General features: G+C 49.0%; 1 protein-coding gene across 1 annotated transcript; it reads right to left on the reverse strand.

The window, feature by feature from the left end:
* Positions 1-24,761: 24,761 nt before the first annotated feature.
* Positions 24,762-33,625, reverse strand: LOC140410579 (splicing factor 3B subunit 6). The gene is made up of 4 exons (XM_072498853.1): positions 33,500-33,625; positions 32,219-32,337; positions 27,781-27,919; positions 24,762-25,852 (listed from the first exon to the last, which is right to left on the reverse strand). The coding sequence occupies exons 1-4, from the start codon at positions 33,527-33,529 to the stop codon at positions 25,766-25,768; spliced, it is 375 nt and encodes a 124-aa protein (XP_072354954.1). The 5' UTR covers positions 33,530-33,625; the 3' UTR covers positions 24,762-25,765.
* Positions 33,626-72,089: the final 38,464 nt, after the last annotated feature.

The following is a 72,089-nucleotide window of genomic DNA, read 5'->3' on the forward strand; positions in this document are numbered from 1 at the left end:
GAGGCCAAGGAGCAAGGAGTATTCATTTTACTCCCATGTGCACAAGGTGTATTCCAGGATAGACTTTTTTGTACTGGAGAAAATGCTGTTAGGTGGGGTGGCAGGCACTGAATGTTCAGCAATTGTGATGTCGGATCACGCCCCACACTGGATAGATCTACGGGTAAGCACAGAAAAGACCCGACATCCGCAATGGAGGTTAGATGTAAGACTGCTAGCGGAGGATGAGGTCGTGAGCGGGTGAGGGAGGCCATCCGAGGGTACAGAAAGAGCAATGACATGGGTGAGACCGTAGCAGGGGTGGTTTGGGCAGCACTGAAGGCGATTATCAGAGGGGAATTCATCTTGATTTGGGCCCACAGGGTGGAGGTGGACAGGCTGGTAGGGGAAATGTTACAGGTGGACAGGCGATATGCAAAGCCTCCAGATGAGGGGCTCCTGAAGGAGCGTCAAAGACATCAAATGGAATTTGGGCTCCTGTCCACAGGTAAGGCAGAGGGGCAGCTGAGGAGGGTAAAAGGGCCGGTCTACGAATATGGGAAGAAAGATAGTAGGATGTTAGCACATCAGCTGAGGAAACAGGAGGCGGCGAGGGAAATTGGGAAGGTAAAGGATATGAGGGGGAAGGTGGTGATGGACCTGGGGTGGTAAATGATGTGTTTCGTGAATTCTATAGTCAACTTTATAAATCGGAACCCCAGCCGGGGAGGAGGGTATGATGCGATTTCTGGGGTAGCTAAAGTTCCCAAAGGTAGATGAGGAGCTGGTGGAAGGCCTGGGGGACCCAATTGGGCTCGGGGAGGTGATAGACGAATTGGGGGCGATGCAATTGGGTAAGGCCCCAGGACCAGATGGCTACCCGGTGGAGTACTACAAAAAGTTTTCTGGGTTACTGGGGCCACTCCTGGTTAAGGCTTTCAATGAGTCAAAGGAGTTGAAAGTGCTCCCCCCACGTTATCACAAGCATCGATCTCTCTCATTTTGAAGTGGGATAAGGATCCAGAGAGCTGTGGATCATACAGGCCTTTTGAACGTAGACGCTAAATTGCTGGCAAAGATCTTGGCCACACGTGTAGAGGACTGTGTCCTGGAGGTAATCGGGGAGGTTCAGACCGGATTTGTGAAGGGTAGGCACCTGATGTCCAATGTTAGACTGATAAGCCCATTTTCTTCCAAATGGGAATAGATCCTATCCCTCAGTATCTTCTCCAGCAGCCTCCCTACCACTGACGTCAGGCTCACCGGTCTATAATTACCTGGATTATCCCTACTACCCTTCTTAAACAAGGGGACAACATTAGCAATTCTCCACTCCTCCGGTACCTCACCCATGTTCAAGGATGCTGCAAAGATATCTGTTAAGGCCCCAGCTATTTCCTCTCTCACTTCCCTCAGTAACCTGGGATAGATCCCATCCGGACCTGGGGACTTGTCCATCCTAATGCCTTTTAGAATACCCAACACATCGTCCCTACTTATGCCGACTTGACCTAGAGTAATCAAACATCTATCCCTAACCTCAACATTCGTCATGTCCCTCTCCTCAGTGAATACCGATGCAAAGTACTTGTTAAGAATCTCACCCATTTTCTCTGATTCCACGCATAACTTTCTTCCTTTGTCCTTGAGTGGGCCAACCCTTTCTCTAGTTACCCTCTTGCTCCTTATAAATGAATTCAAGGCTTTGGAATTTTCCTTAACCCTGTTTGCTAAAGATATTTCATGACCCCTTTTAGCCCTCTTGATTCTTCGTTTCAGATTGGTCCTACATTCCCGATATTCTTCCAAAGCTTTGTCTGTCTTCAGTCGCCTAGACGTTATGTATGCTTCCTTTTTCCTCTTAGCTAGTTTCACAATTTCTCCTGTCATCCATGGTTCCCTAATCTTGCCATTTCTATCCCTCATTTTCACAGGGACATGTCAGTCCTGCACTCTCATCAACCTGTCAATAAAAGCCTCCCACATATCAAATGTGGATTTACCTTCAAACAGCTGCTCCCAATCCACATTCTCCAGCTCCTGCCGAATATTGGTATAGTTGGCCTTCCCCCAATTTAGCACTCTTCCTTTAGGACCACTCTCGTCTTTGTCCATGAGTATTCTAAAACTTACGGAATTGTGATCACTATTCCCAAAGTAATCCCCGACTGAAACTTCAGCCACCTGGCCAGGCTCATTCCCCGACACCAGGTCCAGTATGGCCCCTTCCCGAGTTGGACTATTTACATACTGCTCTAGAAACCCTCCTGGATGCTCCTTACAAATTCTGCTCCATCTAGACCTCTGACACTAAGTGTATCCCAGTCAATATTGGGAAAATTAAAATCTATCACCACCACCCTGTTGCTCCTACATCTTTCCATAATCTGTTTACATATTTGTACCTCTATCTCACGCTCGCTGTTGGGAGGTCTGTAGTACAGCTCCAACATTGTTACCGCACCTTTCCTATTTCTGAGCTCTGCCCATATCGCCTCACTGCTCGAATCCTCTATAGTGCCCTCCTTCAGCACAGCTGTGATACCCTCTCTGACCAGTAATGCAACTCCTCCACCCCTTTTACCTCCCTCGCTATCCCGCCTGAGGCATCAATATCCTTGGATATTTAGCTGCCAATCATGCCCTTCCCTCAACCAAGTCTCAGTAATAGCAATAACATCATACTCCCAGGTACTAATCCAAGCCCTAAATTCATCTGCCTTACCTACTACGCTTCTTGCGTTAAAACAAATGCACCTCAGACCACCAGTCCCTTTGCGTTCATCATCTGCTCCCTGCCTACTCTTCCCCTTAGTTACGCTGACTTCATGATCTAGTTCCTTACAGGCTTTAGTTACTACCTCCTTACTGTCCACTAACCTCCTCATTTGGTTCCCATCCCCCTACCACATTAGTTTAAACCCTCCCCAACAGCGTTAGCAAAAGCACCCCCAAGGACATTGGTTCCAGTCCGGCCCAGGTGTAGACCGTCCAATTTGTAGTAGTCCCACCTCCCCCAGACCCGGTCCCAATGTCCCAAAAATCTGAAACCCTCCCTCCTGCACCATCTCTCAAGCCACACATTCATCCTGCCTATTCTTTCATTTCTACTCTGACTACCACATGGCAATCCTGAGGTTACTACCTCTGAGGTCCAACTTTTTAACTTGGCAAACTCCCTGAATCCTGCTTGTAGGACCTCATCCCATTTTTTACCTATATCATTGGTGCCTATATGCACCACAACTGGCTGTTCACCCTCCCCCTTCAGAATGTTCTGCAGCCGATCTGAGACATCCCTGACCCGTGCACCTGGGAGGCAACATACCATTCAGGAGTCTCGTTTTCGACCACAGAACCGTCTATCTACTCCCCTTACAATTGAATCCCCTATGACTATAGCCCTTCCACTCTATTTCCCGCCCTTCTGTACAGCAGATCCAGCCACAGTGCCATGAACCTGGCTACTGCTGCCTTCCCCTGGTGAACCATCTCCCCCATCAGTATCCAAAACGGTATACCTGTTTTGGAGGGAGATGACCGCAGGGGACATCTGCACTGCCTTCCTGCTTTTTCTCTGCCTTTTGGTCACCCATTCCCTTTCTCCCTCAGCAATCCTAATCTGTGGTGTGACCAATTCGCTAAACGTGCTATCCACGACCTCTTCAGCATCGCAGATGCTCCAAAGTGAGTCCATCCACAACTCCAGAGCCGTCATGTGGTCTAACAAGAGCTACAGCTGGACACACTTCCCGCACGTGAAGGAGCCAGGGACATCAGCCACATCCCTGAGCTCCCACATTGAGCAAGAGGAGCATAACACGGGTCTGAGATCTCCTGCCATTTTTAATCTTAAGCTTAACTTAGTCCAACTATAATATCAAATAATAGATAAATGAAAAAGGAAAAAAAATGAAAAATTGTTACCAATCACACGATAATAAAAAAAAGAAATAGAAAAACCCTACCTTATCAACATACCTCAGGGAAAAGAAAAACCACTTACCAGTCACCAACCAATCACTTACCTGCTGGCTGTGACATCACGGTTCAACTTCTTTCTACTTCTACCTGGCGCAGTGGGACCGGCGCCAATGCGCGCTTCTCCTCGTCGGCCCCGACGCAACATGGCGTAGGGCTACAGGGGCTGGCGCGGAACTAAAAAGGACCCCAGCCCGAGATGCCGGCCCGCCATTCGGGAGGCCCCGATCGCGTGCCAGGCCAGAGCGGAGGCCACCCCCCCCGGAGTCGGAACTCCTCTCCCCCCACCAGGCCGCCTCCGGGTGCATCCACGCTGAGATCCCGCTGGGTAAGAGCAGGTGTGAACGGCGCAGGCGGGACTCGGCTTTTTTTGCATGGCCGCTCGGCCCATCCCGGGTGGAGAATCGCTGGGGGGGGCCCCGTAGTGTGGCCCCTGACCAGCGCCGTGCGGACCGCTCTCCGAAGAATCGGTGGACCGGCGTCAGAGCGGCTTAGTCCTGTCCTGGCGATTCTCCGGCCTGGCCCCTGGGTGAGAGAATCCCGCCCAATGTGTTTGCTTCAAAGATTTGGGGAAAAGCGAGTATTGTGTGGTTTCCTCTCCAGGGACGGGGGAGCTGGCATTCCACCTGGAAACGTTTCACTTTAGGTATCTGGGGGTACACATGGCCCAGGACTGGAGATCTTCAGAAGTTGAAATTCTCTAGCTTGGTAGAGAGTGTGAAGGCTGAGTTGTCGAGATAGGATAATCTTCCTCTGTCATTGGCGGGCTGGGTACAGGCAGTGAAGATGAACATTTTACCGGAATTTCTTTCTGCCTAAGGCATTTTTGTTCTTTTTGTCTGAGGCATTTTTCAAGGGGGTGGACAGGCTGATTTGATCATTTGTATGGGCGGGGAAGGTGGCCAGGATAAGGAAGGTGGTGCTGTCGAGGGGTCGGCAGTCATGTGGGTTGGGTCTCCCGGTTGGGGGGGTGGGGGGGGGGGGGTGGGGGGCGATCAGGGGAAACCATAGATTTGAGCCGGGGAGATGGATGCAACATTCTGGCGATGGGAGAAGAGGATTAGGGAGATGATGGATCTATTTCCAGGAGACCGGTTTGAGGCTTGGAGGAATTTAATGAGAAGTTTGGGTTGGTGCGGGAGGAGGGGGTGGTGGGGGTGGGGGGGGGTTGTTTCCAGTACATGCAGGTGCGGGACTTTACGAGAAAGGTCTTCCTGACCTTCCTGACAGCTCTTGCCTCCTCGTTGATGGAGGGGATGCATTCAGTGGAAGGGAAGGTGGGTTGGAGAAGGGGGTCATGTCGGCGATTTACGGGAGGATCTTGAAGGAGGATAAGATGTCTATGGAGGGGGTTAAGGCTAAGTGAGAGGGAGGACTGGGGCAGCATTGGAGAAGGGATTGTGGTTTGAGGTGCTGCAGGGTGAATGTCTTGACTTTGTGTGCGAGACTGGAGCTGAGACAGCTGATGGTGGTATACAGGGCACACTTGTGGTGGAGGGTGTCCGTGAGTGGTGTGGGAGGGCCCTGCGAATCATGTACATATATGTTTTGGTCCTGCCCGAAGCTGGAAAGGTTTTGGAGGACGGTGTTCAGCACCATTTTGGGGATTTTGCACATCGATGTGGAGCCTGGTCCCCTGGAAGCTATATTCGGGGTGTCAAACCAGCTGGAGTTGCAGACATGTACGGGGGCAGATGTCTCAGCCTTCTCCTCGCTGAGTGCTTGCGGGTGGGTCTTGTTGGGGTGAAGCTCAGCATCTCCACCTTGTGCCTTGGCGTGGGGTGGGGGACCTGCTGGAGTTTTTAGCAGTGGGGGGGGTGTGAGTGATGGGTTCCACAAAAGTTGGCATTAGTTCATTTTGCATTTTGGAGAGTCGGTTACTGTTGGGGACGTGGGGTGGGGGGAGAGAGGGCGAGGTATTGGTAGGTGGGTTTGTTCTCGGTGTAAAATGTAAAAATGTTAAAAACTTGGAATAAAAATACTTTTTAAAAAAAGAAATACGACTCAGGCAGTTTCAGTACCAATTAATCATTTTCATGTGAGGGAAAATGGCTCCTTTATCTCAAGCTGTAGACGAGTCTGAAGTTTGCTGTTCCTTCCACATCATCTACGTTTGCCACTTTTCCTGTCTTCGCTTGCTAGCTCCTGCCTACTCCCTTTCTCCGATTTGTCTCAATCTTTTCCGAGATAAGCAGAAGATACCCCTTTAGCATATGTAAATCAGGTGTAGAACCTAACAGAGTAAGTAACAAATAATTACTTAGATTCATGTCTACATTTAACAGGGGATTATTTCCGACCACAAATATTCAGATGTTTCTTCTGGTGATTTTCTGTTGTATTATAATTATTAAATCAAATGTGTTTATCAAATACGAGATGTTGCAATTGATTGTCATATAAGGATCCCTTAATTAGGGCAGCATGGTGGCCTAGTGGTTAGCATAGCTGCCTCACGGCACTGGGGTCCCAGGTTCGATCCCGGCTCTGGGTCACTGTCCGTGTGAAGTTTGCATATTCTCCCCGTGTCTGCGTGGGTTTCACCCCCACAACCCAAAAATGTGCAGAGTAGGTGGATTGGCCACGCTAAATTGCCCCTTAATTAGAAAAAATAATTGGGTAATCTAATTTTTTTTAAAAAGGATCCCTTAATTAGCACAATTGATCTCACGTTTCTTTAGGAGTTACAAATACTCTGGGTATTTATGCTGCCAAATCACTATACATACCTACTCTTTGTCATTCATCTGTCAATAACCAAATAATTTTAAATATATTTTCACCGCTAACCTTCAGCTAAACTCATGAATAATTATATGAAACAGTTATAATCACCAATAGTAGCAGACAATTAGTCATCATTTTATAGCTAGAGCTATGTGATTGCAATCCCACTAGATAGCTCAATGATTTGACATTGTACATTCATAGCAATATATTATGGTACTATATTACTTATTAAATGGCATAATGTACATCAACCAAATAGTTTGCACAATATATTATTTGCTTTAGTAAGAGGGAACTTCAGTTTTGGGATAATTTGGGGTACATTTTTAATTTACTCAGGTTATTTTCCAGTACATTTGCACTGGAAGGACACATTGATGGAGCCCAGTGCAAGTGTGCAAGTATGCACGAATGAGAAGATAAGTGCACACCATTAAATCATTTTTATTTCGAATTTAAAAGACTAATGTTGAAGTAGACACACATCAGTTACTGTGCATAAACTGACATTAAATAACTTACAAATTTCAAATTGTTCTTCGATATTCTCTTAGGCTTAATGGCACTAGTCACTCCTATAAATACCTTTTACATTCAGGAGTTCATCTGTGCTGCCCAATATCTACCTAAACAGAAATGTAACCCATGAGCATCCTTGGGCAGCACGGTAGCACAAGTGGATAGCACTGTGGCTTCACAGCTCCAGGGTCCCAGGTTCGATTCCCGGCTTGGGTCACTGTCTGTGCGGAGCCTGCTCACCGTGCCTGCGTGGGTTTGCTCCAGGTTGTCCGGTTTCCTAGCACAGTCCAAAGACGTGCAGGTTAGGTGGATTGGCCATGCAAAGTTGCCCTTAAGTTAGGTGGGGTTACTGGTTTACGGGGATAGGGTGGAGGTGTGGGCTTAGGTAGGGTGCTCTTTCCAAGAGCCGGTGCAGACTCGATGGGCCAAATGGCCTCCTTCTACACTGTAAATTCTATGATAACCGGAGAACGCCATCCTCAATGATGGAGGAGCCCAGCAAATCTGTGCAAAAGATAAGGCATTCGCAAGAACCTTCAGCCAGAAGTGCCAAGTGGATGATCCATCTTGGTCTCCTCTGGATGTCCCCAGCATTACAGAAGCCAACCTTCAGCTAATTCTATTCACTCCACATGATATTAAGAAATGACTAAAGGCACTGGACACTGCAAAGGCTGTGGGCCTTGAAAATATTCTGGTAATAGTCCTGAAGACTTGTGCTCCAGAACTTGCTGCACTCCTGGCCAAGCTGTCCCACTCCAAGACAACATTGGCATCCACCTGGAAATGGGGACAATTGCCCGAGTATGACCTGTACACAAAAAGTCAGACAAATCCAACGTAGCCAATTACCATGCATTAGTCTACTCTTCATCATTAGTAAAGTGATGGACGGTGTTGTCAAGAGTGCTATCAAGCAGCACTTACTCCATATAACCTGCTAACTGACACTTAGTTTGGGTTCCACCAGGATCACAGTTGCTGATCTCATTGCAGCCTTGGTTCAAACATGAACAAAAGAGCTGAGCTTCAGAGGCGAGGTGAGAGTGACTGCACTTGACATCAAGGTGGCATTTGACCGAATGTGGCATCAAGGAGCCCGAGCAAAACTAAAGTCAATGGGAATCAGGGGGAAAACTTTCCAAAGGTTGGAGTCATACCTGACACAAAGGAAGATTTAAATTTACATTTAGATTTATTATCACATGTACCGAGGTACAGTGAAAAGTATTTTTCTGCGTACAGTCCAGGCAGATCATTCCATACATGAAAAACATAGGACATACGATAAATACACAATATAAATACATAGACACAGACATTGGGTGAAGCATACGGAGTGTAGTGTTACACAGTAGAGAAGATGAGTAGAGAGATCAGTTCAGTTCATAAGAGGGTAGTTTAGGAGTATGCTAACAGCAGGGAAGAAGCTGCTTTTGAATCTGTTCGTGCGTGTTCTCAGACTTTTGGATCTTCTGCCTGGTGGAAGAGGTTGGAAGAGAAAATAATCCGGGTGGGAGGGATCTTTAATTTGCTGCCCGCTTTTCCAAGGCAATGGGAGGTGTAGACAGAGTTAACGGATGGGAGGCGGGTTCGTGTGATGGACTGGGCTATGTTTACTACGCTCTGTAGTTTCTTACGGTCTTGGGCCGAGCAGTTGTCATACCAGGCTGTGATGCAGCCAGATAGGATGTTTTCTATGGTGCATCTGTAAAAATTGGTAAGAGTCAATGCGGACATGTTGAATTTCCTTAGTTTCCTGAGGAAGTGTAGGTGCTGTTTTGCTTTCTTGGTCACATCGTTGACGTGGGTCGACCAGGACAGATTGTTTGTGATGTGCACACCTAGGAATTTGAAGCTGTCAACCATCTCCACCTCGGCACCATTGATGCAGGCAGGGGTGTGTACGGCACTTTGTTTCCTGAAGTCAATAACCAGCTCCTTAGTTTTGCTGACATTGAGGGAGAGATTGTTGTCATTGCACTACGCCACTAGGTTCTCTGTCTCCCTCCTGTACTCTGACTCATCGTTGTTTGAGAATTGAGATTTGGCCACATAGTCATGTGTGTAGTGGGAGTAAAGTAAGGGGCGAAGTACGCAGCCTTGCTTGGTATTGAGGATTATCGTGGAAGAGGTGTCATTGTTTACCCTTACTGACTGTGGTCGATGGGTAAATTGAGGTTGATGGTTGTGGTGGTTGGAGGTTAAACATCTCCTTTCCAGGACACCACTGCAGGATGTGTCCTAGGCCCAACCATCTTCAGCTGCTTGATCAATGACCTTCCTTCCTTCCAACAGGGCAGCACGGTAGCATTGTGGATAGCACAATTGCTTCACAGCTCCAGGGTCCCAAGTTCGATTCTGGCTTGGGTCACTGTCTGTGCGGAGTCTGCACATCCTCCCCGTGTGTGCGTGGGTTTCCTCCGGGTGCTCCGGTTTCCTCCCACAGTCCAAAGATGTGCAGGTTAGGTGGATTGGCCATCATAAATTGCCCTTATTGTCTAAAATTGCCCTTAGTGTTGGGTGGGGTTACTGGGTTATGGGGATAGGGTGGAGGTGTGGACCTTGGGCCGGGTGCTCTTTCCAAGAGCCGGTGCAGACTCGATGGGCCGAATGGCCTCCTTCTGCACTGTAAATTCTATGATAATCTATGAAACATAAGGTCAGAAGTTGGGATGTTCACTGATGTTCACAATGTTCAGCACCATTCATGACTCCACACATAATGAAGTAGTCCATGTCCAAATGCTGCAGGACATCTTGGGCTGACAAATGGCAAGTAATGCTCACGCCATGCAAGTGCCAGGTAATGACTCTCCAAACAAGAGAGAATCTAACCATCTCCCTTTCAGATTTAATGGCATTACAATCACTGAATCCTCCACTATTACCACCCTGGGAGTTACCATTGACCGGAACTGTACTGGACTAGCGCAAACACTACTGTGGCTACCAGAGCAGGTCAAAGTCCTGGAATCCTGCAACAAATAACTCACCAGCTGACTCCCTAAAGCCTGTCCACCATCTACAAGGCACAAGTCAGGAGTGTAATGGAATACCCTCCAATTGCCTGGATGAGTGAAGCTCCAACAACACTCAAGAAGTTCGACACCATCCAGGACAAAGCAGCCCGCTTGATTGCTCCCCCTTCCGCAAGCATTCAAACCCTCCACCACCGATGAACAGTGGCATCAGTTTGTACCATCTACAAGATGCACTGCAGAACTGACCAAGTTTCCTTCGGCAGCATTCCCATCCTAACAGCAACGTGAGTGTACCTACGCCTCAAGGATTGCAGCAGTTTAAAAAGGCAACTCACAACCACCTTCTGAAGGGCAACTAGGGATAGGCAATAAATGCTAGCCTAACTAGCGACGCCCACAGCATAAATGGATTTTTAAACAATGCCCTGGATATGTGAAAGGAAGGAATTTTAATTTAAGAGGCCACGGCATTGGTTCCAAGGCCTCACCAGCACTTGGATTTTTGAAGCTACAGCAATCACAGGAATCTAGCAGAGACCTGGGAAGACTGCTTCCTGGATCCTTCACTCTAATCTAGATGTTCTGTAATGGAATCTGAGGGGTTGAGATGAGGTAAGCTCTCTCAAGGATTCGATACAACCAAGCAGCTGTGACTGAAGAAGTTGACAGAAGCTGTAGTCCCTCCAATATAGAGGAATTGTACCAAGAGGATCCATGATCTGAGCAGGAAAAGTGAGTGGCATAACATTTTGAGGAGCCAAGCCCCAAACTCTGATGTCTCCAGTGTTCTCCCACACAGCAGATCTCAAGTCAGCGTATCTTGTAGCTCCACCCATCTCTGTCTCTGCAGGCACCTCACACTCCCAGTCAAATAGACAATATAATCAGCCTGTTGCTGGATGCATTCATCCCTCATGTTCACCCTCCACAAATGGTGTCCTTCACTCCTCTCCACGCAAGCCAAACATTCATACCTCTCTGCTTTTGTCCCTTGCAGTAGGGAACATATGGCCAGGCAGGAGGTAGACGCTTGTGTGGAGAGGGGTGGGAGCTGATTTTGACCCTGTAGTGACACTGCCCATTGCAAAGTATGCCCAGCTTATCCACTGAGTTGGACTTGTTTCAGGATGCTACAGTTGTCAGCAGGGCCCTGCCATGAGAACCTGAGCCTTCTGAGGCACTGTTGCACAGGCATGGCAGGAGAACGGATGCTTTTCCTGCAGGTCATGTGACAGGGGGTTTGCTTCCTTCCAGTTGGATCTCAATGGACATCCCAACTCCCATATGTCCGGGCATTGAGGAGAAAGCAGCCAGTAATGCTGGTAGCGCTGCTCATGCTGCAGGGGAGGTTTTCTGTGGTGTGATCTTTGCTGTTGCCCCTCAAAAAAGGTAAAAATGGAGCTGCATAAGCTGCTTCTATGTTGTAATAATGGCTGGCAGTAGAGGAGAGCAACTGCAAATGAGTGAAGTGCTCGACAGATGAAGTGCCTTTCAAGAAGTTGGCAATCAGCTGTCCAGCTGTGTAAGTACACTCTTTGAGAGAAGAGGTGCTTTAAACAGCAGCCTTCAATGGCCATGTCTGGATCTCTTCAGTGTAACTGATCAAAGCCTTCCTAGCTTGTCACTTCACTGAGAAAGTTCCTTCTACTGTGCACTTACCTCAGTGACCCAGGTGAGATTCAGACACAGCGTGGAAGCCATGAGCTATTGTAAACAAGGAATTCATGTTCAAAAGTTATTGATTGCCTTTTTAATCTCCTCAATTGCTTCCCCTGAGACCCTCAGGGGTTTCCAGCAGGACGCGGAGTCCACCCTGAGGAAAGCCAAAGGAGGCCAGGATTATATAGGCATCCCGACCAGATGTCATTTTCCGTGACTTTCCCACCATACATGTACTTAAATCCACCCCTACGTAGCTGGGAAGATTCTTCGGCAGTGGGGAAGGGAAACTGCAGATGGAATAATCAGCTGGCCATTTTCATGCATCCAGCTTACACATAGGTGTAAGCAAGTTTCTCAAAACATCACAAGGAAACAAACTGAGGAAATGCTATGAAAAGAGTGGATCTACATTATCAAACGCTTTGCAATAGTCAGGAATCACCCAAAATTTGTTACATTTTGTTTCAGCAAATATGAATTCAGAAGAACACCAGAAAGAATTAAAGAGAAATAGCAATTCAACAATATTGCTTTTCTATTTTAGCTGTTCACATTTGAAATACAAAGCTACTCAAACCCACCCCGATGTTGTTTCAGTTAGAAAGCCCTTGCATTTGTTTGACACTGGAAACAAACCACAGGCATCATTTTCAAATGATATTATCACATTCTCCAGTACTTAGCTAATTTTTCCTCTCTGAGTAGAAGCAGTGAGTGCCAATGAACATGTCAATCTCAGGAAAGCCTGTTCCTGTCTCACATCACAGATACTTTCTAAATGGATTACAGAATGACGGAGAACTAACATCCAGAGGATTTAGATTTACTGGTCATGTTATGTGCTGCCTCAACGAGCAACCACCCTCAAGAAAATGAAGCCCACCTTGTTTGTGAAAATCCTTCTAATCTAGAAAAACGCTCCATTTATTTTTTACCAGTGACTCAAAGACCTAGCATTTTCTCTTTAAATAAAAGTCTCATTGAGCCCGAGAAACAATTGGCTAATTTTCAAATTCAAAGTCACATATTCAGAACTTGGAAAGGGATATGCGCTTTTCCTAGTTTTCTTATCTCTCTAGCATAAACAGTTAAATGTTTAGCAAAAGAAAATGCCTTCTGCAGTAACTTAACAGTTCATTTTGTACCAGGTTATTTACTCCTTCCTGTCATAGTAAATAAAGTACTATAAAATAAAGGTAATTCACAGAAAATGGCCTAGCATGTTTTAATAACATAATAGTTTCAATACAGATGTTATGTCTGCAAAAGTGTCCAAGGAAGGTGCCAAGCTATTTCAATTTAAATACAAGCCCATTAAATTTTGTTCCACTATATTTGATTGGTAGTTCTATTGAAGTACATATTTAAACTTCCTTTGTCCTGCTCACATTTTTGAATTTCTCAGCCAATTTTGCTTCAGTTGAGTCAGGTGATAGCAAAGAAACTAAATCTCCTTCTCAGGCATTCTCTTGGGATCAAGGATAACTTGCTTCCAATCAAGTTTGATGGGTACTGAGACGGCTGAATAATCCAAAGTGCGATCTGCAGACTCTGCTACATGTAGGGCAGGGAAGGGTTGGGAAAATTAGGTTTTTGGATGTTTGTGCACTGTCCAATGCCTCAACTTGCCTGTGTGCTCCCAAGGAAATCTCTTGATGTATTCAGTGCCTTCCCAATAACCTTTTCCATTTTGGTCAATTACAAGCCAGGGACTTCCTTAAATTTGTGGGGACGTTAGCTTTCTCCAGCGCTGCTTTGAGGACATCCCGGAAGCATTTCCGCTGTCCTCTGAGAGTCTCTTGACATTCCTGAGTTCCAAGAAGGTCTGTTACTTCAGGAGTCTGATGTCAGGCATATGAATGACATGCTCTGTCCATCGAAGCTGGTTTTGAGTGATTACTGCCTTAATACTGTGCATGTTGGCTTGGGAGAGGACGCTGATGTTGGGCTACCTTTCTTGCCACTGGATTTGGAGGATCTTGTGAAAGCACTGCTATTGATACTTCGCCAGTGTTTTGAGGTTCTTGCTGTAGGCTATCCACATCTCCGAAGTGTGTAGGAGTTTGTGGGGATCAATGTGGCTTGGTAAATCATGACCTAAGTCTTGGACTGGAGACACTAGTCCTCAGATAATTTTCCTTAGTCAGCCGTAGTTTGAGCTGGTACATTGGAGGCAATGAAGAGTTTTGTTGTCTTTGGGTCGCTTCTCCAGTCCCCAGCCATGCGTTTCTTGCCGGTAAGCCATTTACTGGTGGCGGGATTTTCTCTTCCCGCTACTTGCCAATAGGATTGCCTATTGAAGCCACCCCACGTCACCAGGAAACTGTGGGTGGGAGTGCGCAGCCAGCAGGAAAAGAGAATCCCAATGGCTGGAGAATTCTGGCCTATACCTGCCTTCATCAAGAGGAGGCTCCCAAAATCCCACATTTTCCAGGGTTTTGAACTTTAGCGATGAGGTGTTGTGTTTTGGGAGCTGGATGGAGGACCTTAGTTTTTTGGGTGTTTATTGAAAGGCCCACTTTGTCATATGTTTCAGAGAGGTGGGCGATAATGAACTGGAGCTCAGATTCAGAGTGAGTGCACAGACAAGTGGAAATTGTTTAATGAAGCCAATGACTCAGGTTGAAGTAATTTTGTTTTTTGATTGAAGGTGGCATATGTTGTACAGTTTCCCCATCTGTTCTGTAGGTTATCTCCGTGCCTGTGGGTAATTTGCTAGAGATGAGGTTCAGTATTGCAGCAAGGAAAACAAAGAGTTGGTACAATGGTACAAACTTGTTTGACCCCAGTCTTCACTGATGGCTCCGCTAGTGAGGATGGAGCCTTGCATTTCATTGTGGAGTAGGTGGAAGATGGTGATAAATTTCTGAGTGCAATCAAATTTGAAATATACTGAATGGTTAGCAGCAAACCACCATATGAGATTAATTGCCAGAGGCATTGTAAATTTGGTTTGTGCTTAAATTTAGCACAGCATTTACAACTGTTATTATCTTTTATATTCTACAAATGTAATTAAGCTGTAACCGCTGTAAATCTGTAGTGAAATATTTATTTACTATTGGATAAATCAATTTTGTAGTTTATAGCTTAAACCATGGTCCAGTGGAGTGAATATTATTTCAAATTTCATTTCAAATAATAAAGTTCCGAGCTTAAGTTCTCCAGTACTTGTGTTGACCAATCATAATGTATTTGTTCTCACATTCTAATCTCTTTATGTGCCACTATCAGCACTCTTCTTAGCCTTAATCACCCCCATTTACATTCCTTCTGTCATCTGTCCTCAACATCTTTCTCTATCTCCACCTATCGCTGGCTGCCTATCCAGCCCCACAGCTCTATGCCCCTCCACTACAGTATGAATTGGTCCCCATTTCCTGTTCTCTCTAGCTTTGACAGAGTCATCAGAATTGAAATGTAAGCTCCTTTTTCTCTTCACAGATACTGTCAGACCTGCTGACAGTGTCCAGTATTTTCTGTTTTTGTTTCAGATTCCAGCATCCGCAGTAATTTGCTTTTATATTATTATAATGTATTTGTTTCTATATTGGAGAACAGCAAAAGATCAACCAGTCTGCCTTGGAGCTGCCCTTCTTTCATTGTTGAATAGAATTGTATTTCAGACACGTACATGTTCCAGAGCAATTATGGCTTCAAGCCACATGGGGTGCTGTACTAAGTCCAAAAGCTACAGAGGAATCACAGATACCTGAGGTTCAGGTTTCATGTTAATCATTCAACCTAATGTCCATGGAATAACCAGAAACAGTTTGGGTTTTACTCTTGTGAGGAATACATAGGGCACACTGGGCTTTATTGGAGAGTGTAGAATATCAGAATGCTCGGTGAAACTCCACTTTCACTGCTGTTATCAATGTTCATGAGTCTTTCAAGTCAGTAGATCACTAAAGCATTTCTTGAAAAGTTGTAGAACATACATTTAAAACAGATTGTGTGTGCTCAGGCTAGGCATTTTACAAAATGAACATTTTAATCCAGTCTCTTAAAACTGAGCTGTGGTTGTCCGGGCCAAATTATGGTCTTCCAGCTGCAAGACATTTGCAAGCAAAAATGACATCAAACTTGTAACTATTAAAAAAAGGAGTAAGGCAAGGCTATCTCCATTGTTACACATCCAGTTCAACATCTTCATCAATGTTGTGTTAGATGGTAGCTTCAGGAATGGAGTGCTCGTGCCAAATATTTTTAAACATTACAACATTTATTTTGGTAGATGAGACTTGTAGTGCTGGGAATCATAATGTAGATTCGCAAAGGGCATCAGACACCCAATCCTTTGTTGGCTTTAATATGCAAGGCAGCTTGGCATTTAAAATCTATTTCCATGAGTTATCAGCCTTTTCCGATTTAGCACCAATAGACCCACTCTAATTTACATGCCAGTTTCAAGAATTAAAATGAAAACAAAGTATTGTGTATTTTGTCATAATTTGAAAGCGAGTAAACAGATCAGAGGAATACAAACATTCATTTGGTAATACAGAACTGAATATTGCAGAAAAAAGACGGTTGCCAAAGTTTTTCATCTTGAACTCATCAGGAAAAATGCAAGAATGTCAAATTACAAATGATCACAATTAATACTACTGGAGAAAGAGTGCTGATTGGTTGGCAAGTTAAATCTGATTGCTTACCAAACAATTTTGAGTGCACTGCTAATACCTACACTAACAATCAATTTAAGGTAATCAATGAGTTCAATGGGGCTCATTTACACTTGCTAAAAGTGACAAACAAAAGTGAATATGTTCACTTTTTGATTTACCTGGGAGCTTGGGGGGCCTAGAGCTCCCCACCACTTTTGCCATAGCAAATCCTCAGCCAATCAGAATCAACTTTTTAAAATATATTTTATTCCACATTTATATACAGGTTGCAAAGCATAAACAATTCGGTGAGCAAACTCCCCAACACACAACTATACAGTTTGGACAAATTCTTTCCCCTTTTTCACCCCCTCCCTCCACCCCCCTGCGAAGGACAGCTCCTCAAACACAGTCACAAGCACAGTCACAAACATCCCCACCTTGTCTCGAAGCCGTCCACTTAATTCTTATTTGATTTTTTCCAGCCGAAGAAAGTAATTTAAGTCCCCCAACGAGCCACCACCCTCGGTGGCATTGCTGACCGCCATTCCAATAGAATTCTTCGCCGGGCAATCAGAGAGGCGAAGGCCACAACATCGACCTTCCTCCCCTCCATCAGCTCCGGCTTCTCCGATATCCCAAATATCGCCACCAAAGAGTCCCACTCAACCTCCTCCCCCACTATCCTTGTTAGCGCCGCAAACACACCCGCCCAGAACCTCTCCAACTTTTCCAGCCCCAGAACGTGTGTGTGTGATTCGCTGGTCCCTACCCATACTTCTCACACTCATCTGCCACCCCCAGGGTACCCGAGTCATATGTATCCTGTGTACCACCTTTAACTGTATCAGGCTCATCCTTGCGCAGGAGGAGGTTGCATTTGCCCTTCGTAGTGCCTCATTCCATACTCCCCGGTTTATCTCCCCACCCAGATCCCCCTCCCACATCTCCTTAATCTTCATCGCTTGCTCACCTTCCTGCTCTCCCAGACACTCATAGATCTCCCTGATCCTGCCCTCCCCTTTCACGTCCGGAAGCAACAATCGCTCCAACAGGGTGTACCTTGGCAACCTGGAGAACTCTTTCCAAACCTTCTGCGCGAAGTCCCTCATCTGTAGATACATAAACTCACTTCCTCTCAAGAGCTCTACCCTCTCCTTCAGTTCCTCCAAGCTGACAAACCCCTTTTCCAGGTACAGATCCCTCACCTTAACCAGCTCTTCTACAGCTTCTCTTCACTTCCTATACATACCATCTAACCGCCCCCCCCCCCCCGGCTCAGAACCGTGGTTTACGCAGAGCGATGCCAACGCCGACTTCCCCTCTATCCTGAAAAGCCTTCTCAGCTGGTTATAAACCTTTATTGTGGACCGTACCACCGGGCTCTCAGAGTATTTCCTTGGCACCATTGGCAATGCCACCGTCACCATCGTCCTCAGGCTGGACCCCCGACAAGATTCTTCCTCCATCCTGATCCATTCTGTCCCCTTTTCTTCCCACCACGGCCTCACCTTCTCCACATTCGCCGCCCAATAATAATGTAGCAGGTTCCCAATGCCAACCCTCCCTTCTGCCTGTGTCTCTGTAATAGGGTCCTCTTAACCCTTGGCACCTTCTCTGCTCAAACGAAGTCTGAGATAATCATATCCAGTTTTTGAAAGAAGGCCTTCGGTACAAAGATCAGAAGTGCCTGAAATATGAACAGGAACCTTGGCAGAATGTTCATTTTCACCACTTGGACCCTCCCTGCCAGAGTCAAGTTATTTGGATTTGTTTATTGTCACATGTACAAAGGTACAGTGAAAAGTATTTTTCTGTGAGCAGCTCAACAGATCATTAAGTACATGAAAAGGAAATAAGAGAAAATACATAATAGGGCAACACAAGGTACACAATGTAACTACGGCATCGGGCGAAGCATACAGGGGTGTTGTGTTAATGAGGTCAGTCCATAAGAGGTTTAGAAGTCTGGTAACAGTGGGGAAGAAGCTGTTTTTGAGTCTGTTCATGCGTGTTCTCAGGCTTTTGTATCATTGCCCGATAGAAGAAGTTGGAAGAGAGAGTAAGCCGGGTGGGAGGGGTCTTTGATTATGCTGTCGACTTTCCCTAGGTAGCGGGAGGTGTAGATAGAGTCAATGGATGTGAGGCAGGTTCGTGTGATGGACTGGGCTGTGTTCACGACTCTCTGGTTTCTTGCGGTCCTAGGCCGAGCAGTTGCCATACCAGGCTGTGATGCAGCCAGATAGGATGCTTTCTCTGGTACATCTGTAAACGTTGGTAAGAGTTAATATGGACATGCCGAATTTCCTTAGTTTCCTGAGGAAGTATTGGCGCTGTTGTGCTTTCTTGGTGGAAACGTGCAACGTGTCCCACCCCTTCAGACCCTCCCTGACTTCTTCCACCAGCTTTGTTAGATTCCATTTGTGTAACATCGCCCATTCCCTCGTAATATGAATCCCCAGGTATCTAAAGCTGTCTTTCTCTTGAATGGCAAAGCCCCTAGATTGGCTCGCCGATCCAGCTCGTTCACCGGGAATACTTTTCCCTACATTTACCTTATATCCCAAGAACGCCCCGAACTTCCCCAACAGGCCAATTCTCTCCATGGTCCCCAGTTGTAGTAGGTCGTCCGCATATAGCGACACCCGATGCTCCCTTCGTTCCCTCATAATCCCTTGCCGCTCTGTCGACCCCCTAAGAGCCATTGCCAGAGGCTCTATACCCAGCGCAAACAACAATGGCGACAGCTAGGGGTGGGTTAGGATGGAGGGGGAATCTTCTAGGGATCCAGTTTGAGGGTTATGGTGACGGCAGCATTGCCAATGGCTCCGAGTAGGTATTCAGGGAGCCCGGTGGTGCAATCCACGGTGAAGATATGGAATCAGTTGAGGAGGCATTTTAGGGTGGAAGGGATGGCGGTGTTAACGCTGTTGTGCGAGAATCATGAGTTTGAGCCGGGGGGGGGGGCGTGGATAGTGTATAGAGGAGGTGGAGGGAAGTGGGGCTGGTCAAGGTGAGGGAATCTGTATTTGAAGGAAAGATTCGCCAGTCTGGAGGAGCTAAGGGAGAGGGTAGAGCTGCCGAAGGAGAGTGAGTTCAGGTATCTGCAGGTTAGGAACTTTGCGTGAAAGTTCTGGAGGGGGTTCCCTGGATACACCCTGCTGGAGTGACTACTGCTTCCAGATGTGGAAGGGAGGGAAGAATTGGGGATATATACAAGTGGCTGGGGGAGCAGGGAGGCAAACGGGTGATGAAGATTAAGGAGAAATGGGACGGGAGACCAATTGGGGAGTATGTAGTGAGGCACTGCGAAGGGTAAAGGGGACCTCCTCCTGTGCAAGGAGAAGCCTGATACAATTTAAGGTGGTGCACAGGGTACATATGACTCGGACGAGAATGAGTGGGCTCTTTCAAGGGTAGCAGATGAGTGTGAGAGGTGTGGGTGGGAGCCAGCAAATCACCCACGCATGTTTTGGGGTTGCTAAAGATTGGGAAGATTCTGGACAGGAGTGTTCGCGTGCGGTCTTAGCCAGGATAGTGGAGGAGGAGGTGGACCCGGACCCTTTGGTGGTGATATTTGGGGTTTCAGAGAGGCCGGAGCTGATGGGGAGGAGGAAGACTGATGTTGTGGCCTCCGCCTCTGATTGCATGGCGACGAACTTTGCTGGACTGGCGTTCGGCAACACCACCAGTGGTAGCGGCTTGGTTGGGTGACCTGTACGACTTCCTGCGGTTCGAGAAGATAAAGCATGAGTTAAGGGGCTCTGCAGAGGGGTTTGAGAAACGTGGGGGATGTTTGCGACTGTGTTTGAGGAGCCGGGGGGGGGGGGTGAAAAGGGTGGAAAATTTGTACAGGTGTATAGTTTATTGCTGGGAAGTATATTTCCCTGGGTGTTTATTTGGCGTAGCCTGTTTGTTATAAAATACATTTTTAAAAAACAATGGTGACAGCGGGCCGGGCACCCCTGCCTTGTTCCCCTGTGCAATTCAAAGTTCCGTGAACCCTTATCATTGGCCCTTAAACTCGCCATCGGTGCCAGGTAATAATAGTAATAATCGCTTATTGTCACATGTAGGCTTCAATGAAGTTACTGTGCAATGCCCCTAGTCGACAAATTCCGGCGCCTGTCCGGGGAGGCTGGTACGGGAACAGCCGCACTCATGTCACAAACATCGGTCCAAACTCAAACCTTCCCAGTAGTGCAGCAGCTCTAAAGGGTTGCTCCTTAATGCTGCTGCTCTTAAAGCTGAATGCCACATTTTGAAGTCAGTCTGACTGTTGTGCCACAGTGAAGGGAAAAAGAGGACTACCTAACACTCCGCTCCCATTCTAAATGTGCTACTGGAGGAGGTCCAGTGGGGGGAAATTAACCATTTTGGGACAGGTAGGAAATCCAACCAGCAGAGGCAATAGTATGACAGGAAAGTCATGTCAGTGTATTTTCCTGTGTACATAGATTGTGATAGTGGATGGGGAATGTTTTCTGAACTGAAGAAGAGTGGTAAAGTAGTAAATGTGCACCCTGAAAGGAATACATGTACTCTATGCACCAGGCTCCCATATAATGTGGCAACAGCAATGCAGCCTATGGAGCCCATAATACAACCCTTCGACTTAAAACAAATCATTTGAAATGAAATGAAATAAAATGAAATGAAATGAAAATCGCTTATTGTCACACGTAGGCTTTAAATGAAGTTACTGTGAAAAGCCCCTAGTCGCCACATTCCGGCGCCTGTTCGGGGAGGCTGGTACGGGAACAGCCGCACCCATGTCACAAACATCGGTCCAAACTCAAACCTTCCCAGTACCTCAAACAGTACCGCCACTCCACCTGGTCAAATGTCTTCTCCGCATCCATGAACACCACTACCTCCAGCTCCTGACGGGGTCATGATCACATTTAACAGCCTCCTTATATTACTAGAAAGCTTCCTGCCCTGTACAAGCCTGTTTGTTCCTCCGCAACCACACCCAGGACTAAACCTTCCATCTTTCCCGCCACCAAGAGCCAGCACTTACACATATTTAACAGTGATATAGGCCTGTACGACCACAGTCCAGTGGGTCCTTCACTTCTTTGTAATGTGATCATTACTTGCATTATCGTCTCTGGCAGCTCACCCTTCTCCAGCACCTCATTAATCGCCCCCAAGAGATGTGGTGCTAGGTCATTTGCAAACTCCTTATAGAATTCCGCTGGGTAACTATTGGGCCCCGGGGTCTTCCCCAACTTCATTCCCCTTATATTGTCAAATACCTCCCTCAGCCCCAAGGGCTCCTCTAGTGCCTGTCCCTTCCCTTCGTCCAACTGTGGAAACTCTAGTTTGTCTAAAAACCGTCCCATGTCCCCCTCGACACCCCCCGGGTCCGCCTTGTGTAGCTCCTTATAAGCCCTAAACACCTCATTTATCTTCCCAGCTCCGACATCACCTCCCCAGCCCCTGTCCGTATCTTCAATATTTCCCTGGACGTGGCCTGCCCCCGTAGTTGAAGCACTAACATTCGACTCGCCTTCTCCCCATATTCATACCCCACTTGCCCTACGCAGCTATCCTACCACCCTCCCCGTCGTCAACCTATCGAATTGCCCCTGCAACATTTTCCTCTTCACCGATCCCTCTGTGGTGGGTGCCCTCGGGTACTCCCTATCTACCTAAACTATCTTGTTCATTAACAGTTCATATTCCTCCCTCCTTTCCCTATCCGCATGTGCCTTGAATGAGATAATCTCCCTCTGGGACCACCGCTTTTATTGCTTCCCAAAATGTGGCCGCCAACACCTCCCCATTTTGGTTCTAGTCTACATAATCTTTGATCACAGCCCGCACTTTATCACAAAACCCTCTACCATCCCCGAATCGAGCCTCTACCCCGACATCTGCTCCAATCCTGATCTAAGCCAAATCTCCAGCCAGTGGGGCGCATGGTCCAGAGATTACTAGCACCCGCGTACTCTGCCCCCTCCACCCCAACCAAAATCTCCCAGCTCACCACAAAAAAGTTAATTCTTGAATGCACCCTATAAACATGTGAGAAAAAGGAATAGTCCCTTCTCCCTGGGTTCTTGAAGCGCCACGGGTCCATCATAGCCATCTTTTCCATAAACCCACCCAGTTCCTTTGCCATTCATATCATACCCATTGACCTAGGGCTCAATTTATCTACCCTCAGCTCTAGGACACAATTGAAATCTTCTGATGCCAAGTCCGGGTTCACGGCCAGCAACCCTCTCATAAAACCTACATTACCCCAATTTGGTGCATACACATTCGCCAATCATCACATATCTCCAACCTGGGTCCCTCACTCCCTTCGCGCTCACAAATCCCAATTTCTTGCTCATCAAAATGGCCACCCTCCCCCCCCCCCCGGGACTTTGAATCAAACCCCGAGTGGAAAACCTGACCCACCCAAATCTTTATGAGCTTAAACTGGTCCTTCACGCAGAGGTGCGTCTCCTGCAGAAAGACCACCTCCACTTTTAAACTCCTGCGGTGCGCAAAGACCTGAGATCTTTCACCAGTCCACTAAGCCCTCGCACGTTCAATGTTATCAGGCTTTGTGCCTCCATTCCCCTCTACCATCCGTCAACCTCTTTTCACTTCTACCCTCCCCTTAATTTCACCCTGTACCTGGCCCATCCAAGATGGCCCCTTTCTCCATCCCAACCATGTTTCTTTTCCAACCTCACTGTGTCGCATCTCCCTCCCTTTCCAATGTGAAGAAAAGTCCTCCACATCGGAGGAAAAGAAAAAGCCCCCCCCCCCCCCTCTCCAAGCCCCACTCTACCCATATTCTCCATTATTCTAAAGTGCCAGCACCTCCATCTCCCAAAATTGTTCAGTTCTCTCCCGTTTATGCTCTTTGATAAAGTCATTGGACGCTTCTGGGGTCTCAAAATAGTATTCCCGGTCTTCATTAGTCACCCTAGTTGCACCGGATAGAACACCCCAACCCTGATCTACCGAATACAGCATCAACTTGGCCCTGTTGAACCCCGTACACTGTTTTGCCAGTTCAGCTCCAATGTCCTGTTATATTCGGACCTTGTTTCCCTCTCATTCAGTTCCATTTCACCCTGGCCCACTACAGAATCTTCTTTCCCCACAAACTTGTAGTCTCATGATCACCGCCCGCAGCTCCCCAGCTCTTGGCTTCTGCCTCAGAGAATTGTGCGCTCTATCCATCTCAGGGGCATTGTCCAGCACCCCTTTCACCACCAGCATCCTTGAAACATACATTATGGCTAGCACATCCCACTCCTTTAGGCAAGCCAACTATTCAGATTCTGCCTTCTCAACCCGTTTTCCTGCTCCTCCACCTTTGTTCTCAACATCTTGCAAAGGTCTCCTAAGAGCCCCACCTCCGGTGCCACCACTCTTATCGCTGTGTTCCGAGATCACCTTCTCAATCTCTCGGATCTGCGACCCGAACCTCCAGAGCAGAACTCTTCCTTGATGAAGGCTCTAAACTGCTCCATCAGGGGCTTTCCGACTTGCACTGACCCTTCCTCCTCGACCACCTTACAGCCGGAAATCGAACCTGGGACCCTGGCGCTGTGAAGCAACAGCGCTAACCACTGTGCTACCATGTCACTATGGGTTTCCTCCGGGTGCTCCAGTTTCCTCCCACAATCCCGAAAGATATGCTTGTTAGGTAATTTGGACATTCCGAATTCTCCCTCAGTGTACCCGAACAGGCGCCATAGTGTGGTGACATGGGGCTTTTCACAGTAACTTCATTCATTGCAGTGTTAATGTAAGCCTACTTGCGACAATAAAGATTATTACTACCTACTGCATTACAGGTCGCTTCCAACTCCATGGCAGAGCCACCCTGCATACAACCGCTCATATCATGGCCACCACCAGAAGACCTCCAATCAGAATCAACTTGCAAACCATTCAATACTCTTTTCTCCTGTAGTGTAAATTGTGATTGTTTGAAATTTGACATTCTTGCATTTGTCCGGGTGAGCGCAAGACTGAAAGATTCAGTAACATCCCTCTTTTCAGCAATTAACAAGGAAATAGTTAATTACAAAGTTTCACTTGAAAATATTTCTACTTTGTAAACTTAAGTTCAGATTTCAGGTTAATGGAACACAATGTGTAGTGAATGTAGACACATTAATTAATATATTGCCATAAAAGTAATACAAATATACTAAGCTAATTGCCAGCTTGTTCATTGACCCAAAGAATTTCAATTGATTTCTGTATATCAATGACTATGTTACAGAATAATTTCTTAAAAAGATTGAACTGCTGAAGGAATATCAATGCACGCCAATGGTTTCTAGGCTATTTATTCAGAATATTTATCATACCCACAGAAATGATTCTTACTACTAATAATAAATTACATTTGGAGGAAGCATTTAAAGGGGTTCAAAACAAAGCTGGGTACAAATTATTGCGTGCTTGAGATATGGTGTTTTTGGGATAATACCACCTAATGCAGTACAATCGTGGAAATGGTGCACACTCACAGACTGAATTACTTGCTTGTAAAGCTGCAGCAATGCTAATGAAATTCAGCAAATAATAATGTTGTGCATGTCAAATTAGAGATTGTCCTTTTGAACAGGAAAAATGTTTGTTTTCTTCTTCCAAATGATTTGTCAAGACAATGAAACATTTAACTCATGTCCAGGATACCAACTGACATTTAAAACTTTAATACCAACTGCCCTTAAATGACAAGGACCTTTTATATTGTGAGTGGAGGTGCAGTGTGGTCAAATGAGAATAACAAGGCTGGGAAGTGATGGAAGGCCAGAATACCTTTAATACAATGTGCTGTAAGATAGTTTCTTCATCTGCCTTCTCCTCTGCTCAAAGCAGGCTATTATCCGGTGCTCTGGCCACCTAATTCAATGGCGCTAACGGCTTGGACTAGAGCTCTAACTTCACACTCGTGCAGAAAAAACATCAATAATTCCTCAAAATGTAAAATCATTTTACAGTTTCAAATACATAAACAAGTTTGAATACACATGTGCACACATTTGACAGTAAAAAAAGGAAAGTACTTGAATATAAAAATTGTTACGCTTTAAATCAGCAAGAACAGTTATACAGACTTGACATTTTGGAGTTTGCACTATAGTTGATAAAGCCAAAATAAATGGCACTAATATTTTAAACAATAACCACCCATATTGTTATTCTAAACAAATGGGTTTCTTAAACTTGGTGAGATTTATCCAAATTGCTGACTTATTTTGAAATATTCAAAAGCTCTTTCAACAGTATTTACAATGCAAAATTAAAAAATGAAAGCCAATGAATAATTCATTTTGTTTCAGTATTAATTCCATACTTTTCTTTGAGAATTTTGAGTTGCTCTTCCTTTTTCTTTGTATCCATCTTTTGGAAAGCCTATAAAAAATACATTTACAGATCAAATGCTGAAATGAAGGTCAATGTGAAACCACAAAAATAACTACACTTCTAAGCTACAGATTTACAATCTGTGCATTTATGTCAATGGCGTAAGAGTTTGCTATCTTAAAGCATTTGAAGACTTTAAAGACAAAAGCACACCTCAAAATTTGGAAGAACCAAGATTGCCTTGAAGCAATGGTACACTTTTTATGATAGACAATGAGCATATATAGCAAGCTCTAATGTTCAATTGCAGACTCAACAGATGGCACAATAGAATACAACCCTTACTAGAACACTTAGAATTACATTGACCTGGATTTTATGGTGGTAAATGACAACAAAACAGACATCATTTTCTATCATTACTCCACCGAGCTGCACAGCAACTTCTGGAGTCTGCAGATGTACAGAATAACACAGATCCAGAAGTTTCTATCAGTGATACTATGCTTCTCCAGAGGATGTACTGTTGAAGTGCTGCACCATTACCCATCTCCCCCATAGGAGGATGAAGGGCAGCACGGTAGCACAAGTGGATAGCACTGTGGCGTCACAGCACCAGGGTCCCAGGTTTGATTCCCTGCTGGGTCACTGACTGTGCGGAGTCTGCACGTTCTCCCCGTGTCTGCGTGGGTTTCCTCCGGGGGCTCTGGTTTCCTCCCACAGCCCAAAGACATGCAGGTTAGGTGGATTGGCCATGATAAATTGCCCTTAGTGGCCAAAAGAAAAAAGGTTAGGAGGGGTTATTGGGTTACAGGGATATGGTGGAAGCGAGGGCTTAATGGGTCGGTGCAGACTCTATGGGCCGAATGGCATCCTTCCACACTGTACGTTCCATAACTCCCCCAGACTGCAATCTCAATTGACTGGACAAGAACTCCCACTTTCATGCTGTCAAGAGCACAGCAAAAATTATACCTTGTTGAATGATATATGACTGCGTTATTAATGGTGTACTAACGTCATAATTATTGCTACAGTGTCACTGCCCCGGAATAGGTATTTTTATATCCATATTAAACACAGTATTCTAAGCTTTCTACCTCACCATCATGGACAATGCTCCTTTTCTTTCTCTAGCTTGTTCCAAAACCAAACAAGACCTCCCCCTCTTCCCCCCCCCTTCCCCCCCCACGCAAAAGATAAATAAAATACTGAGACGTTGGCACTGGACAGGACCCTATTAAAAATCAGTTAGTTACATGGGCAGAGTGCATATAGAGGATATGGGCCAAATGCAGGCAAGTGGGACTAGCTTAGTGACAGAAACTGGGCGGCATGGACCAGCTGCGCCGATGGACCCGTTTTCATGCTGTAAACATCTATGACTATGACCCAAAGTAGATTTCAGCCTCTGTAAAAGGACTCCTTCTGCACTGTAGGGATTCTATAGATTCTAACTTGGCCACACAAATCCATTGAGTCCAAAGCCTGTACTTGTTTCCTGCCCCACTCAATTCAAGGTCAATTAAAGATGGGCAACAAATGCTGGCCTTGTCAGCAACATTGACATTTCAAAAGAATTAAAAACACAATCTTAAAATCTGAAGTATTATATATCCCTGCACAGCTTTGCTCCATACAATCTCTACAACTCCTCCAGTCCTATACAGTTCTTCACATGCAGTCTCTTTCCTAACTCCAGCAACCTGTGCACCTCTCCCTCTCCACTTTCACCCTCCATTGCAGCAAAGCAATAAACCACCTCGTGTTCTTTGGAACTTCAGCTCTAAATCTGTCTCTCCTGCTCAAAACTGTTCAGCCGAAATGAGCTTTTGATCACCATATAATCTTTTTTTCCTGACTTGTATCTTTACTTACTTTTCAACCATTTGTGAAGTTTCCCATATATTTGATGCATCTAAAAATGACACAGGAACATCAAGTTTCACATTAAAATTGAGAGCCATGAAACCTACCCTGTTTGCATTGTAGTATAAAACTACAAGGTATCTGTTGCACACATTGAATCCAGATAAATGGTCACAAGCATTCTTGGCATCAAAAATATCTTCATACACTACATATGCAGTTCCTCTGGTCTCGGGTGTATTTCCTCTGCAATAGATTTAAGAATTATGTAAAACCAATGTGGTTCAGACTACATTTCTTTGCGATTAATTTACAGAACTGGCATTACTGTACTACAGAAAGCACTTCACACAAAACATAGTGGATATCAAGCTAACCCTCCCCTGAAAAAGCTTTTGTGGCTAGATCCTTGAAAATTTAAAAACTGGAACTTGAGAGGTTTGTCAGGCACGTTTAAGGATTATGGAATTACATCAGGTGGCTGGAGTGAAGATCCAACTTAATCAAGGTCTAATTAAATAGTAAGAAGTTTTACAACACCAGGTTAATATATTAAATAGTAGAACAGATTCAAGGGATTGAATGGCCTACCCTAGCTATAAACTAGAAACAATGTCAGTGGAAAACTACAAGTCTCCTTATCTTCCAGCTTTTAAAAAAAAAATTGCTTTTCCTGTTAAAATAGAAATTAAGAGTTTGAAAGTTTATGTTCTTTATTGTAGTGATCATAGTCAGAAATGGAATATAAATAATTAAGCAAATTTATTCTCAGCCTCCCCGCCATCAGCACCATACAAAACTCAATCTGTTGGTCCACAGATTTTAAAACCCTAAATCTGGGACAATTACATATTAAGTCTGTAAAACGGAACAATGAACTGTGTGCGCTTGGCTCAGCATGAATTAAACACTTAGCTGAATTTGGCTCATGCTAGGGAGACTGAAACAAGTTGGACTGGGACGCTTTGCTAAGCTCTGAAGGTGTTCTGAGAAATTCATGCGGACTATTATTCTAATAATGAGGCAGTTTAGATCTTTATCTGGTACAAAGCTGCATTTCTTCACTGAACTTATAATGTTCAAGTTGGCATTAACTAGTGAAATAAAGAACATCACTGCCCTATTTACACGCAGCCAAAGTTCCTTTACTTTTCCTAGTAGAAAGGGACTTCTCCCTGGTGTCCCAGCCAATATTTACCCCTCAAAAAACATCACTAAACCAAAATGTGGTTATCATATTGCTGCTCATTGAGCCTCCATGTGTGTAAATGGCTTTTGTGCTTCACTAAACCAAAATGTGGTTATCATATTGCTGCTCATTGAACCTCCATGTGTGTAAATGGCTTTTGTGCTTCCTTCATTACAGTAACTATGTTTCAACAGTACCAATTGGCTGTAAAGCACTTGGAACATCCGAAGCAAAGGTGCTATATAAATACACGTCTGTTTTTCTTTGCAATGAGCCGCTTAGTTTCTTCATGTACGCTCAATTTTTAGAAAATGTGTTTTGGTTTTCATCTAGTCACAGCTTTCAGCAAGTGGATCCTCTTCTGCAATATTAAACTTTATCACGGTTGTTTGGCTTTAAAATTGTTTTTTAAAAATTCATTCATGCAAGGTGGGTATTGCAGGCTGGGCAGGATTTATCCCCAAATGCCCATGAAATGAGTGGCTTGCTAGGTCTTTTCAGAGTGCATTTAAGGGTCAACCATACTGCTGTGGGTCTGGAGTCGCATGTAGGCCAGACCAAGGACAGCAGATTTCCTTCCGTCAAGGACATGAGCAAACCAGATGGGATTTGATGACAATGGTTCCTGGTCATGATCAGAATTTTTATTCCATATTTTTATTGAATTCAAATTTCACCATCAGTCAAGGTTTGATTTGAACCTGGGTCCCCAGAGCATTACCCTGGATTTCTAGTTCAGTGACAATATCACTACATTATCACCTAAAATAGCTGCATCTATAAAATCAAATCAATACAAAGACTTAGTTCTAGTAAATTAGAAATAAGAAAGCAATTTACACGCGTTTTGATGAAGATGTCAGAAATTCTCAACTTCTATACATGTTGAGTTAGGAAGCTTTAGAACTGTTCAATGAGTGTCAGCTAATTACATTCTACATTCTGTATTTCTTGCTGTGATACACATTTTTACTGTAGATCCTGACAATGAACTATAACAGAACATGGCACCTTGCAAGTCGTACATCATTGGTGTGCCTGTTGTCCATTAAACCCCAACTGCCCTGCCAGCCTCCCCTTCACTGCCTGCATTGCTGTTCGCTGCTGGTTATTCCCTCACCATCTTGCTGGCTCCTCATTCCACTTCTAACCCATCTCACCTCTCTGCTTGCACATCATTAAGGATTAAGTGCTGCGTGTGTGTGTGTGGGGGGTGGGTGGGGGGAGGGGAGGAAAGGAGAGAGAGAGAGAGAGAGAGAGAGAGAGAGAGAGAGAGAGAGAGAGAGAGAGAGAGCGCTCTGCTTCCAATTCCCTCAACATTACCATTTTCAGCAATTAAGTCCAATCCCTGTGAATTCTTTGGCAAAACCATTTTGCCATCCTACCTCTCCACCAGTCTTATTCATCTCAAGAACTCTCTTCAATGGTCTCCTTGACCTTGTCCCTCTTCCAATTCCTTCTTTTCTAGCTTGGTGTGCACTACCGGCATTGAAAACATTGTGCATTTCAGGAGTGCATAAATACAAGCTATCCCAGCCAATTTTTCTTCATATGTTCTCAATTTAGCATTCAAATATTTTCAATATTCCTTCGGACAAATGCACTCTTCAGTCTCTTGTAGCACAGCTTCTACTTGCACTTATTCCATAGTCATAGAAGATATTATACAATAACAGAACATAAGCATATGATTAATTGAACTTGAAAAACACCAGCTAAAAATTACTGAGACTTAAAAATGTTAAAATAAAACTGGGTGAATCATAACATTTCAACCTCTACCAGACAGCACGGGAACACCAGCAAAGTCCCCTCCAAGTCACACACCATCCTGACTTGGAACTATACTGCTGTTCCTTCACTGTTACTGGGTCAAAATTCTAGAATTCCCTTCCTGAAAGCATCCTAGATGTTCCTAAAATACATGGACAGCAATAGTTCAAGAAGACAGCTCACCACCTCCTTAAGGAGGATTAAAAATAAAAGTGCAAACAAAAAATAAGCTGGTGCACCAAATAACCCAATGCAGAGAGGACTGTCCATCTTAAATCTTGGGGAGGTGGTGTAGTGGTATCATAACTGACGTAGTAATTCAGAGTTCCAGGGCAAGATCTGGCGATCCAGGTTCAAATCCCACCATGGCATATATAAAATAAAACCGTGAACTAAAAGTTTAATGTTGACCTTGAAACCATTGTCATAAAAACCCATCCGATTTACTAATGCCCTTTAGGGAAGGAAATCTGTGGTCCTTCCCTGGTCTGGCCTACATGAGCCCAAAATGGAGGGCAGTTAAAGATGGGCAAATAAATGCTGGCTCAGCCAGCTGTGCCAGCATCCTGCAAAAAGGAACTTCAAAAAATCAGCCCCTCACATCTCTAGAGCATGACCTGTCATATTAGTTTTGAAAAGAAAGCCTTGTATTTATGCAGCAACTTTCATAATGTCAGGACTTTCCAAAACCAATAGTTGTACTACTCACTATACAATGTAGGAAAAGCAGCAGCTAATTTGAGCACAGGTTTGTACAAATAGCAATGTGATGCTGATGATCAGGCGATCTATTTGAGTGATGTTGATTGAAAGATTAAATATTGGCCAGGATACCAGGAGAACCTGCATGCTTACTTTGATAATACCATCAGATCTTTTGCTTCCACTTGAGGGGTAGCCTGGCCTCCATTTAACATCTTAACTAATCGGAAAGATTGCATCTCCAACATTGCAGCTCTTCAATGGTACGGCACTGAAGTGTCAGCCTAGATTTTGTGCTTGGTCGCTGATATTTGAACTCATGGCATTTAATTCAGAAGTGAGAGTTCTAGCAACTGAGCTGCATTTGATGTAGCTTATTTCATCACTGGGATCAAGGCTCACAGGAAGACTTGCTTAACTGAAACTTAGGGCAGTATTGTGCCTTGTTCTTGCAGCCCCAGTTTTGTTGCTCAGAAGCCAACCCTTGGCAAACCTCTGCCTCCAGAAGAAATGCCTGTGCAACTATCAGAAACCAGTACTGAAGTCAAGGCTTCTAATAACTACATCTAATTCTATCACCTCTGGTCCACCTGTCTATTTGCCATCCTCGTTAAACATACACGAGTCGACTGCGACTTAAAAAATAAATGGCCTCTTGGCTAAGATCAAGCCCAAGTTGAGGTGCAATGACTTTTCTTGTCAGTTTGGATCTTACACGTCACACTTGTGGAGGCCATGAATTGGATTCAATTTGAATTGTTTTTTTGGAGCAAGCAAAATGATGGATTAAGGGCTTGTCCTTTCCACATTAGCTTTGTAATTTTAAGAATGGACTATAAAAAAGAACCACCCAAATTTATCAGAAATAGCACGGTGCTTACACTCTGATTTGCCTGATTGGTCCATATTTCCCAAATATATCATACATTTCTTCTGCAGTTATTTTGTACGGCAAGTTTCGTATATACAATATGCGATTTACTTCTGGAGGCAAACGAATCTGAAATAGGAAAACAAAATCATTAATGCAGGGAAGTGTAAAGTGTTACTTTTGGTACAAAGAGGGGAGGCAATATAATTTTTTTAAAGTCACAATTCTAAAGGATGTGCAGGAACACGAGACCCAAAGGATATGCGTGCACACATTGCTTAAAGTTATGGGGCAGACTGAAAAAGTGGTGAAAAGGCTTTGAGCATAAGTGGTTTAGAATACAAGAGCAAGGAGGTTATGGTGAAACTTATTAAAAAACTGTTTTAGCCACAACTGGCATGTTGCATCCAATTCTGGGCACCAGATTTTAGAAGGATATTAAGGCCTCAGAAAGAAATACCAGAATGATTCCAAGGATGAAGGTCTTCAATTGTATAGACTGGAGAAGCTAAGGTTGTTTCCCTTAGAGAAGGGGGAGAGATTTAGCAGAGGTGTGTAAAATCATGAAGGCTCTAGCTAGACAAGATGGAAACGGATTCAACTGGCAAAGGGGCTGAGAATCAGACGACACAAATCCAAGGTGAATGGCAAAAGAATCACCAACAGCATGATGAAAAACTTTTTTATGCAGCATGACCTTTATCAAGTAAGACCTTTCTTTGAAATATTAACTTTTTTCCGTCCATAGGTGCTACCAAACTGGCTGTTTTTTTACCAGCACTTTGCTTTTGTTGCATATCATCAACGTCTGAAGTAGTTTGTTTTATTTTGGGGGAAATAAACCACGACCCCTGAGACGAACCCTAAGTGAGGTCTCCTGACGACAGCAATAGGGTCAATGTTAAAGAGTAGGACTTCAAAGAAAATGAACCATCAACAGGCGCAAACCGTGTTTGGCCCAACGGTGACCTGGCGAACTGCTGCCAATCACGAGGGTGCCAAAATGGGTTTGAAGGAGTGGGTCGGAGCTCTGGAGGGGAGCCAAGTCCGGCCCGGGTAAAGGACCGAGTCAGGCCTTGTGGAACAGGTACTTAAACCAGCCCGTATCCCACTGTACAGAGCTGGGCCCGGCCCGGCCCGTGGGGGGGGGATCCGGGATCACCGCCCGGCCCGGGGGGGGAGATCCGGAATCACCGCCCGGCCCGGGGGGGGAGATCCGGAATCACCGCCCGGCCCGGGGGGTGGGGTACCGGGAACACCGCCCGGGGAGAAAGGGTCGCAGCTCACTCACGTTCGCCCGTTTCGCCGCTTGCATCGCCATCGCGACTCTTCCAAAAACAAGATGCCGAGAATAGGACCGGAACCAGCCGCCAGCGCACCGGAAATACCCCAACAACGCCGTGCTTGCGTCACCTGCGTCGTGACATCACAATGTCTGCAGGCTGACAGCTGCAGGAAAGTCAGCGCAGCAGGGAGCGGGCAATGGGTGTCCCTGGAGAGCTGGGTGCTTCTAGCTGGGTGTCCCTGGGCAGCTAGGTGCTGGATGCCCCAGGAGAGCTGGGTGCTTCTAGGTGTTGGATGTCCCAGGAGAGCTGGGTGCTTCTAGGTGCTGGGTGTACCTGGACAGCTGGGTGCTTCTAGGTGCTGGGTGTCCCTGGAGAGTTGGGTGCTGCATGTCCCTGGAGAGTTGGGGGCTTCTAGGTGCTGGGTGTTCCAGGAGAGCTTGGTTATTATAGGTGCTGGGTGTCCCTGGAAAACTGGGTGTTTCTAGCTGCTTGGTGTCCCTGGAGAAGTGGGTGTTCCTGGAGAGTGGATATTCTTGGAGAAGTGAGTGTACCTGGAGAGCTGGGTGTTTCAAGGTACTGGGTGTTCCTGGATAAATTGATGTTCCTGGAGAAGTGGGTGTCCCTGGAGAGCTGGGTATTTCTAGGTGCTGGATATCCCTGGAGAACTGGGTGTCCCTTGGGCACTGGGTGTCCCTGGGTGCTGGGTGTCCCTGGCGCTGGGAGATGCTGTGGCGTTGAATGTTTCTGGAGAACTGGGATGCTGGATGTTTCTAGAGAACTAGGTGTTTCCGGGGCGCTGGATGTTTCTGGGTGGCTTGGTGTTTCCAGGACACTGGGTGTTTCTGGGACATTGGATGTCTCTGGAGAACTGGGTAGCTTGCCAGAACATTTCAGAGGGCACTTAGAGTCATAAATGTTTACAACATGGAAACAGGCCCTTCGGCCCAGCTTGTCCAAGCCGCCCAGTTTCTAGCGCTAAGCTAGTCCCACTTGCCCGCATATGGCCCATTTCCCTCTATACCCACCCTGCCCATGTAACTGTCTTAACTGCTTTTTAAAAGTCAAAATTGTACCTGCCTCTACCACTGCCTCAAGCAGCCCGTTCCAGACACTCACCATCCTCTGTGTGAAGAAATTTCCCCTCTGGTCTCTTTTGTATCTCTTCCCTCTCACCTTAAACCTATGCCCTCTAGTTTTAGAGTCCTCTACCTTTGGGAAAGGATGTTGACTATCTACCTTATCTGCCCTTCGTTATTTTATAGACCTCTGTAAGATCACCCCTAATCCTCCTACGCTCCTGGGAAAAAAGTCCCAGCCTATCCAGCCTCTCATAACTCAAACCATCAAATCCTGGTAGCATCCTCGTAAATCTCTTTTGCACTCTAGTTTAACAATACCCTTCCTATAATAGAGTGACCAGAACTGAACACAGTGTTCCATGTGTGGTCCTACCAATGTCTTGTACGACTTCAACACAACGTCCCATCCTGTATTCAACATTATGACTAATAAAACCTTGCATGCTGAATGCCTTCTTCACCACCCTGTCCACCTGCGACTCCACCTTCAAGGAGCTATGAACCTGTACTCCGAGATTTCTTTGTTCTATAATCCTCCCAGCTCCCTACCATTAACTGAGTAGGTCCTGCCCTGATTTGATCTACCAAAATGCATCACCTCACATTTATTTAAATTAAACTCCATCACTGTATTCAGCATTCAAATTCGACCTTCCAAAATGAATCACTTCACATTTATCTAGGTTGAACTCCATCTGCCACTTCTCAGCCCAGCTCTGCATCCTGTCAATGTCCTGTTGTAACCTGCCCTCACAAAGCCTTGCTGACTATCTTTAATCAAACTATGTTTTTCTAAATAATCATAAATCCAATCTCTCAAAATCCTTTCCAGTATTTTGCAGACCTAAGACTGACTGGCCTGTAATTCCCAGGGATTTCCCTATTCCCTTTCTTGAACAGGGGAACAACATTCGCCTCCCTCCAATCATCCGGTACTACTCCAATGGAGAGTGAGGACACAAAGATCATCGCCAACGGCGCAGCAATCTCCTTCCTCGCTTCCCATAGTAACCTTGGGTATATCCCATCTGGTCCAAGGGGCTTATCTATCCTTTTTAAAAATAAATTTAGAGTACCCAATTATTTTTTTTTCCAATTAAGGGGCAATTTAGCGTGGCCAATCCACCTAACCTGCACATCTTTGTGTTGTGGGGGTGAAACCCATGCAGACATGGGGAGAATGTGCAAACTCCACATGGACAGTGACCTACAGCCGGGATTTGAGCCCAGGTCCTCAGCGCCGCAGTCACAGTGCTATCCACTGCGCCACATGCCGCCCGGACTTATCTATCCTGATGCATTCATCCTGTCTATCCTGTCATTCCTACTCTGACTAGTATGTGGCACTAGTTGGAACCCCAAGATTACTATCTTTGAGGTCCTACTTTTTAGTTTAGCTCCTAACTTCCTAAATTCAGCATGCAGGATCTCATCCCATTTTTTACCTCTATCGTTGGTGCCTATATGCTGGCTGTTCCTCTCCCTTTAGAATGTCCTGCAGCCACTCTGAGACATCCAGGACCCTTGCGCACGGGTGGCAACATACCTTTCTGGAGTCTTGTTTGCGTCCACAGAAACGCCTGTCTACTTCCCTATCACTATAGCTCGATCACTCTTTTTCCTGCCCTCCTGCGCAGCAGGGCTAGCTACGGTGCCATGAACCTGGCTACTGCTGCCTTCCCCTGGTGAGCCATCTTCCTCAACAGTATCCAAAATGGTATACCTGTTTTGGAGGGAGATGACCTCAGGGGACCCCTGCACTGCCTTCCTACTCTTCAGCTGTCTGGTGGTCACCCATTTCCTATTTCCCTCAGTACTCTTTAGCTGCGATGTGACTAACTCGCTAAACGTGCTATCCACGACTTCCTCAGCATCGTGGATGCTCCAAAGTGATTCCATCTGCAGCTCCAGAGCCGTCAAGCGGTCTAACAGGAGCTGCAGCTGGACACACTTCTTGCATGTGAAGTAGCCAGAGACAATGGACATGTCCCTGAACTCCCACATCGCACAAGAGGAGCATGACATGAGTCTGGGATCTCCTGCCATATCGTAACCCTTAGGTTAACTTATACAACGCCAAAAAAAAATAGATAAAATAAAAACTACTTACCACATAGATGCAAATTTAGCAGGTCCCATCTTGGCCAATCTAATCACAGCCCTCCTGTGACATCGCTCTTCAGTTTCCCCCCAGTCTAAACCTCAGACTACCATTTACCCACTTACCTTCCCAAGATGCCATTGGTCCAACTGCTCGTCTCCGCTCCACTCCAGAAAAGGAAAGTCGCATCCCCGAGATAGGTTTTTAACCTCCCCGCTTAGCTTCCCAAGATGCCGTCAGTCCAACCAATCATGTTGCTGTGGATCTGTAGTCACATGTAGGATGGCAAATTTCCTTCCCTAAGTAACAATAGTTAACCAGGTGGGTTTTACAACAGTCAATGTTAGTTTTATGGTCACCATTACGCAGATGAGCTTTATATTCCAGATTTATTAATTGAATTTAAATTCCACCAGTTCCGTCAGGGCATTAACGTGGGCCTCTGGATTACTAGTATGACCATTACGTCACCATCTCCCCATATACGTTGTAAAAATTGGAAGTAAGTGAGCCAAAGAATAGATAAGTTTACTTTTTTAAGTATAGGAGCTAAAGTAAAGAAATACATTTGATCAGTTCTGAGAGATTGGATGAAACAATAGGGGGCGAGAGATCAGAGGGAAGGAATGCATTTAGGAAAACACAAAGCCTATGTAAGGGGGTTTGCTTAGATCTCCCAAAAGACAATGTGGTAAAGGCCAGACCTAAACAGTTGGTGTCAGACTCCAAGGACACTCCATGAGCAAAAGCGCATTGCATGATAAAATTACTGGAATTCTATAAAGTTAAAAATCTATACAGATTGTTGCTAAATAGAAAAGGGAAGAGTAGTTCTGAGTGTAGTTTAAGTTAAGATCTTTTGCAACTTTTTTAAAGGGCTGTTAACTGTATGAAGCCATTCTTGTGTTCAAGTGTATTTTTTTATTTATGTACTTTTTAATAAACGTTTAATATAAATCATCACAATTGGTCAGAGATGTAATTTCCTGATTTCAGAACAGCTCTTCATAATATGCAAACTGCAAAAACCGTTTTGGCAGCTGTTTCAAGTTTCCCTTTGGGTTTTGGACAGCGTGGCATGTACCATCAGCTGAGCCTTAACAAAATCTTAAGTACTCAAAGAACAAAGAACAGCACAGGAACAGGATCTTCATCCCTCCAAGCATGTACCGATCACGTATCCTATCTAGACCAACTGCCTGTATCCTTCTATACCCCGCCTATTCATGTGCCTATCCAGATAAGTCTTAAAGGTCGCTAAAGTATCTGCCTCAACCACCTCACTTGGCAGTGCATTTCAGGCCTCCTCCAGTCTCTGTGTAAAAAACCTCCCCCGCACATCTCTGAACCTTTTCCCCCCCTCACCTTGAACCTGTGCCCCCTTGTAATTGTCATTTCTGTCCAGGGAAAAAGTCTCCAACCGATCATCCTATCTACACCCCTAATAATTTAATAAACCTCTATCAGGTCGTCCCTCAGCCTCCGTCTCTCTAGGGAGAACAATCCCAGTTTATTCAATCTCTCCTCATAGCTCGTACCTTCCAAACCTGGCAACATCCTGGTATACCTTTTTTGTACTTTCTCCAAAACCTCCAAGACCTTCTGATAGTAGGATGACCAGAATTGGACACAGTATTCCAAATGTGGCCTAACCAACGTTTTATATAATTGTAACATAATTTTTGAGCTTTTATACTCGATACCCCGCCCTATGAAGGCAAGCATGCCACATGCTTTCTTCACCACCATTTCCACCTGTGCTGCCACTTTTAAGGATCTGTGGAACTGCACGCCTAGATCTCTCTGTGTGTCTATGCTCCTGATGGTTCTGCCATTTATTTTATAGCTCCCACCTGAATTGGATCTACCAAAATGCATCACCTCGCATTTGTCCGGTTTAAATTCCATCTGCCATTTCTCTGCCCAATTTTGCAGCCTACCTATATCCTGTTGTATTCTCTGACAATCTTCATCACTATCCGCAACTCCTGCAATCTTAGTATCATCCGCAAACTTACTGATCAGACCCGCTACGTTTTCTCCCAAGTCATTTATATATATTACAAAGAGCAGAGGTCCCAGAACTGATCCCTGTGGAACAACACTAGTTACAGACCTCCATTCGGAAAGACACCCTTCCACTGCTACCCTCTATCTTCTATGGCCAAGCCAGTTCTGGATCCATCCAGTTAGTTCACCCCTGACCCCATGTGATCTAATCTTTTGCACCAGCCTGCCATGAGGGACCTTATCAAATGCTTTACTAAAGTCCATGTAGATAACATCCACAGCCCTTCCCTCGTCAATCACTTTTGTTACCTCCTCAAATAATTCAGTCAAATTTGTGAGACATGACCTCCCTCCTACAAAACCATGCTGTCTGTCGCTAATAAGACCATTCACTTCCAAATGTGCATAGATCCTATCTCTGAGAATCTTTTCCAACAATTTCACTATCACTGACGTCAAGCTCACTGGCCTATAATTACCTGGATTATCCTTGCAGCCCTTCTTAAATAACGGTACAGCATTGGCTATCCTCTGGGATCTCATCTGTGGCCAATGAGGACACAAAGATTTCTGTCAGAGGCCCAGCAATTTCATCTCTTGCCTCCCTCAGTAATCTGGGATAGATGCCATCTGGACCTGGGGATTTGTCTACCTTAATGCTTTTCAACACACCTAACACTTCCTCCCTCTTAAAAACGTCCAATTCTGCTCACTGCACTACCAGAAGGTCTTGGAGGTTTTGGAGCGAGTACAGGAAAGCTATACCAGGATGTTGCCTGGTATGGAGGGTATTAGCTATGAGGAGACATTGAATAAACTGGGATTGTTCTAAAGTGTTTACACATCCCTCTGGGACACTACCAATCAACATGTCCTTTGTGAATACCGATGCAAAATACTCATTAAGGACCTCACCTACTTCCTGTGGTTCGATACATAATTTCCCTCCTTTGTCCATGAGTGGGCCAACTATTTCTCTAGCTACCCTCTTGTTTCTAATATACGTATAAAATGCCTTGGAACTCTCCTTAATCCTGTCTGCCAAGGACATTTTGTGACCCCTTTTTGCCCTCCTAACTCCCTGCTTGAGCTCTTTTCTACTTTCCTTGTATTCCTCAAGTGCTTTATCTGTTTTTAGTTTCCTGTACCTCAGTAAAGGAAATGCTGAAACTGTTGGAAATGAGCTCTCCCTTTCAATTGCAATGGACCATTCTTATCATTGTGAAAGTTGAGAAAATTACTTTGAGGTTAGAAGAGAAAAAGATGAGGAAAGGTGACGATAAATAGTTTAAAATTCCACAACTGGAATTTCAGGAAAGAAAGCAGACAATGTTGGGGCTAATCAGATTAGGTTAAAGTTTCAGGGGCGTCATTCTCCGACCCCCCGCCGGGTCGGAGAATGGCCGTTGGCCGCCGTGAATCCCGCCCCCGCCGAAGTCTCCGGTACCGGAGATTGGGCGGGGGCGGGAATCGGGCCGCGCCGGTTGGCGGGACCCCCCGTTCAATTCTCCGGACCGGATGGGCCGAAGTCCCGCCCAGAAATTGCCTGTCCCGCCGGCGTAAATCAAAGCTGATATTTACCGGCGGGACCAGGCGGCGTGGGCGGGCTCCGGGGTCCTGGGGGGGGGGGGGGCGCGGGGCGATCTGACCCCGGGGGGTGCCCCCACGGTGGCCTGGCCCGCGATCGCCATTTCCGCCAGCTGGCGGGGCGGAAATCCCTCCGGCGTCGGCCTAGCCCCTCAATGTTGGGGCTAGGCCGCCAAAGATGCGGAGCATTCCGCACCTTTGGGCCGGCGCGATGCCCGTCTGATTGGCGCCGTTTTTGGCGCCAGTCGGCGGACATCGCGCCGTTGGGGGAGAATTTCGGCCCATGTATATGGGGCAGGATTCTCTGAGCCTCTGTGCCAGAATCGCGCTCGGTGTGGGCGCGGAGAATGGGCGTCAAACCCGCGATTGGGTTCTACGCCGCTCTCGTGATTCTCCGGTCGCTGGAGAATTGGCGCAAATCAATTTGATGCGGCGCCGGTCGGGGGCCCCCGCGGCGATTCTCCAAAATCAGCTGGCCGAGTTCCCTGCTGGCGTAGTTCTCTCATGGTTCCACCCATGGGGCACTCGGCATGGCGGCTGCAGACGTAGTCCGCGACCACCCTGGTGGGGGGCAGGGTGTTCCGCCAGAGGGGGGGCCTCCAGGATGGCCAGGGTTCTGATCAGGGGCCACCGATCAGCGGACGTACACAATCTTTGGGGGGGGGGCCTTTGTTGTCGGTGCCGGTCTGCGGTGTTGGTCGGCCATGTCGCATGGCGCGACCGACCGAGGCTGCCACTGTGCGCATGCGCGGACCCCCGACCGGAAGTGCAGGGACCCATATCGGCAGCCGGAGCTGCAAAGAGTACTCTGGGGCCTTGCTAGCCCCCTGTAAATCGCAGAATCACCCTGGACTTACTCCAGGTAAGTCCAGAGTGATTCGCGCTCGTTTTTCCACGCACGTGGGGACATAACCCCATTACTGGAGAATTCCACCCATGATCTGTAACCCAGATCTTTGTGTTCTGATTGAGGATTGATTTACCAGTAAAGCAACAGGGTTCAGAATAGAAACAGAAAATGCTGGAAAAACTCAGCACATCTGGCAGCATCTGTAGAGAGAGAAACAGAGTTATCGTTTCGAGTCCAAAATTACCTTTCCGAAAGGTTACCGCTGTTTCTCTCTTCACAGATGCTGTCAGACCTGCTGAGTTTTTCCAGTATTTTCTGTTTTTGTTTCAGGTTTCCAGCATCTGCAGTATGCTACTTTCAGTTTAGAGTTAAGAACAGCCCTTTTCAAGCCCATAAGCTTAAATACAACAAATTGCTAAGTAAGCACAAATAGAACAGTTTACTGGATTTTCTTGGTTGCACTCCCAGGTGCATATGTCAGATCTGACCATGATATTGCAGTTTGTAAACCGGTCAGTGGAAGGTCTTAAAGGAGACGAGCAAGGTGAAGAGATGGAAAGGTTCATTGAAGGAATTCTGGCCCTCAGGGCTGATACTGCGACAAATGGTGGAATGAAAAAAATCGGGAATGCCCAGAAATGCAGGAATAGAGTTCTTGGAGAATTTTTATTTTTTCATTTTATGGGATGCGGGCATTGCTGGCTCGGCCATCATTTATTGCCCATTGCTAGTTGCCCTTCAGAAGGTGATGGTGAGTTACCTTCTTGAACCGCTGCAGTCCCTTAGATGTAGATGCACCCGCAGTGCTGTTAGGGAGGGAATTCCAGGATTTTTGACCCAGTGACAGAGAAGAAATGGCAATATATTTCCAGGTCAGGATGGTGAGTGACTTGGAGGGGAACCTGCTGCTCTTGTCCTTCTCGATGGTAGTGGTCGTGGGTTTGAAAGGTGCTGTCTAAGGAACTTTGTTGAGTTCCTGCAGTGCATTTTGTAGATGTCACACACGGCTGCCACTATTCTTCGATGGTGGAGGGAGTGTATGTTTGTGGAAGTGGCAGCAATCAATCGAGCTGCTTTCTCCTGGATGGTGTCAAGCATCTTGATTGTTGTTGGAGCTGCACTCATTCAGGCAAGTGATTTGTGCCTTGTAAATGGTGGACATGTTTTGGAGGGTGGTCAGGTGGTGAGTTACTCAAGCAGGGTTCCTAGCCCTTGACCTGCTGTTGTAGCCACATCATTTATATGGCTAGTCCAGTTCAGTTTCTGGTCAATGGTAACCCCCAGCATGTTGTTAGTAGGGGATTCAGCGATGGTAATACACTAATCTGATGGTTGGAGGTCAATCATAGCTCCAGGTATGACCAATAGAGAGTTTTCACCCTGACTCCCATTGAGTCCAGTTTTGCGAGAGCTCCTTGATGCCGTACTCGGTCAAATGCTGCTTTGATGTCAAGGGCAGTCACTCTCACCTCACCTCTGGAGTTCGGCTCTTTTGCTCATGTTTGAACCAAGGCTGTAATGAGGTCAGGAGCTGAGTGACCCTGGCTGAAAACCAACTGAGCATCTGTGAGAGTTATAGAGATGCAATAGTACAAGAATTTAGGGAAGGGTGAATCTATTTGATCAGGAGGATTATTATTTTAAAATCAGATCGTTGGTGGACCAGAAGCCAATGATGATCACCACACAAAAGGGTAATGGGTGAGAGGGACTTTGTACAAGTTAGGTAATTTTCATGATGGAGAATATGTGGTATTGGAAGCTCAGCTCAAGGTCAAAGCCAATGTCAAAGTTGTGAATAGTCTGTTGGAGGCCAAGACCAGGGATAAGTCTGGAATTAGTTGTGAGAGAACAGTTTAATTGGAAGAATTCGCAGTTCGATCAGGATTGCTTATTGGATCGGCAGTCTGACAACTCACAGGCAGGGAAAGGATTGAAGTAGTAGTAAGGGAGTAGTGGTGCCTTCAGTGTACATATGGAACCTGCCTCATATGAACACATTCTACTGCAGTTTCTAGGTGCTGAAATAAGTGTATTCATGTATGCCACAGCTGTAATTTATCATCTTTTCATATACAACAGAAAAACTGCAGAGACTGCACTAATAGAGGCTTCAATTACTGGAGATGTCAGGGAAGGTCATTTCCAGTTCCATACAGTTTTATATTGAGTCTTATTTTAAGTGTATTCGTATTTGATTGGTGTCTTAGAAAGGCAGAATTTCTTTCTTGTTTAGAATGCAGACAGGGACCATTACACCTAATTTACACTTTAATTTCATCTTTTCAATCCCAAGGTTAATAAATCGATTCAGTTTTAGCCAAAGAAAATTTGGGAGACTGATGCGTTAATTTAACATAGTTTTAGATAGTATCCGCTGCAGTCAAAAGCTTTTTACGCTCCAGTTGATCAGTTTTGAAAGGTTTATAAAATTTTCTTCATGGTGACCTTAACCCCCACTGTTGGATTAACAGCAGGAGACAATACTATTGAAGACACATTAAATATCAAGAAGAATTGCCATCTTGCCAGGTAATGAAGCTGATTGAAGTATATAAATAAGAATGTGTCTTGTGTGTTCAAAATAAAATACTGCACAGCATCCCTAAGTGATCGCCACATTATAACATCTCTAGGATCACCATACAACACCAATATTACAAATGAAAATGCTAACATATCTTTTTATCTCTTTAACTAATGAAATTTGCACACACTTCATGGTTTGCTCAGTTTATCTGATGAGCAAATGTACTATGAAGAGCTGTTACATATCCCAGAGTCAGACCGCATTTATCCTGAGTTAGCTGATTACAGCAACGGTGGCAGAATTCAGGCTTGGGAACCACATTTCTTTCCGAAGTCAGAGTACCGGGACCCACAGCAAAATCCAGTCCATTATTTCTCTATTATTAAAGAGTTACCTTTTATCTTTATTTCACCTCCTTCAGGAGATTAAAGGGTCATGTATGGTTGAAACTAGAATGATGCGCTTCTTCCACTGACATACTAAAGATGGACAGAATCAGCAACTGCCCTCACTTCTTGAGGAGCAGGAAGAGCTGGTGATTTCCCTGAAGAGCATTATTTCCTCCATAAATAGACTGCCATAAAATTTGACTGGATTTGGAGAATTATTTCTATTTAAAATACTGCCTGTACATTTTCCTCATAAACTGGGACTGCACACTGGAGAACTGTAGTGCAGCAGCTCTAAAGGGTTGCTCCTTAATGCTGCTGCTCTTAAAGCTGAATGCCACATTTTGAAGTCAGTCTGACTGTTGTGCCACAGTGAAGGGAAAAAGAGGACTACCTAACACTCCGCTCCCATTCTAAATGTGCTACTGGAGGAGGTCCAGTGGGGGAAATTAACCATTTTGGGACAGGTAGGAAATCCAACCAGCAGAGGCAATAGTATGACAGGAAAGTCATGTCAGTGTATTTTCCTGTGTACATAGATTGTGATAGTGGATGGGGAATATGTTTTCTGAACTGAAGAAGAGTGGTAAAGTAGTAAATGTGCACCCTGAAAGGAATACATGTACTCTATGCACCAGGCTCCCATATAATGTGGCAACAGCAATGCAGCCTATGGAGCCCATAATACAACCCTTCGACTTAAAACAAATCATTTGAAATGAAATGAAATAAAATGAAATGAAATGAAAATCGCTTATTGTCACACGTAGGCTTTAAATGAAGTTACTGTGAAAAGCCCCTAGTCGCCACATTCCGGCGCCTGTTCGGGGAGGCTGGTACGGGAACAGCCGCACCCATGTCACAAACATCGGTCCAAACTCAAACCTTCCCAGTACCTCAAACAGTACCGCCACTCCACCTGGTCAAATGTCTTCTCCGCATCCATGAACACCACTACCTCCAGCTCCTGACGGGGTCATGATCACATTTAACAGCCTCCTTATATTACTAGAAAGCTTCCTGCCCTGTACAAGCCTTTTTGTTCCTCCGCAACCACACCCAGGACTAAACCTTCCATCTTTCCCGCCACCAAGAGCCAGCACTTACACATATTTAACAGTGATATAGGCCTGTACGATCACAGTCCAGTGGGTCCTTCCCCTTCTTTGTAATGTGATCATTACTTGCATTATCGTCTCTGGCAGCTCACCCTTCTCCAGCACCTCATTAATCGCCCCCAAGAGATGTGGTGCTAGGTCATTTGCAAACTCCTTATAGAATTCCGCTGGGTAACTATTGGGCCCCGGGGTCTTCCCCAACTTCATACCCCTTATATTGTCAAATACCTCCCTCAGCCCCAAGGACTCCTCTAGTGCCTGTCTCTTCCCTCCGTCCAACTGTGGGAATTGAACCCGCGCTGCTTGGCCTGCTTGGTCTGCTTTAAAAGCCAGCCATTTAGCCCTGTGCTAAACCAGCCCCTAATCATTTGTTGGTTGTGAGCGTCACAGGTAAGCTAGCATTTGTTTTCCATCTCTAATTGCTCTGGAAAAGTTGGAGGTGGGCCATCCTCTCGAACCGCTGCAATAGTCACAGTAGCAACTTAGTGGCTGTCAAAATGAGACCTTTTTTCTCACATAAGTGTTGCATGTATCGCAGCCGAGGCAGTATGGCTCCTCAAACTGGTTCACTAATGTTCTTCAGTGAAAAGAAACCAGCAGCTCTGCCAGTTCCTCTGGAAGTGAGGATGGATGCCGATTCCACCCATAATGTATTAATGAAGGAAATACACCATTTTAGTTTCAACCACACACTGCAATCAATGATCATTACTTGAGGCGCAAGCTGCATTAAAGCTTTTAAAACCTTGGCAAAGATCCAGACCATTTTCTATAATTGTAAAGGCGAAGCAAAGGATCTTATAGCCTACAAAAATGTTATATTATAAAACTCAGATATTTGTTTTCTGGAAACGACAGCATATTTCCGCTACAGTGACTTTAAACCATGCCAAGGCAATGTCCTATTCTTCAGAATGTCTCTCTTAATTCCATCTTTCGTAAAACAACTTGGGCGAAATTCTCCGTTATCGGCGGAAACTCCGCCGATCGGCGCAAAAAACGGCGCAAATCCCACTTGCGTCACGTCATAAAAATGGGCCGATTGTCTGCGGCCCGAAATGGGCTAGCAGCGACGTAACGGGATCCGCGCTTGTGCAGTGGTTCACGCCGTGCAGCGTCATACGCGCTGCACGGCGTGACGGCTCATAAGGCCGCGCTGCTCCCCCCCACCCGACCGGAACACCCGACCGCAACACCCGACTTGATGGCTGGCCGTCGCTCAGCCCCGAGGTTCGAGTCACGCGATGTGGAGGCGCTCCTGGACGCGGTGGAGCAGAGGAGGGACGCCCTGTATCCCGGGCACGGCCGCAGAGTTGCCCCACGCCAAAGCCGGCATCTGTGGAGGGAGGTGGCAGAGGCCGTCACCGCTGTGGCCCTAACACCACTTACAGGCACCCAGTGCCACAAGAAGGTGAACGACCTCGTCAGAGCAGGCAGGGTGAGCCTCCCCATATCCCCCATATCCCCCCCTCCCCATATCCCCCATATCCCCCCTCCCCCATATCCCCCATATCCCCCCTCCCCCAGATCCCCCCTCCCCATATCCCCCCTCCCCCATATCCCCCCTCCCCCATATCCCCCCTCCCCCATATCCCCCCTCCCCCATATCCCCCATATCCCCCCTCCCCCATATCCCCCCTCCCCATATCCCCCCTCCCCCATATCCCCCATATCCCCCCTCCCCCATATCCCCCCTCCCCCATATCCCCCCCTCCCCCATATCCCCCCCTCCCCCATATCCCCCCTCCCCCATATCCCCAAGTGAATCCAGCCCTAACCTTAACCTCTGCAATGCACGCGCAACCGATGGCGTGCATTCATATACCTGCCTAACACTGTTGCCTTTTACCCCTGCCACCACCCCCCCCCCACAGGAGAAGCGCGCACACAACAATAGGGAGCATGTGAGGACTGGAGGAGGGCCCGCTGATAAGAGGCCACTGACCGTACACGAGGAAAGGGCCCTGGAACTGGCTGGCGGACCTGAGGACCGGGAGGTTGCTGATGCAGAGGTCGGGGCCCCACGAGCAAGTGAGCCACCAACAGCCCGTCCCCATATCCCCCCTCCCCTATATCCCCCTCCCCCGTATCACCTGATCACTGCCTGATGTCTAACCATGCATGCTTCATTGTGTATCGCAGGACCAAACGTCCAGGCACCCATCCCCGCAGATGCACACCGCCCGCAGGATGCCCCTCGGAGACCACAGGAGACGGAGAGACCCGCACCCTCCAGCATGCGACGCCCGCAGGATGCCCCTCGGAGACCACAGGAGACGGAGAGACCCGCACCCTCCAGCATGCGACGCCCGCAGGATGCCCCTCGGAGACCACGGGAGACGGAGAGACCCGCACCCTCCAGCATGCGACGCCCGCAGGATGCCCCTCGCACACCACGGGAGACGGAGAGACCTGGAGCAACAGGGAGACGACACCCCCGTCACGTGCGGGAGCGACCACCCAGCGATGAGGGGGGCAGCCACAGGCCCCCGTCACATCCGAGCCAGGACACCACTACCCAGGACACCACTATCCAGGACACCCCTACCCGGGACACCACTACCCAGGACACCCCTACCCGGGACAGCAGTACCCGGGACAGCACTACCCGGGACAGCACTACCCAGGACACCCCTACCCGGGAAGACGAAATACCGGACAGTGACTCAGAGTGGATGGGTGGAGACGAACCCCCACCCCAAAGTGCCATGGACTCAGAGTGGGACGAAGAGCACGACACAACGCCACTGCTGTCACCAACACCCTCCACCATCGCAGAAACACTCACCACGGTTGGGCACTTTAGTGATGAGGCGTCTGGTACACTCACTGGTGCGCACAACACAGCCGTCCCGGTACAGCAGGTGGAGGTAGGAGCAGCAGAGGGACTGGGCGGTCGGAGGGCAGCCCAGGCCAAGCGAACATCTGCCGCCCAGATGGATCCCGGGTTCCTGCAGTTACCACACCCACACATAGATCCGATGCAACCACCGACACGGAGACGAGCGAATAGGGTGACGGGTGGCTTGCGGCGGCTGCGGTCGCAGGTGGAGGAGTCCACCCGCGTCCAGGAGCTGGGAGTGGTCCCGGTCATGCGTGCCACCCAGGCTGACACCACACGGGTGGCGTCCGCGGTGGAGGCAAAGGGTGCGACGGTGTCAGACATGGGGAACGGTTTGCGAGGCCTGGGGCCTTCCGTGCAGGCGGCGTCTGTGGCCCAGGAAATGGCTGCCCTCTCACAGGAGGCCATGAGCCAGTGCCAGTGCCAGATGGCAGAGGCGCTCAACGCCATAGCCCAGTCTCAGCAGGCCACGGCCCAGTCTCAGCAGGCCATGGCCCAGTCTCAGCAGGCCATAGCCCAGTCTCTGCAGGCCATGGCCTAGTCTCTGCAGGCCATGGCCTAGTCTCAGCAGGCCATCGCTGAGGGCATCGGCGCCAATGGCCATGTGCGAGCTGGCGTCGCACTGTCGCAGACAGGGTTCGACAACCCCCTGGGCTCCATGGCTGCAAACCTGCAGACCCCTGTCGATACCAGCACGGGCCTCCAGGACTGGCAGCGCCAGATGTCGGGGGCGCGTCGGATGGCCAGTCCATTCGCATCCCCCACCCATGTAGAGGCCTGGGGGCCATCGGGCACCCCGAGGGAGGAGGAGGTGGTGTGGTCCGTCCCGGCTCCTTCTGTAGGGGAGGTCCCGGTACACCGCGACACCTCGGACTCCCCCCCTTCCGTCCCAGGTGCATCGGGTGGGCAACGGGCAGGACAGGCTGGCAGCTCGCCATCCCAGTCGCCCAGGCCGCAGCCTGGCCCATCTAGGCCAGGACGCCTCAGGAAACGGCCGCCAAAGGGATCCGGTGTCAGAGGGCAGGAATCACAGGAGTCCACCTCCAGTTCTGCTGTACCGTCTGGGGAACCACGTAGACGTATCAAAGGGCCCGTAAGGCCAAACAATTAGACACTGAGTAAGTTGGCACGGGTGCAAGGCACAGATGAGTTTTAGGGGCTAGGGCACGTGCATGAACTCCTTTGGTTATTAAAGTCAATGTTACACCTACCGAAGCTGCCTTTGTGCTCTGTCCAAAGTGTGCGGGCGTGTCATGTACGTTGAGCGCAAGTGTGTGTGTGACGGGTGGTCTTACCTCAGCCCCAGGTGAGTCTGCCCCCTTCCCCCTGGGCCGCCATCAACATCCCCCGGGCAGAGGACGGGACCGTGCGCTGCAGTGTCACAGCCGCATGCAGGGATGGTCCGGGTGGATGGTGGTACTGTGGCCATGGGTCAGACATAGTCCAACGATGTAGAGCCAGGAGCTCATCGGAGGCAGGTTGTCATCATCCTCCATGGCCTGCGATAGACACGCGTCCACCCGCAACTGGGTGAGCCCGGCCCGTTGTGCCGCCGGTGGATCGGCAATTGGGGGTGGGAGGGGTGGTGTGCATGCGGGTGGGGTGTGTGGGGTTGGGGAGGGGGGTGAGGGTGCTGGGTGGGTGGATGGGTGGGGGGTGTGGGTGGTCGGCTGTTGTCATGGTGTGCGGTCTGTGGCCATACTACCCGATTCCCACGCCCATCTAGTCAGTGAAGCGGGCGTCTATCAGTCTGTCCCGTGCCCGCTGGGCCAGCCGGTAACGGTGGACAGCCACCCGCCTGTGTCTACCCCGTCTGCCCTGACCATTGCCCCCATCCCCCTCATCTGGGGAGGACTGGGCCTCTTCCTGCTGCTCCTCCACTCCGCCCTCCTCTGCCTGCGGCACATCGCCCCTCTGCTGGGCTATGTTGTGCAGGACGCAGCACACCACAATGATGCGGCCGACCCTATCTGACCGATACTGGAGGGCGCCCCCAGAGAGGTCCAGGCACCTGAAACGCATCTTCAGCACGCCAAAGCACCTCTCGATCACTCCGCTTGTCGCTACAATGGCATCATTGTAGCGGTTCTCCGCCTCATTGCGTGGCCTCCGTATAGGCGTCATCAGCCACGATCGCAATGGGTAGCCCCTGTCGCCCAGCAACCAGCCCCTCAGCCGGGGATGGCGTCCCTCGTACATGCCGGGGATGGATGACCGCGACAACACGAATGAGTCGTGTACACTGCCTGGGTGACGGGCGCAGACGTGCAGGATCATCATGCGGTGGTCGCAGACCACCTGTACATTCATTGAATAGGTCCCCTTCCTATTAGTGAACACGGCCCTGTTCTCTGCAGGTGGCCGCACGGCGACGTGCATCCCATCGATCGCGCCCTGGACCATGGGGAACCCAGCAACGGCAGAGAAGCCCACGGCCCGGGCATCTTGGCTGGCCCGGTCCACGGGGAAGCGGATGTAGCGGTGCGCCATGGCATAAAGGGCATCTGTCACTGCCCGGATGCACCGATGTACCGATGTCTGCGATATGCCGGACAGGTCCCCACTCGGTGCCTGGAATGACCCCGTTGCATAAAAGTTCAGGGCCACCGTAACCTTGACGGACACGGGGAGAGGGTGTCCCGCGCCAGTGCCACGCGGTGACAGGTGTGCCAGCAGGTGGCAGATGTGTGCCACGGTTTCCCGGCTCATCCGGAGTCTCCTCCTGCATTCCCGGTCCGTGAAGTCCTGGTATGACTGCCGGAGCCGGTACACACGGGGCGCCCTCGGGTGCCTCCGTTGCCGTGGGGCCACGACGTCCTCCTCCCCCTCCTCGTCCTGTCAGTCAGGTGTCCCTCCAGCCTGGGCGGCTGCCGCCTGCCCCTCTGCGGCAGCCTGCGCCGCCTCTCTGGCACGCTCCTCCTCCTCCTCCTCCTCCTCCTCCTCATCCAGGGCAACATAGACATGAGCGGCTGCCACCACGGCGGCCAACATCGCTGGATGGTCTGAAAACATGACGGCCTGGTGGGGGGGAGGGGAACGACGACATGTCATCATTGCCCATATCCCCTCCTCCCCCCAGCCAGGTGGCATGGACTGCATGGGTCCAACTGTTGGAGGCTGGCACCTGGCCAGGTGGACCAACTCATTTGCCCTCCCATCACCCACCCCGGCACGGACCCCCTCCCCAACCCCCAACCTCCACCCCAGCACGGACCCCCCCCCCCAACCTCCACCCCGGCACGGACCCCCTCCCCAACCCCCAACCTCCACCCCAGCACGGACCCCCCCCCAACCTCCACCCCGGCACGGACCCCGTCCCCAACCTCCACCCCGGCACGGACCCCCTCCCCAACCTCCACCCTGGCACGGACCCCCTCCCCAACCTCCACCCCGGCACGGACCCCCTCCCCAACCCCCAACCTCCACCCCAGCACGGACCCCCCCCAACCTCCACCCCGGCACGGCCCCCACCCCAACCCCCAACCTCCACCCCAGCACGGACCCCCCCCAACCTCCACCCCGGCACGGACCCCCTCCCCAACCCCCAACCTCCACCCCAGCACGGACCCCCCCCCCAACCTCCACCCCGGCACGGACCCCCTCCCCAACCTCCACCCCGGCACGGACCCCCTCCCCAACCTCCACCCCGGCACGGACCCCCTCCCCAACCTCCACCCCGGCACGGACCCCCTCCCCAACCCCCAACCTCCACCCCAGCACGGACCCCCCCCCCCAACCTCCACCCCGGCACGGACCCCCTCCCCAACCCCCAACCTCCACCCCAGCACGGACCCCCCCCCCCCAACCTCCACCCCGGCACGGACCCCCTCCCCAACCCCCAACCTCCACCCCAGCACGGACCCCCCCCCCCAACCTCCACCCCGGCACGGACCCCCTCCCCAACCTCCACCCCGGCACGGAACCCCTCCCCAACCTCCATCCCAGCACGGACCCCCCCCCAACCTCCACCCCGGCACGGACCCCCTCCCCAACCTCCACCCCAGCACGGACCCCCCCCCCAACCTCCACCCCGACACGGACCCCCTCCCCAACCTCCACACCGGCACGGACCCCCTCCCCAACCCCCAACCTCCACCCCAGCACGGACCCCCCCCCAACCTCCACCCCGGCACGGACCCCCTCCACAACCCCCAACCTCCACCCCGGCACGGACCCCCTCCCGGCACTCCCCCGGAGCCCAGCCTACTCTAACCACCCCCCCTCCCCCCCCCCGCCGCACACACACACAAGCCGAGACACACCTCTCCTCACGCAATCAGTCTGCGGCCACGCCATTTCCTGCCCAGAGCCAACCCCCCAGGCCGTCACTCACCTCCTCGCTGGTCGGCGTGAGCCTGGAGCACCGGGTCACGCCGATGAAAAGGAGGTTTGATTCACGTCGACGTGAACGGTCATCACGTCGACGGGACTTCGGCCCATCCGGAAGGGAGAATATCGGCAGGCCGAAAATCGGCTGCCTTGCGCAGACCCGTGACATTCTCCGCGGCAGCGGCGCCATTAACGCCCCGCCGACTTTTCTCCCTTCGGAGACTTCGGCGGGGGCGGGGGCGGGATTCACGGCGGCCAACGGCCATTCTCCGACCCGGCGGGGGGTCGGAGAATGACGCCCATGGTGTGGTGTACTGCATGTGTTATTACTTATATTGGGGCAGTTGGGTGGTGTGCATAAAAGGTTGCCTGAGTGGAATATACTTGAAGCTGCCCATATTTCCAGTTTTGGGTCATTTGTATGTTGTGAATGTGTGCCAGGCATGTCAGCCATTGGGATTGGACACAACCCCAAAACAGAAGGAGGGGAATTTACAATTTGGATTTCACTGGAAACAAAGTCACAGAGATCAAAGCATAGTGTTGGGAACACTACACTGTTCTATTTCCTCTTTGTGTATTATACCTGGTTGTTCTGCATGTTTCAGATCTTGGCCCCTGGTCTTGCATAGTGAGACCGGCCGTATGGGTGCCGGGATGCCCCGGGTCAAGGGGGCGATCGACAGGATGCATGTCACTCTACGGGCACCTACGGATAACAGGCCGCTCTACACAAACCAAGAGAGGTACCACTCAATGAACGTTAAGCTGGTCTGTGACCATCACCTGCGCATCATACACATCTGCGCCCGATACCCATGCAGTATGCTCCATGCATTCATCCTGGCACACGCGTCGATTCCTGACATGTTTACGAGCCCCCCCACCCGTGTGATCGAATGGTTCTTCGGGCTCCTGTTGATGCGATTCAGGTGCCTGGACAATTATGAAGGGCCCTCCAGTATGATGCTTAGACTGTCGCCCGCATCATGACGGCCTGCTACATCCTTCACAACCTCACGCAGCAGAGGGGCGACATGTAGTGGAGGAGGAGGATGAGGAGGAAGGGCAGGGCTCGTCCGGTGTGCAGGTGGCAGGGGAGGGGGAGGATGGGCAGGACATGGGGCCCATGCAGGCACGGTAGGCCGCACAACATGTGTGCCAGGGCCAACGTGCAAGGGACTCTCTGATCGCCTCTAGGTTCACCGACTAGGGAGGGGGAGGAGGATGGAGGTGGGGCTGGCCAGGGGCACGGACACCACATCCCAACCCCACACCCCCTCACTTCCAACCCCACCCCCCTGTCTGCACCCCCTCCGTGATACATGCCTGCAGCACTATGGGGTGGGAGCCCTGGGTTCCCTGGGTTGGCAGCAACAGCGGGTCTGGTCCACGGGATGGAGGATGATGACAACCTGCTCTGCGATGAGCTCTGGTGCTCCACATCGTATGATAATATCTGACTCCTGCCCACAGTAGCACCTTCCACCTGGGTGATCCCTGCAAGCGAGCTGGCCATTCCATCGTACGGTCGCACCAAATCCCTGGGGTGGTGGTTGATGCGACCATCAATTCACACGAGACGGAGAGTTGACGTGAACAGTGGTTTTAATCAGCTAGAGCTGTGCCTGCCTGCGACTGCTCTGTACTGAGTGCCGCCTCAGGCTGCAGATCTATATACCTCCCCCGAGGGGGCAGAGCCAGGGGCAGAGCCCACAAGGGCATCAACATAATACAATACAATGTAATGTAATACAATGGTGAATGGTAGTAGTAATACATTCACCACATTCACCCCCTGTTAAAAATTGAAGTCCAGCGGGGGTGAAGTGGGCTCACAGATCGAGTCTGTCCGGCGCCTTGATCGTTCGCTGCGATCGTCTGAGCTCAGGCTTCGCTGCGTTCATGAGTGTTGAACTCGTCACTGCGAGCATGGGTGTTGGGCTCGTTGACTCCGGGAGCGTGTCGTCTGGAGCTTCATCACTGTAGGTCGGCGATGGGGGGAGGGGGGGGGGGGTGTAGGCCATGTAGGGGCGGGGTTCGGTGAAGGAGTGGGGGTAGGTGATGGTCGCAGAGGAACCGGCGGGTGCCAGATCCCGGAGGGAGACTGTATCTTGTCGGCTGTCGTGGTGCGCCACTGACGGTTGGCGTGAAGGAGCAGGACCCTCATGACCAGGGGGTCAGACTTATGGCTCCTCACGTGCTTTTGGTGGAGGACAGGCCCTGGTGTTGTCAGCCAGGACGGAAGCGAGACCCCAGAGGTGGATTTCCTGGGGAAGACAAATAGGCGGTCATGAGGGGTCTCGTTCATGGCTGTGCAGAGGAGTGACCTAATTGAGTGGAGCGCGTCGGGGAGGACCTCCTGCCAGCGGGAAACTGAGAGACTTCTAGACCGTAGGGCCAGAAGGACGGCCTTCCATACCGTCGCGTCCTCCCTCTCCACCTGTCCGTTTCCCTGGGGGTTGTAGCTGGTAGTCCTGCTCGAGGCAATGCCCTTACCGAGCAGGTACTGACGCAGTTCGTCACTCATAAACGAGGAGCCCCGGTCACTGTGGACGTAAGTGGGGAAACCGAACAGGGTGAAGATGCTGTGCAGGGCCTTAATGACAGTGGCCGCGGTCATGTCGGGGCATGGGATGGCAAAGGGGAAGCGGGGGTACTCGTCAATGACATTAAGAAAATACACGTTGCAGTCAGTGGAGGGGAGGGGCCCTTTGAAATCGACGCTGAGGCGTTCAAAGGGCCGGGATGCCTTTACCAGGTGGGCCTTGTCTGGCCAATAGAAGTGCGGCTTGCACTCCGCGCAGACTTGGCAGTCCCTGGTCATGGCCCTGACCTCGGTGGAGTAGGGCAGATTGCGGGCTTAGATGAAGTGGAGAGGCCGTGTGACCCCCGGGTGACAGAGGTCACTGTTGATGGCCTGAGTCGGTCATCTTGCGCGCTGGCGCATGTGCCGCGGGACAGGGCATCTGGGGGCTCGTTGAGCCTCCCCGGACGATGCGCAATATCGTAATTATAGATGGAGAGTTTGATTCTCTACCTCAAGATTTTATCATTCTTGATCTTGCCCTGCTGTGTGTTGTTGAACATAAAGGCTACCGATCGTTGGTCGGTGACGAGGGTGAACCTCCTACCAGCCAGGTAGTGCCTCCAATGCCGCACAGCTTCCACAATGGCTTGAGCTTCTTTTTCGACTGAGGAGTATCGCATCTCAGAGGCGTTGAGGGTACGGGTAAAAAAGGCCACGGGCCTGCCTGCCTGGTTAAGGGTAGCGGCCAGGGCGACATCTGACGCGTCGCTCTCCACCTGGAAGGGGATGGACTCATCCACTGCATGCATCACGGCTTTGGTAATGTCTGCCTTGATGCGGCTGAAGGCCAGGCGGGCCTCAGTCGTCAGGGGAAAGATGGTGGCTTTGATAAGTGCAGGCTTTGTCCGCATAGTTGGGGACCCACTGGGCATAGTATGACAAGAACCCGAGGCATCATTTCAGGCCTTGGGACAGTGGGGAAGAGGGAGTTGCAGGAGGGGGCGCATGCGGTCGGGGTCGGGCCCTAGGACTCCATTTTCCACGACATTGCCGAGGATGGCTAGTCGGATTGTGCGGAAAACGCATTTCACCTTGTTGTAGGTGAGATTATGGTTTGGCTGTAGTCTACAAACATCCGTTTTTTCCCCCCGGTCCTGATGACCACCACTTGGGCTCTCCAGGAGCTATTACTGGCCTCGATGATCCCCTCCCTCAGGAGCCGCTGGACCTCTGACTTGATAAAAGTCCTGTCCTGGACACTGTACCGCCTGCTCCTGGTGCCGACGGGTTTGCAGTCGGCGGTGAGGTTCGCGAAGTGCGAGGGAGGGGTGACCTTAAGGGTCGCGAGGCTACATATGGTGAGAGGGGGTAGGGGCCCGCCAAACTTCAGGGTCAGGCTCCTGAGGTTGCACTGGAAGTCCAGTCCTAACAGGAGAGGAGCGCAGAGATGGGGGAGGACATATAGTTTAAAATTGGCGTACTCGGCGCCCTGTATCGCAAGGTTCACGACACAGTACCTCCGGATCTGCACTGAATGTGATCCGGAAGCAAGAGAGATTGTTTGGGATGCGGGGGAAATCTGGAGAGAAAAGCGCCTTACCGTGTCTGGATGTATGAAGCTCTCCCTGCTCCCAGAGTCAAACAGACAGGTCGTTTCATGCCCATTGACCCAGACGGTAATCATCGAATTCCTGAGGTGCTTGGGCCGTGACTGGTCGAGGGTGACAGCGCCGAGCTGCGGGTAGCCAGCGTGGTCGGAGGTAGCGGAGTGGTCCCAAGATGGTGGACCCCGTCGGTCGCACGTGTCGGGCGGTGTTGAAGATGGCGGCCAAGATGGCAGCCCCCATCGGTCGCACGTGTCGGGCGGCGTTGAAGATGGCGGCCAAGATGGCGGCCTCCATAAATCTCATGTGTCAGGTAGGGTTAAAGATGGTGCCCCCACGGATAGCACGGTGCTGATGACGCGTCCGAAGGGGGCGGTACCGGCAGGCATGCAGCCACGCTGCTGAGTCGGCGGGCCTGTGTGTCTGTGAGCTGGGCCTGCGATTTGGGAGCTTTGGATCTGGCCAGGCAGACTTTGGCAAAGTGCCCTTTCTTGCCGCAGTTACTACAGGTCGTGTTCCGAGCCGGGCAGCGCTGGCTGAGGTGCTGGTTCTCGCCGCAGAAATAGCAGGGCAGCCTCCCAGGTTGGGCGGGCAGCCGGGCGGCACAGGCCAGGGGCACCCTCTGGTCGGGTGTCCACGGGGGAATCGCGTGGTCGGATAGGAAAGCATTGAGGCTCTGGAAAGCTACTTCAAAGGAGGTGGATAGTTTTACCGTCTCTTCTAGGTCGAGAGCGCCCTTTCCGAGCAGGCGCTAACTGACATAATTGGACCGGACTCCAGCCACATAGGTGTCACGGATGGCGAGTTCCATATGCTGCGAGGCCGTGACGTCCTTGTAATTGCAGTTCCGAGCGAGTACCCTCAGGTCACTGAGGTATTCCTCCAGCGATTCCCGGGGCATTGACGATGAGTGGTGAGGAGATGCCGTGCGAACACTTGGTTCACTGGCCTCACGTAGTGTCGTTTCAGGATCGCGACCGTGTCTGCATACGTGGTCGCTTCCTCGATAAATACGGAGATTCGGTGGCTCACCCGGGCGTGGAGGAGACTCAGTTTCTGTTCCTCGGTGATGGCGGGCGAGGAGGCGGCGGTGAGGTAGGCCTCAAAGCAGCGGAGCCAGTGCAAAAAGATTCCTTTGGCTTCAGCTGCCTGAGGGTCGAGTTCCAGTCGATCAGGTTTGAGGGCGGCTTCCATAGCAATATCTTAGCTGATTAAATTGATGTGACCATCAATTCACACGAGACGAAGAGTTGAAGTGAACAGTGGTTTTAATCAGCTAGATCTGTGCCTGCCTGCGACTGCTCTGTACTGAGTGCCGCCGACAGGCTGCAAATCTGTATACCTCCCCCGAGGGGGCGGAGCCATAAGCGGAGCCCACAAGGGCATCAACATAATACAATACAATGTAATGCAATACAATGGTGAATGGTAGCAGTAATACATTCACCACAGTGGTGGTGGGGACGGATGGCAGGGGAGGAGGGGGAGGAGGAGGGTGGGAAACAGGGGCCACCCAGAGGGCCTGCACCATTTCCAACCCCCCCCCCCCCCCCACTACCAGACTAGCCCACCCCTCAGACCCATCAGCAGAGCACCGAGACAGGTTGTAACGGTCGTAACAGCTGTTTATTGTGAACAAATATTTACAGATCTGTCCCCAAGCCCCTTTAACTAAACTGTGCCCTGCACCCGTGCCAACTTAACTGGTGTCTAACTTCCTGGCCTTACGGATCCAACGCTACATCCAGGTGGTTCCCCAGATGGTACAGCAGGAGTGGAGGCAGGCTGCTGTGATTCCTGACCTGCGACGAGGTTCCCCTTTGCTGCATGTCTTCTGGAGCGACCCGGCCTGGATGGGCCTAGCCGCTGCTCGGGTGCCCCAGGGGGCATGGTGTCGCCCTGTTCTGCCTGCTGTCCACCAGATGCGCCAGGGATAGGAGGGGGAAATCCACGTGCTACGGTGTTCCGGAACCTCGGGAGTCACCAGCATAGGCCCATTCAACACCTCCTCCCTCGGGGTGCCCGATGGCTACTGCATGGATCGGGGATGCGGGCGGAGCCATCCCCTGAGGCTCCCCTAACACCTGGCGCTGCCAGTCCTGGAGGGCCGCTCTGGTCTCGAACAGGGTCTGCATGCTCATGCCTATGGAGCACAGGGAGTGGACAATATCCATCTGGGGCTGCGCTGTGTCACGCTGTGACTGTGCCACCACCCTTACGTCTGTATCACATCAGCCAGTGACTGCGCCATCTGCTTCTCGGACTGGGCCATCTCCTTCAGTGTCTGCGCCACGCCGCCCAGCGCCTGGGCAATGCCGCCAGCGTTTCCTTCCATGGCCTGCTATGACTGGGCCATGCTGAGGAGCACTGCTGCAATGTCCAAATGGCTCTGCACATGACTGCCTGTGAGAGGGCAGCCCTGTCCTGGGCCTCGGGCAGCACCTGCACAGAATGCCCCAGGCCTTGGACATGCTAATCCATAGCTGAAACCGTTGCCCCCAATACCTCCACCGTGGACGCCATGCTTGCGGTGTCAGCCTGGGTGGCATGCATGGTCGGCACCACTTTCTGCTCCTGCATGCAGTTGAACTCCACCTGCGCACGCATGTGCTGGATGCTCACCGACATCCCCTCATGTAGTCCCTGGCTCTGCGACTGCATCTGAACTGTGATTGGGACTGGATGTTGCAGAAGCCCGGGAACCGTCTGGACAGCAGCTAATTCCTGGGGTTGGCCTGCCCTCTGACCGTCTGGCCCCTCAGGTGCTCCTACTTCCACCTGTACCAGATTAGCTGTGTGGTGCGCACCTGATAAGTGTCCCAGGAGTCTCTTCACTAAAGTGTCCAACCGAGGTGAGTGGGATGGTGGAGGGTATTGGAGACAGCTGTGATGGAAATTCACTGTCAACCGCCGACCCGAGCTCCGGGGTCTCCTGAGTCTCGGGTGGAGGGCTGGTGTCCGAGCTGCTCTCATCATCACTGCTCGGCACACTGGGTGGCTCCAGCACTGGCTGGGATTGGGGGCTGCCAGATGCACCCGCCCCATATCCAGCAGGTCCTGCGAGACACAGGACAACTTGCATGATTAGGCCGGGGGCGGGGGGTGGGGTGGGGGGGAGTGGGGATTTGCGTGTGGTTATGGGGGGGTTGGTGGTGTGGGGGTGAGGATGGTGTGGGGGGGTGTTGGTGAGTGAGGGAGGTGTATCGCCACATGTGTCATGAGGAACCGCAACTCAGCAGGGATCGCCCATGACCTCACTCCACCTCAGCTACCTCCCGTTCCTCCGGACCGCTGGCCACGACCAGGGCCCTTTGTTCAGCCATGGTGAAGGGCCGCAGGTCTTGTGTCCGTCTGGTCTTCTCCCTGGGGGGGTGGGTGGGAACACATACAAAAATGTTTTTTTTGGTTCAGAGGGGTGGGGTATAGCTGACTGGCGTCAAACCGGTGCCAGCCCCGATTCTGGCGTTTGAGCCCATTCTCCGCCCGATTTCGGTATCGGGCAATGGAGAATCCCGCCTTTAGCCTCTGAAACAGAGAATCCAGCCCATAAAACTTTGATGTTAAGATTGGTTAGAAAAAATGAATACTCATAGCTTCTTTAGTTCTCTGCCTGAAGGCAGGTCCAACCCACAGTGCCACAACTTTCATCACAGTAGGGCAAGGAGGCAGGTCCCAAATCCACCCATCAAGACTGGTCCAAATCCTATGCTGTTGGGGCCAGACTGATCCACAGACTGACCAGCCGAGCCCAAGTTGCTGCGGTAACATATTTTTTACATGCATGTTGGAGCTATGGTAAAGGCTCTTAATTCATTTCCACGATGTGAATAACCAGAATCTCTCCCACTCTTACCACCTGCCATTGGCATATGATGGAAGGATTTACAAGTTGACACTCAACCCGTTTAGCTGCATTTTGAATACACCTTGCTTGGACAACAAAACCGAGTGGGACCTGGGGCGAAATTCTCCGGAAACGGCGCGATGTCCACCGACTGGCGCCCAAAACGGCACCAATCAGACGGGCATCACGCCGCTCCAAAGGTGCGGAATGCTCCGCATCTTTGGGGGCCGAGCCCCAACATTGGGGGGGGGTGGGGCGGGGGGGGGATTGCTATGACTGTCAGAGCCTATGTGATTTTCTGTCCATTTAAATTAATGAATGGGGAATTGGGTAGGTAATATTATCAGCATGCAATTCTCCCCACTCAATTTTCTTCTTACTGAATCCATCCAAACCAATATGAGCAAGAATAGTTGCCCCATATTTTGATTCCCTTGCTATTTGGAGTCACAAGAGAAATGCCACAACGTTTCAGCTGGTAATACTGTAATGCACTAAAATAATTTCAGACAAGACTTCTGCCATTAGGATTTTAATGATCTAAATTGTAGTAAAAACATTAAATTGAATGAATATTCTTCAGTAACAAAATTTTATTGAATACAAAAATTAAAAATGCACGTATGTCAAGTGCAGCAGGGGGCAGCAGGGTAGCATAATGGTTAGCACAATTGCTTCACAGCTCCAGGGTCTCAGGTTCGATTCCCAGCTTGGGACACTGTCTGTGTGGAGTTTGCACGTTTTTGCCGTGTGTGCGTGGGTTTCCCCCAGTGCTCTGGTTTCCTCCCACAGTCCAAAGATGTGCAGGTTAGGTGGATTGGCCATGACAAATTTCCCTTAATGTCCAAAATTACCCTTAGTGTTGGGTGGGATTACTGGGTTCTGGGGATAGAGTGGAGGTGTGGGCTTGGTTAGGGTGCTCTTTCCAAGAGCCTGTGCAGACTCGATGGGCCGAATGGCCTCTTTCTGGCACTGTAATTCCATGAAAGTGAACTAATTGGAAGCAATTTATCGATTTTTAGATTGACCATTTAACAATTCTAAATTCAATCAAAGCTAAATGAAAATTGAATTCTTCCCAGTTTGGGGGAAAATCAATCTTCAAAAATGTTCCTTGTATTATCCCGAAAACAAAGATTTCACTGTGAAAAAAAAACTATCAATAAAATTTTGCTTTTAATTCTTGTTCAAAGGAGGATCTGTGCAGCCTTCTTCCTGTAAGATGAAAAGTATCTATTCATATCTGTGGCAGGCGTCAAACTGAAAGTCTAAATACCCAAAGGACGCCAGTTATTTGAATAGCTGAGGATTTGTTCCCTGACTAATAAATAAACACATTGTGCTTTATTTATCTTAGGCTGTGAAATGCACAGCTGGGAAGCGTTCTGCCAGGCCACAAAGGCTTTACTTCTCAAATCTCCTCAGGCTGCAATTATCATTCTTGTTACTGTATACTGCTCTCCAAATTTAAAGAAAGAAAGGGGGGGGGTTCAGTCTGTGGAAACACTCTGTTGTTCTCTGTAAAGCAAAACCCAGTACTTTTTACCTAGGGAGGTGACATTCTCAATTTTTGTCTTAAATGTTCACCCCATCACAGAACTTCTCTTTTGTTCTTTCCTACATACTCCACCTCCCCCCACCACCACCTCCCCTTCTTCACTTATTCTGCTGCTGTACTTACCCCTTGATATCCAATGACATTACCATTGCTGAATTCTCCACTATCAACACCCTGGGTGTTCCATTTGACCAGAAGCTAAACTGGACTAGCCATATAAATACCGTGGCTACAAGAAGATTAAAGGCTAGGAATCCTGCAGCGCCAAACCCACCACCTGACTCCACAAAGCCTATCCACCGTCTACTAGGCGCAAGTCAGGAGTGTTATGGAATAATCTTCACTTGCCTAGATGAGTGGATCTCCAACAATACTCAAGTTCAAAACAACCCGCTTGATTGGTATCCTATCCACAAATATTCCCTTCCTCCCCGACCAAGGCAGCCTATACTTTAAACCACAGAACAGAACATCTAACACAACTGAGAAAACTTACTATCAGGCAATGTTACAATGTCCTTTAAGTAGCTGTTCAATTGTCCTAGAATTAGTCCAAATTGATTTGCTTCTCCCAAGGGTTTACTTCTGCTCCTTTCCTTTCTCAGCCTGTTAACCTCTAATCCCAGAAATGGCCTTTAAGGTCAGAATATTACTGGAGATCCTCCCATTTGAGGAAGCAAGGCAAATCTTCCTGCTTCATTTTAACTCCTCACAAATTTGGTCTTTCCAATTCAAGTTTGAACTTCCACGCATTCTAGCACTCGTTTCACTGGGCGCGATCTGGATCTCACCCCTTGCATCATCAGCCACAACCACAAAGGATAACCCCTGTCATCCAGGAGCCAACCCAGATTTGCACCTCGAAGGTGCCAGGAATTGTTGAGTGTTCCAGGATGAAGGGGGCGTGCATGCTGCCCGTCTACACCAACTGCATACAGATGGAGTGGAACCCGTTTCGGTATATGAAGACCACTCCCTCAGGCACCGGTGCTTGTAATGGGGAGAGACATGCATCCCATCAATCGCCCCCTGGTCATGGGGCATCCCAGAAATGTTGGCAAATCCCACTGTCTGGGCACCCTGGTGGGCTCAGTTCACACCAAAGGTAATGTATTGTGCCAACCAGGCATACAGGACCTCCGTCACAGTGCAGATACACGAATTCACTGAGGTCTGCGAGATCCCAGACAGGGCCCCACTCAGTGCCGGGGAGGACCTTATGGTGTAAAGGTTCAGGGCGACCGTCACCTTGACAGCCATTGGGAGCAGGTGGCTTCCCATATACCCCCACAGGGCCAGATGTGTCATGGTCCGGCAGAGATGTCACACGGGCCCCTTGCTCATCCGGAATCTTCGGCGACACACTAGGTCTGATAGGTCCTCGAATGACGGGCGCTGCTGATATACACGAGGCTTCATGCAGCGCCTCCTTCCCATCTCTTCGGCCTGTTGGCTGGCCGGCTCTCCATCCTCACCGGCTGGCCCCTGTTCCTTTGGGGGAGGCTCTGGTTCTGCAGGGCTGTGGTGGCTAGGATGAGGCAACCATGCCTGATTGAATACCGAAATCCATTGCCTGCAGGGAGTAAAGTGCATATAATAATAGAATAATAATCTTTATTAGTGTCACAAGTAGGTTTACATTAACACTGCAATTCAGTTACTGTGAAAAGCCCCTAGCTGCCACATTACGGCATCTGTTCAGGTACACAGAGGGAGAATTTAGAATGTCCAATTCACCTAACAGCGCGTCTTTCGGGACTTGTGGGAGGAAGCCGGAGCACCCGGAAGAAACCCACGCAGACACGGGAAGAACATGCAAACTCTACACAGACAGTGACCCAAGCCGGGAATCGAACCTGGGACCTGGCGCTGTGAAGCAACTGTGCTACCCACTGTGCTACCGTGCTGCCCATAGTTAGCATGGTGGGTACCCCCTAGCCTAACCAGGCCCAATTGCTACAGGGTGGTCCCGGCCTGCATTGCAGCCCCTCCCCCCATCTCCTCCCCTCCCATCCCCACACTCACCCTGGCCATTCCCCCTGGCACTTTGCCCTCCTCACCCCTGGCCCCTTCGATACCCAGCACCCGGGAGGAGGGGGGAGGGTGGCTCTGGCCCTGGCACCTGTCCCTGCCAGCAGGGCTATCAGTGGCTGACCCTACCCATGCCAGCAGGAGGTTCTGGGGCCCCTATCCAGCGCCTTCCGGTGGGATCCTCCTTGTGCCGAGTGGTGATCCGCCAGCAGGGTGGCGGTGGTCTGCGTCGCTCTGCACAATAATGGGCCACGGTGGGCAATCAGTGGGGTGCTCAGTAAAATGGCTGGCTTGCAGGCTGCGGCAACTGTGTCCCGTGCCTGAACACCCCAGTCCGGGGGGGTATCCTGACCCCACAGTCCATCCCCTGGTCACCCCCCCGTCACTCCCCTCGGCTAGCGGCAGCACTGGCACCTTTGCAAACATGTCCCACCCCCTCCTCCGCCCTCAGCAGCCACAACACTTGCTTCCCAATCTTAAATCCTCTGCACTGTAAATTCTATGATTCTATGAAGTGAACATCAGCATCAATAATTCCTCCTGGCGGAGGCGGAGCATTGCTGGTGACCTTAAGAATACCGCAAAGGGGCCTGTTAATGATATGCCAATGCTGTTTACTGTACCATTTGCATGGCCACGCCAGCATGCAGTGTAGAACAGGTCACATGAGTCCCTTCATTTTACCCTAAATTAAACACACAGCCATGAAGTTTAGTAATCTTATAAACCTCATAATTGTTAAAATGGCTTTTGTTACCTGCATACAGTCACCTGTGTGTAAGTCACACACAAAAGTCATGATCCAGGTGGTCAGGAAACAGCCGTTTTTGCCCAGTAGCTGCCCTCTGGTTTGTCATGATGACTCAAATGCAAGACTGTTGCAGAATAAAGGCTGCTGCCCAGGATACCAGGTATTGACCTGTGTGATTTGCTGAGTATTGGAACCCACATACAGACAATTGAATCCTGTCCATTCATTGTACTCCTTAGGATTTACACGTGTGCCCACAAAGTGATATATGTACAGTCAATGGCACTCTGCACCATGGGGAAACCTGCAACATTCACAAAGCCACAGGCTTCCCCTGCTGGCTTCTCTCTAGCAAGAGAAAATGAAATGTAGTTCGCCTTAAATGAACAGAGAAAAGTCGTGACCTCCCTCATATAAAATGGTGTAGTCCATTCACTGCCAGAAGTGTGTGCATGCACCCTGGGTGCAGAGCTGAAATATAACTTGTAACACCGAATATAAGGGCACTACGCATCAAAATTCTGTGGCTGAAGCTTCTTCCAGTGGTTAGCATTGTTGCTTCAAAGTGTCAGGGTCCCAGGTTTGATTCCTGGCTTGGGTCACTGTCTGTGCGGAGTCTGCACGTTCTCCCTGTGTGCGTGGGTTTCCTCCGGGTGCTCCGGTTTCCTCCAATAAGTCCCAAAAGACGTGCTTGTGAGGTGAATTGGACATTCTGAATTCTCCCTCCGTGACCCGAACAGGTGCTGGAATGTGGCGACTACGGAATTTTCACAGTAACTTCATTGCAGTGTTAATGTAAGCCTACTTGTGACAATAGTAAAGTGTTATAGCCTGCCTGCTTACCACTGGCTGGGGACTAATGGCAATCCCACAATCCTTTGGGAATATGAGCTTCCCCAAAGAGGGGGGTGGAGAAATCATTAGCAGATTACATGCATAAATAACGCTGGCCAGCTTGGAACCGGCTAGAGGAGAGTGAGCAGCAAGGAGTTGCTGCTGCTGTTGTGTATATATGTTATTGTAAATAAATGTTATTTCTTTCTATCCTTCAACTCGTGCTGGATTCTTCGTGGCTCTCACAAAATAAAGATTATTATTAAACAGAGCTATTCGGACCACCTAAGGTCTTTATAATACAATCCACAGTACATTCTGTTTTGACTGGTAGGAGTATTTTGCTTTGACCTTTTTCCCAGTAATTCTTGTGCAACGGAGCATTCAAAGGCTGTCTAAGAAATCAGCGTAAGTATATATATGAAGGGTTATATTTGAAGTTGTACAGTAAATTGTTGCAATGTTGGAGAATGAAATAGAAATTCAACACTCAAAAGGCTAACACGTTACTTTTTAAAATAATTTCAGTCTTTTACCATAACACAGATTGATATAGAGTGGCCAACAGAAACTTTGCCAAATGAAAGGCAAGTCGATTCTGCATAAGTAGGACACAGCGAATAGAAACTACACTGGGATTACATACAGGTGGTGGAAATTGTGAATTACACACAACTCTCTGAATGAGGGGATTTCTAAGAATATGATTTTGTTAGCAGGCAATTAATTACAGAAGAAAGAAATTATCCTCCTGTTTTTGTTAAATCACAATTTAATTCCTAATTGCCTTAATGGGAAAGAAATAAGTGTCTTCAAATGGTTGCAGAGATGATATCGCCCATTGAATATCAGCTGGTGTGTTTGAATGTCAGTCCAACACATACATCTTGCTCTCTCCAGACCACCTGTTCTCAGAAGACTATCCATGACGCTTGAGGAAGAAGGCAGCACTACGCTTCAGCCACCAGGCCATCAACGCCTTGATCCATGGAGTCTGGGCATAGAGGCATGTCCCGTATCCGTGGGATGACCCCAAAAGAAGTCCAATGTTACCTCTCCAGTTTGGGAGGCCGTTGTCCAGGAGGTCAATGTGGCTGGTGTCATGATATCCAGATCAGCATATCATTGTGCAATCACACACACACTGATGGACAGGCATTTGGACCAACCAGCACACACACAACATCGCAGCTAATCACTAGTAAGAGCACACGCACTATAAAAGGGGGAACACGAGAATTCCCGTTCATTCTGGTAGGAGACAGCTCAGGACACAGAGCTTGTAGCATGACATTCAGACATAGACCATGTGCTGAGTGCCTCACCAACATTAGTGATAGGGCTAGGTCCATAGGTTAGCTGGTAGCGAACGTACCCAAGTCTATAGTTAGTTGCATCTGTTAGTTAACATAATAAAATCAAGTTGTACCATCGACAGCCGTGTTGGCTCATTTGTGTATCCGGACACCCAACACGACAGCTGGCACTCCCGCTCGACCCATTAGGCAGTGCAGGAAGCAGATGAATAATCTTATCCGCTGTGCTAGGGTAATTCCTCTCTCAGCTCCCTCCACTATCAAACTCTCAGCATAGCATCATGTGCTCAAATGGCTACTCTCTTCATGGATTTCATAGATTACCGCGGGACACATAGCAACACTAATTCTCTCAGTTTCACATCATCATCATCCCATCCATCATGTTGTTCACACTCCATCCTCTGGCCCTTCTTGGAGGGCTCACCACACACTCTCCACCAGTTCAGAGACACACACCTCAGTGGGACGTAACTCTAGATTAGATGTGGAGGCACTTTCTGGAGAACACCTGGCGGGCACATCCCTGCAGCAGCCAGACGCAGGGGCAGCCCAGGTTTCCGGAGGGCTGCTGGAGACCAGCCACCCGCTCAGTCCCAGTCAGCGGCTTCCAGCTCAATGGTGGCAATGCAAAGGGAGGCAGTGGAACATCAGGCAGAGGTTCAAGGGTTACTCAGTGGACTAGAATGAATGGTGAAGGTATTGCCTGCATTCTGTCTGATGGTGTGTCTCCAACATGTGAACGCCTCAAGGTCATTATGGAAAGGTTGGCAAGCACCTAGTACTGAAGTTGAGACCTTGGTCCACAAGGTCTTACCAGATTTGCTCTTTCCCCTACATTCCATGGTCACACACCCAGATGTGGACAACAAGCTGGGAGGTAAGTCTGTCCTTTAAAAGCACTTGTCTTTGCAGGGGCAGGCCAGTCGATTTCGGCGGGAGAACAGCTGGTTAGTCAGTTTCAGCGGGAGCAGTGCGGAAGTGGCTGCTGGGAGGTAAGTCTGTCCTTTAAAAGCACTTGTCTTTGCAGGAGCAGGCCAGTCGATTTCGGCGGGAGAACAGCTGGTGAGTCAGTTTCAGCGGGAGCAGTGCGGAAGTGGCAGCTGGGAGGTAAGTCTGTCCTTTAAAAGCACTTGTCTTTGCAGGGGCAGGCCAGTCGATTTCAGCGGGAGTGGAGCTGGCTGGTTAGTCAATTTCAGCAGGAGCTGTTTTAGGCGGGAACAGGAAGTCGACCCGCGGACGTCTGGGAAGACCCTCACCAATAAATTCTGGTGGAGAGGAAACCCGAGACACTACACGTGTAGTGTCTCATACCCGCCCTCCTCCTCTAACCTAATACTAAAACCCTTTGGTGTGAGGTAAGTACGATATTTTATTATATTATTATTTTTTATAAAAAATTTAATTTAGTTGTTAGCCAGATCTTGGTAGAAAGTTAGAGGAATGGCAGGGAAGGGAGTGCAATGTTCCTCCTGCAGCATGTTTGAGGTGAGGGATGCAGTTAGTGTCCCTGCTGATTTTACCTGCAGGAAGTGCTGCCATCTCCAGCTCCTCCAAGACCGAGTTAGGGAACTGGAGCTGGAGTTGGAAGAACTTCGGATCATTCGGGAGGCAGAAGGGGTCATAGATAGCAGCTTCAGGGAATTAGTTACACCAAAGATTGGAGATAGGTGGGTAACTGTAAGAGGGACTGGGAAAAAGCAGTCAGTGCAGGGATCCCCTGCGGTCGTTCCCCTGAGAACCAAGTATACCGCTTTGGATACTTGTGGGGGGGGGGACTTACCAGGGGTAAGCCATGGGGTACGGGCCTCTGGCACGGAGTCTGTCCCTGTTGCTCAGAAGGGAAGGGGGGAGAGGAGCAGAGCATTAGTAATTGGGGACTCTATAGTCAGGGGCACAGATAGGAGATTTTGTGGGAGCGTGAGAGACTCACGTTTGGTATGTTGCCTCTCAGGTGCAAGGGTACGTGATGTCTCGGATCGTGTTTTCCGGGTCCTTAAGGGGAGGGGGAGCAGCCCCAAGTCGTAGTCCACATTGGCATTAACGACATAGGTAGGAAAGGGGACAAGGATGTCAGGCAGGCTTTTAGGAAGCTAGGATGGAAGCTCAGAACTAGAACAAACAGAGTTGTTATCTCTGGGTTGTTGCCCGTGCCACGTGATAGTGAGATGAGGAATAGGGAGAGAGAGCATTTAAACACGTGGCTACAGGGATGGTGCAGGCGGGAGGGATTCAGATTTCTGGATAACTGGGGCTCTTTCTGGGGCAGGTGGGACCTCTACAGACAGGATGGTCTACATCTGAACCTGAGGGGCACAAATATCCTGGGGGGGAGATTTGTTAGTGCTCTTTGGGGGGGTTTAAACTAATGCAGCAGGGGCATGGGAACCTGGATTGTAGTTTTAGAGTAAGGGAGAATGAGAGTATAGAGGTCAGGAGCACAGATTTGACGTCGCAGGAGGGGGCCAGTGTTCAGGTAGGTGGTTTGAAGTGTGTCTACTTCAATGCCAGGAGTATACGAAACAAGGTAGGGGAACTGGCAGCATGGGTTGGTACCTGGGACTTCGATGTTGTGGCCATTTCGGAGACATGGATAGAGCAGGGACAGGAATGGATGTTCCAGGTTCCGGGGTTTAGGTGTTTTAGTAAGCTCAGAGAAGGAGGCAAACGAGGGGGAGGTGTGGCGCTGCTAGTCAAGAGCAGTATTACGGTGGCGGAGAGGATGCTAGATGGGGACTCTTCTTCCGAGGTAGTATGGGCTGAAGTTAGAAACAGGAAAGGAGAGGTCACCCTGTTGGGAGTTTTTTATAGGCCTCCTAATAGTTCTAGGGATGTACAGGAAAGGATGGCGAAGATGATTCTGGATAAGAGCGAAAGTAACAGGGTAGTTATTATGGGAGACTTTAACTTTCCAAATATTGACTGGAAAAGATATAGTTCGAGTACAATAGATGGGTCGTTTTTTGTACAGTGTGTGCAGGAGGGTTTCCTGAAACAATATGTTGACAGGCCAACAAGAGGCGAGGCCACGTTGGATTTGGTTTTGGGTAATGAATCAGGCCAGGTGTTGGATTTGGAGGTAGGAGAGCACTTTGGGGACAGTGACCACAATTCGGTGACGTTTACGTTAATGATGGAAAGGGATAAGTATACACCGCAGGGCACGAGTTATAGCTGGGGGAAGGGCAATTATGATGCCATTAGATGTGACTTGGGGGGGACAAGGTGAAGAAGTAGGCTGCAAGTGTTGGGCACACTGGATAAGTGGGGCTTGTTCAAGGATCAGCTACTGCGTGTTCTTGATAAGTATGTACCGGTCAGGCAGGGAGGAAGGCGTCGAGCGAGGGAACCGTGGTTTACCAAGGAAGTGGAATCTCTTGTTAAGAGGAAGAAGGAGGCCTATGTGAAGATGAGGTGTGAAGTTTCAGTTGGGGCGATGGATAGTTACAAGGTAGCGAGGAAGGATCTAAAGAGAGAGCTAAGACGAGCAAGGAGGAGACATGAGAAGTATTTGGCAGGAAGGATCAAGGAAAACCCAAAAGCTTTCTATAGGTATGTCAGGAATAAGCGAATGACTAGGGAAAGAGTAGGACCAGTCAAGGACAGGGATGGGAAATTGTGTGTGGAGTCTGAAGAGATAGGCGAGATACTAAATGAATATTTTTCGTCAGTATTCACTCAGGAAAAAGATAATGTTGTGGAGGAGAATGCTGAGCCCCAGGCTAATAGAATAGATGGCATTGAGGTACGTAGGGAAGAGGTGTTGGCAATTCTGGACAGGCTGAAAATAGATAAGTCCCCGGGACCTGATGGGATTTATCCTAGGATTCTCTGGGAGGCCAGGGAAGAGATTGCTGGACCTTTGGCTTTGATTTTTATGTCATCATTGGCTACAGGAATAGTGCCAGAGGACTGGAGGACAGCAAATGTGGTCCCTTTGTTCAAAAAGGGGAGCAGAGACAACCTCGGCAACTATAGACCGGTGAGCCTCACGTCTGTAGTGGGTAAAGTCTTGGAGTGGATTATAAGAGACAAGATTTATAATCATCTAGATAGGAATAATATGATCAGGGATAGTCAGCATGGCTTTGTGAAGGGTAGGTCATGCCTCACAAACCTTATTGAGTTCTTTGAGAAGGTGACTGAACAGGTAGATGAGGGTAGAGCAGTTGATGTGGTGTATATGGATTTCAGCAAAGCGTTTGATAAGGTTCCCCACGGTAGGCTATTGCAGAAAATACGGAGGCTGGGGATTGAGGGTGATTTAGAGATGTGGATCAGAAATTGGCTAGCTGAAAGAAGACAGAGGGTGGTGGTTGATGGGAAATGTTCAGAATGGAGTACAGTCACAAGTGGAGTACCACAAGGATCTGTTCTGGGGCCGTTGCTGTTTGTCATTTTTATCAATGACCTAGAGGAAGGCGCAGAAGGGTGGGTGAGTAAATTTGCAGACGATACTAAAGTCGGTGGTGTTGTCGATAGTGTGGAAGGATGTAGCAGGTTACAGAGGGATATAGATAAGCTGCAGAGCTGGGCTGAGAGGTGGCAAATGGAGTTTAATGTAGAGAAGTGTGAGGTGATTCACTTTGGAAGGAATAACAGGAATGCGGAATATTTGGCTAATGGTAAAGTTCTTGAAAGTGTGGATGAGCAGAGGGATCTAGGTGTCCATGTACATAGATCCCTGAAAGTTGCCACCCAGGTTGATAGGGTTGTGAAGAAGGCCTATGGAGTGTTGGCCTTTATTGGTAGAGGGATTGAGTTCCGGAGTCGGGAGGTCATGTTGCAGCTGTACAGAACTCTGGTACGGCCGCATTTGGAGTATTGCGTACAGTTCTGGTCACCGCATTATAGGAAGGACGTGGAGGCTTTGGAGCGGGTGCAGAGGAGATTTACCAGGATGTTGCCGGGTATGGAGGGAAAATCTTATGAGGAAGGGCTGATGGACTTGAGGTTGTTTTCGTTGGAGAGAAGAAGGTTAAGAGGAGACTTAATAGAGGCATACAAAATGATCAGGGGGTTGGATAGGGTGGACAGTGAGAGCCTTCTCCTGCGGATGGAAATTGCTGGCACGAGGGGACATAACTTTAAACTGAGGGGTAATAGATATAGGACAGAGGTCAGAGGTAGGTTCTTTACGCAAAGAGTAGTGAGGCCGTGGAATGCCCTACCTGCTACAGTAGTGAACTCGCCAACATTGAGGGCATTTAAAAGTTTATTGGATAAACATATGGATGATAATAGCATAGTGTAGGTTAGATGGCTTTTGTTTCGGTGCAACATCGTGGGCCG

This window comes from Scyliorhinus torazame, chromosome 4 (genome assembly GCF_047496885.1).
Source record: "Scyliorhinus torazame isolate Kashiwa2021f chromosome 4, sScyTor2.1, whole genome shotgun sequence".
In the NCBI taxonomy this organism is placed as follows: Eukaryota; Metazoa; Chordata; class Chondrichthyes; order Carcharhiniformes; family Scyliorhinidae; genus Scyliorhinus; species Scyliorhinus torazame.

Coding starts and splice junctions, on each gene's coding strand:
- LOC140410579 (XM_072498853.1), bottom strand. CDS start 33,529: ATGGCGATGCAAGCGGCGAAACGGGCGAAC. Junction 32,338..33,499: donor AAGCGGCGAAACGGGCGAAC/GTGAGTGAGCTG, acceptor TTCCTATTTCAG/ATTCGTTTGCCTCCAGAAGT. Junction 27,920..32,218: donor CCAATCAGGCAAATCAGAGT/GTAAGCACCGTG, acceptor AATCTATTGCAG/AGGAAATACACCCGAGACCA.